General features: G+C 37.2%; 2 protein-coding genes across 8 annotated transcripts; one reads left to right on the forward strand and one right to left on the reverse strand.

The window, feature by feature from the left end:
• Positions 1 to 9,467: 9,467 nt before the first annotated feature.
• Positions 9,468 to 47,682, reverse strand: LOC127881839 (ADP-sugar pyrophosphatase-like). 7 transcript variants are annotated; one of them, XM_052429984.1, is made up of 11 exons: positions 47,621 to 47,682; positions 43,254 to 43,335; positions 42,829 to 42,896; positions 39,976 to 40,028; positions 38,531 to 38,638; positions 36,796 to 36,891; positions 17,926 to 17,981; positions 16,784 to 16,829; positions 15,150 to 15,158; positions 14,292 to 14,345; positions 9,468 to 12,493 (listed from the first exon to the last, which is right to left on the reverse strand). In XM_052429984.1, exons 2-11 carry the CDS (start codon positions 43,329 to 43,331, stop codon positions 12,393 to 12,395), a joined length of 669 nt encoding a protein of 222 aa, XP_052285944.1. In that variant the 5' UTR covers positions 43,332 to 43,335; positions 47,621 to 47,682; the 3' UTR covers positions 9,468 to 12,392. The 7 variants fall into 7 exon arrangements, with proteins under 7 accessions (XP_052285944.1, XP_052285945.1, XP_052285946.1 ...); XM_052429985.1 differs by having other exon boundaries at positions 47,636 to 47,673; XM_052429986.1 differs by having other exon boundaries at positions 47,575 to 47,671.
• A 9,058-nt stretch (positions 47,683 to 56,740) lies between these two features.
• On the forward strand, positions 56,741 to 67,841 carry LOC127881842 (inter-alpha-trypsin inhibitor heavy chain H4-like). Its single transcript, XM_052429989.1, has 17 exons — positions 56,741 to 56,914; positions 57,376 to 57,533; positions 57,822 to 57,932; positions 58,327 to 58,441; positions 58,766 to 58,892; positions 59,153 to 59,316; positions 60,041 to 60,157; positions 60,479 to 60,650; positions 60,898 to 61,502; positions 61,749 to 61,856; positions 63,580 to 63,667; positions 64,378 to 64,429; positions 65,068 to 65,279; positions 66,276 to 66,377; positions 66,633 to 66,723; positions 67,169 to 67,374; positions 67,523 to 67,841. Exons 1-17 carry the CDS (start codon positions 56,834 to 56,836, stop codon positions 67,666 to 67,668), a joined length of 2,655 nt encoding a protein of 884 aa, XP_052285949.1. The 5' UTR covers positions 56,741 to 56,833; the 3' UTR covers positions 67,669 to 67,841.
• Positions 67,842 to 72,089: the final 4,248 nt, after the last annotated feature.

The following is a 72,089-nucleotide window of genomic DNA, read 5'->3' on the forward strand; positions in this document are numbered from 1 at the left end:
CTTTACTGTGACTTGACGGTTGCTTGTTGTTTTTTTATTACTTGGAACAAATGCTTGTCCCAATTAAAACGGTAATACGAGCGCATGGACATTATGTTAAGGAAAACAATAAACTGAAGGTCAAACATAAACATAGGATGCGTGCTTGTCCAAACTGTAATGAAGTTCTTAAGTTATCTTTGATTTATTAACACAGTGTAGTACATCAACCCAAAGGCGTCTTGAATCAGAACCTTAGGTAAATGGTCAAAGTTTAAGATCAACATTCTTTAATGTAATTGGCGAAATTGAAAATGCATGTAATAATTATCGATGGGGGAATATTTCGTTTTATTTGTGATGATTCTGATTAAACAAACAACAACCAATGTTTCATATACAGATTCTGTTTGGTTTGGGTAATTACCAATGCAATACGATGTGACTTTAACATTTAAGCTAAATTTAAATGGAATACTAAAGTTCACAGTTAACAATAACTATTCTGACTTTGGAATTCACATCAACTTCTCATTAGTAACACCAAAAAACTAGCTTACTTATTACTGGATAAATATAACTATAGTATCAACCGTACGCCTCAAACAGCGCAATTTAACATTAATGTATTCAAGTGGTATTTAACCAAGGACTAATTACGCTTATGTTTCGTGGGTTATCAATTAAAGTAATTATTAACGTATTATATTACAAATATATTACTCAATTAATGCTTAATTTGAGCTATATCTAACAATAAAACGTCACAAGAAAGCCGATTTAAAAGCTATAAAAGAGGCGACTGTCTTGCTTTTGAACACAAGGGTCGTAAAACAAAAGCATTTTTATTAAAAGAAAATTTTGATATCATGTGTTAGCATTTAGTTTTATTTATATGACCGTTATGCTGAAATGTCTCTAGTAATTGCGTTATTTAAGTTAAACTCCGCCATGCCGATTTGTTAGAGATCATTGTCAGTTCAGTTTCAATGACTATATTCCAAACAATTTAGAGCTCTCTTCTTATGAAGTTTCATTTAGATATTTTATAGTCAACATATGCATTGTACACAATTTCAGAAAGAAAATAAGTATTGACAATAACTGAGCATTTATGAAAGCAGGAGTTTTTGGTGTTGTGTATTTTTAAATGAAATCTTTTTCTCTCTGAAATGTGACCTTGACGTTTGGGGTAGAGATGAGTTTAACACACAACACTTTATCGTACGATGAACTGTATAAGAGCCAAGTTGTTTTAAAATCACTTGATATATTTGCAAAGTTATATCAATGACGGGAATTTAAAACATTTAATATGCCCAAATTTCACGGACGTTTCTCATATATTTATCGTTACAGGGTCGTAAAAAAATGCGCCGTTTCCATGAAAATAATATATTTGACCTTTCAAATACTTAGTTACGTGCAGTGGCGTCGCCAGACCCAAATTTTAGCCGAGGCAGTATCTTAGATCATTCTAGCGGAGGATCGGGGGCATGCCCCTCCCCCCGGAATTTTTTTATACTTTGGTTACTCTGGTGCGTTTTAAAGGCCATTTAAACCACATTTTATACCTTAATTATCGGAATCGTGGACGCTACATATGACCGTTTAGTATCAATAAAGTTAACAAAAAATAAGCTTCTGCAAACTTGCTGTTGTAGTTCAGACACGTTCACCGTGAAACAATTCATGGACGATGTTTTTCACATTTAGAGCTTGAAAGCACCATAGGGCTCTTTAAAAAAAATATGTTTAATGAATACATTAAATCAAAAGCGTTTTCAATCATAAGCACATATAAAAAGGATCATTGATGAAAGTTATTTGGAAAAAACCCGGACCTACTGGGGTTCGAACCAACACAGTTATAATATAATAGTGGTCAATGGATCCAGAGTCTGACGTGTTCCCAATTGCGTCACAGGGACATATTGATTATCATGAAGAGAACAAATATTTAACTTAAATCAGTAAAGTTTCATTGACTATTGACTATTAAACAGAAAAGATTTGAAGTTCTTAATATCAAGGAAGTTTAAAACGCGGGATATCATAATTTGAAAATTCTAATGTAAACAAAGATTCTTACCACCTGATACGGTACCTGATTAAACTCGACGCCGGTCATAAAGAGGAAAATACCAATAAAGCCGAAAACGCGTTAAACCCTTTAAAACAAAAAAAATGCATCTATGATTGTAAATTTGTCCATCTTTCGTAAATCTAATGGCACACTTACGATTCTCATCACATGTGGTTAGCGTGTGGCTACGAGTTAATTTGTGAAAACATCATTTTGAATGATAAATAATCAAATTATAACGAAAAATCAACTGCTCTGATATTTTTTTTCGTTATAATTTGATTATTCATCATTCAAAATAATGTTTTCACTAATTACTATCATAGCCAGACGCTAACCACCTGTGATTCTCATATAATATAGTCTCGGGTGCGTTTGAAAGTATAAACTTCTAAAAAAACACTTACAGTGTCTATACTGTTACACAATACCAATTACACCTTACATACTAATTATCTTCCACTAACCCTCATGCAGGCGATTACAAGAGGTACTTATAGGTGACGGCATATGTTAGGTGCCGTGCATGAGCGCTTCGACATGTGCGTCGACTAACCGGACGGCCCGAACCTCTGGCAAGACAAGGTGTGGTACATGTTCTTCGTGCACTGCAAAGGCATTATAGTCGTGTTGCATGGCGATTGTCGACAGGGCGGCGATCTGCAGATAGTCAATCCCTTAACGCGCAAGTGCGCGAAATACAAGTCGCATTGCGGTCATTCGAGCAGGCGCGCTGATGTCAAATAGGAGATTCGAATGGGAGTTTGACGATACAGATATATCTGCACAAATGTGTAACAATTTTACATTTATTTGAACAATTGTGAATATGCGAAAACCCCAAATTATAAAAGTATACATTGTAAAATAAGACATGTTCGGAGCGAATAAAATACGTTATCTTTGTATATAAGTTAGAAAGTATGTGCTAGATTTTTATGAAACATTCATGTTTTTTTCTGTGTTACAAAAACACGTATACTAAATTATTTAATAAGGTTTTATTATTGTGGTAAGTCGAAATACTTGTATAGCAGTCTGGACTATTTCTAAACATTATATTACTATATGATAAGTATCTGTAAAATTTCAAAACAACAATACCCGCGTAAAGAAAGGATGTGCTATTGATCTTAAGCACACAAATCACATTCTCGAATTAGAACGATCGTGAAGTTGAAACATCGCCATGCTTTGACTGAGCGTCCACGCCTATCCAAATAGCTATTGCTGAATAGTTTCGATTATGTATGGCTTGATAAACGAAACCAATTAACAATGATTTATGGGCCAGCATTCACCAAACAATTCTTAGACTGAAGTCTTAAAAAAAAAGAATGTTCTTGAAACTGTTTTGTTCTAATAGTATAATACATTTAAATAGACGCGAAATTAAAAACCTTTGATTGCACAATCCGTCATTAAGGACGCATTCAAAATGTATAGCCTGCATATGCTTAAATTTTAAACGTATATTTGTAAGCCCAAGTATGTTCTTTATTCTGGAGTCTAAGAAAAGGTTGGTGGATACGGGGCCTGATCATATACCGGTTTTCAAGCAATCCAACGTGAATTCCTTCAACGACTTTCCATCATATTTTCCATTTGGTAACGATACAAAAACACTTTTGCTAATACATCATGCAACTATATTTAAATCATTCTTTCCGTAATCCATCATTCGAAATGGGTGCTGCAGGAGGATGAATACACGGTGTTGTATATAGAGCGTTTACTGTGGTTACCGGTATATCACGTGAACATTCTTAAACGTATCTTTACAATTTTTTAAATCTACATATCTAGTAATGGATTACCAAGTGATGAATTGTTTTTTCTATTAAAGCACTAACCTGCAAAATAAATTAAAAAGACACGACCAGATAGAAATGATGATATAACACGTTTCAAAGCACGTTTATTCTATTTAGCTCTAAACCCTAATTTGTGATATTGCCTTCAATTTATTACGCGCATAACTTCTACAAGGAAATTTGAAAAACATTTTGGACAAAAACATGTTCCTCGTCGCATTGTGTTGCCTTTGACCTATAATTGTACCGTAGGGATCAGGTTCCTTTTTTGAAACACGCATTCATACAATCTATGTTGCTTCTTCAAATGTATTTTAAACATTTAACCGAGTCATGCTGGACACCGTCATTCTCAGGATATAGCGGAAAGATATATTAAATTGGAGATAAATTAAATTTGAAACTTGCCCTCAGCGATTAACATTTCCTTTAGAGCCCTATTTACCCACCTCAGGGTTTGACTGGTAGATGCTTATCAATCTTATCACTTATCAGCATATGTTTACATATTCCAAACAGTTGAATGCAAACCCTTGGACAAAACCAAAGCGATATATTTTTCTCAACTGGTTATCAAAACAGAAATCGCTGTCATCACCTGATGCGTAAAATATATCAGGTCCGTGGGTCAGATATTACGGTCACGCTAAGCGTCCAAACGTGTTAGCCATTGATTATCAGACATGACCGTTAGTCTCATATCGACAGCATTGATTAAATATGCATTAAATAAAAGTAACTCGTTGTTAAATGTAAGATCATCATCGTAAAACAAAGACACATACAGGAACTTAAACATTTTGAATAACACAATATGTATGTATGTATATCACAATCAACTGTAATATGTTGTATGATAAAGGCCAGGTATACCGTAGTAACTGAAATTATATTATTAAAGTGACATGAATCTTCGTAATCATGCATTGTTGATTTTCTTATAATGACGATGTACATTGCGCAAGTCATAATAAAACACATGTTCTGTTCTGTTCATTATCACAAGGTTTAAAGTCACATATACAGATTAAAATCAGCATTTTATGGTCTAAACTGTGACTTGACCATGGATTGAATGATTTATTTAGTTTGCACAAATGGTTGTCTAAATCACGGACTCTAGATTACACGGATATGAAACGGGACCGTTACGCCAAATATCTTGTTGTGTCTAAGTCACGTGACCGTGTCGTAACTATCGATCTTCTATCGAAGCGCCGAGGTTATAAATTTGATGTACCCACTCACGTATTTTGTTAAATTATAGTTTCATTTCTAGGCCGATTTTGACAAATTATATATAATTACAAAGCTTACGTAACGTAGTTTTCAGATATATAAATATATATTAAGTTTTTCTTCTGATTTCGGCAGCCCGGCGAGTTATAACTTTAACTTTTGCAAATAACATACCGTTTTGGAGTTTTAGAATCTAGATTTACGGTTGACATGTTCGTACTTTACACCGATTTGTAGCGTTTATATTTGGAGTTCAGTTTTAAAAATAACATCTTGCTTAGGAGAATAGAATTCTGTATACGATAGAAAAAAAAATTGTTTAAAAACGAAAGTAATTAAGGAATGAAGGCGGGAAAATGTAGCGCGCGTTCCTAACGCACTGAACTGATGCTACGGTCTTGGCGATTATGCTTTTGTTTAGATACCGGCCATTGAATTTCCTTTGCCATGATTATTATATTTTTTATGAAATATATTGAAATATTTTGTTCTAGAGACATATCCATAAAGCTAAGTATTAATGAAGCTTAATAAATTTACGATTTCATCTCTTGATTATAACACAGAAAGGGTGTTAATTTTATGATGAAACAGCGTATACAAATGTATAGCGGACCCTCTTGATATTTTTCGGCTTTGCATACTTCAAATATAATGGGTGTCAAAACATTCATCGTTTGTTGTTTATTATCAAAAAGGTAATTATGTTAAATTATATGAAAGGTTATTAACCATAAATTATCAATTAATTAAAATTATTTAAAGATTCTTGAAAATCACGGTCAACTGTCTATGCATGTATATTGAAATATCTTTATAAGTTAACAGAGTTATAAATATATAGAATTCTAAATTTAAACTCTGTATTATTTGTATTTTTCGGAAAGATTATTTAACCCCGTTGTGGTCAAATGAGAATGCTGTTTTTAATTATGTTGTTCCGTACACTACCATACACTCTTTATAGGACTACGAAATGACGGAGTTTTTTTACCGGTACCCGCTAAATACGTTAAATGTTAAGTATTAGATTTTTTAAATGTTTAAAATGTACATGTATAGGTATTAAGCACTTATAATTATTGTGATTTAGCTGGCTGACATCTATACAGTATTTAGTTTATGGCAATCTGTATGGGCAGATGACTATAAATGTTTTCAATACGCTACATATCTTATAAACGCAAAATTGAGTATTTGGCGTTACATTACTCCAAGAAATGACCACTAATACCACGAGAAGACATGGAGGTATCATAAAAAGTGTAAACTGACCAGACATTGCCACCTGTGGTAAGGGACCAATATACAAGTATAGGTCCCTGCTGTGGCGTATGACACCATAGTGTTATTTAGTATTGGTCGGCACAGTATCTGATCATAACGAGATAATTGGCTTGTGCTGAACACAGGGGCAATAAAACCACAGATCTATCAATAAACAAGATTATTGAGATATCTTTTATTGAACACCGCAATAAAAATGCTCAAACCATGGACTCTAGATTACACGGATAAAAAACATGGCAACATTCTCAGAATCATCACTGCTATATGTGTAATCACCTAACAATTCGTCTTAAAATAATTTATATATTTGAGTTGAAGACGATGTACTGTTGTTTAAGTCTGAATAAACTAACTGTCTGCCTGTCTAAATCCAAGCCGTCATCGTCCCGGTGAAAAAAATCTGATTTTCAATAGTTGGACATGATGCCCTGATGTCAAAATACGAAATGACCCGCGTAACACGGACCGTGATTTTCAAGAATCTTTAATAAATTGATAATTTAAGGTAAATAACATTTCAAATAATTATACATAATTACCTTGTTGATAATAAACAGCAAACGATACATGTTTTTGACACCCATTTGTATATATAAGTATGCATGCAAAGCCGAATAATATCGAGAGGGTCCGCTATATACGCTGTTTCATCATAAATTTTACACCCTTTCTGTGTTATAAACAAGAGCTGAAATCGTTAATTTATTAAGATTCATTTATAATAAACTTTATTGATATGTTTCGTGAACAAAATACTACAATATATTCCCTAAAAATTATAATAAGATGGCAAAAGAAATTAAATGGCCGGTTTCTAAACAAAAGCATAATCGCCAAGACCGTAGCATCAGTTCAGTGCGTTAGGAACGCGCGCTACATTTTCCCGCCTTCATTCCTTAATTACTTTCGTTTTTAAACAATTTTTTTTTTCTATCGTATACAGAATTCTATTCTCCTAAGCAAGATGTAATTTTTTAAAACGGAACTCCAAATATAAACGCTACAAATTGGTATTAAGTACGAACATGTCAACCGTAAATCTAGATTCTAAAACTCCAAAACGGTATGATATTTGCAAAAGTTTAAGTTATAACTCGCCGGGCTGTCGAAATCAGAAGAAAAACTTAATATATATTGATATATCTGTTTACTACGTAACGTAAGCTTTCTAATGATATATTATTTGTCAAAATCGGCCGAGAAATGAAACTATAATTTAACAAAAGACGTGAGTGGGTACATCAAAATGTATAACCTCGGCACTTCGCTGTACGCTAATCGTAAAAGATCGATAGCCACAACACGTTAAAACGCGCGGTGGTAAAACATAAAATGTGTATTTCTTGTGTTTAACTCGCTATAAATCCATTAATAACAACGGGAATATACTAAAAGTTATATTTTTTTGAAAGAGGAATTAATAAGCAACAAGATAACGTATAAACCAATAAAATCGGATGAATAGTTTTTGCATAAGATTGAATTTACTACAGTAAGGGTCAAATACTCGATTCATCTCCTGTCAATATACACTCCGTGTCTAAATCAAAACACATGGAAATGAACTACAACTGGACAACAAACTGAAACGCCGAACGTAGATACACGATTTTTTCTTTTCCAGACTTTAATGACGAGATTAAATCATCATTGAGTTACTACCACAATGTATTGCCTCAACATAATCCGTCTTAAATCGGGACCTTATGTCTAGGATCTAGATCATAATTTAAAATCAAGATGCAGTAAGGTGCATGCATTGCTTTTATAATATTGACGAAATTTAAAATGCATGTTATAAGAATCGATGGGGAGTAGTTCGTTCTATTTTGTCTATGATTTATATTAAAATGTACAACTTTCATTACTGCATTTACATATTCGGGCGCGTTTGGTTAATCCGCAATAAAAAACCCGCTGTGACTTATAATATTTATGCTGTATTTTAATGAAGTAAAAAAGTGCACAGGTAACGATGCAAATTCCGACTTTGACATTTGCGTCAACTGCTAATTATGAACACCATAACACGTGCGTACTCATTACTGGAGAAATACGACTAAAGAACAATCCGTTGGTTTCATAATAGCACACTAAAACCTTAAATCATTCCAATTTTATTTAAATGCGGGACGTTTTCGAAGTAAATTATATCACATATGCTTACTGGTTTGCCATTTTATAAATTATTCTCGAATTATAATTTGGATGGTTTATCATTTAGGCTGACTCAATTCTTATCTTGGGTTTAATTTAATTAAGACTACAACATCCTCAAAGAGCCGACACAAAAGCTATGAAAGAGAAATCGATCTCGATTTAGAACACTGAAATGCCACAGTTTGCAGGAGGTCGAGTCCCATTTCCTATATTCAGGTCCCACTGTGTTATGCAAACATGAAGCAATTTTAAATAATACAATTCAACCGAACATTGAATACGTGTTTGAAATGCAGATTTATTATATATTTTTAATAGTAAGAGTCAGTTAAAGGGGCCTTTTCACAGATTTTGGCATTTTTTAAACTTATTCATTAAATGCTTTATATTGATAAATGTAAACATTGGATCGTAAAAGCTCCAGTAAAAAATCAAGAAAAAAAATTAAAAAAGGAAAAAAACATTGCCCGGAGCAGGTTTCGAACCAGTGACCCCTGGTGTCCTGCCAGAGTCCTGAAGTAAAAACGCTTTCGCCTACTGAGCTATTCCGCCGAGTACACATTCTTGACGTATTTTATACATTATATAAGCAATCTTCGTAGTTTCACAAAATTTAACGACAAAAACAGAACTCTCCAAATTATTCAATCGTTTCGCGTTGCAACGCTTTATAATTTTTAGGTTTTAAAATCGTCAAAAGATGCATATAATGGCTATATTAGAGCATGGTTAATGTTCAGTATTACTGTTTCCTCACAAATATCATAACTAAAACGAAAACTTACGAATCTGAAACAACTTTTTTCAATTTTGTCAATTTACCAAAGCGTGAAAAGATCCCTTTAAAACATAAAATTAATTGATCTGCATAAAACCAACATTCAAAACAAGTAACATGGTGTCTTTGGTAATACTTTATTTGGGTAATACATGAACATAATCAATAACATTTGTAAGCTTAACAATGTCATTGACAAACCAATGTGTACTTTTCTATAAAAGCACACAAAACAAAACAACAAAATTCCAAATATTACAAGGGCGCCAGTTTAAACAACCCTGTAAAAAGAGGCATTATTATGTGAATTTGAACACCCGTGTTGTATAAATTTGCCATTTAACCCATTCATGCCTAGCGTCCTGAAAAAAGGACATTGCAAACAGCGTAGACCTAGATGAGACGCCGCATGTAGCGGCGTCTCATCTGGGTCTTCTCTGTTTGCTTAAAGGAATTGTAGTAAGTAATATTCTAAATATAAAAATAAATATACTAGACATCCCTAATTTTGGAAATAAATTGATCCAATTTACAAGGATGGGAGAGTCCACTGGGCATAAATGGGTTAATCATTTTCTTGCACTGTCATTGAGAAATCATATCACTTATCATTTTATACTAAAATCAAGACAGACAAGTTCGTTGTATAAAAAGTCCACTTATATGATTAATTTATTAATATCATTCATCCAAATTTATGTTTGTAATGCACTTAAAAGATTTATCATTATAAGTATACACTGAATTAATATATAAATGATGTTGCATAGTTTAAACAAATACAACTTTTTGCCTAAATTTAATTAATTGTTATTTATGTGAAACCAAAACAAAACATTTTAAGCACTGCCATCAATCAAATGTGCAGAAGAAATTGATGACAATAACAAACATCATCTGTCAAAAAGCAGGCAAGTGAAAACTTCCCAAAATAAATGAACGTTAAAGTATATTTATTGCAGTTTATTACTTCTATTTAGGATAACTAAGCATAGAACTTGAATCACGGACAGTCTAAACAAAAATAAGTTTGACAAGTGACAAACAATTAGTTGAAAAGAATTTATAATTGTATTATTGATGTATGTATAATAATTGTCCGACACATGGGAGTTAAAATACAAAATCCCAGCTCATAAAAATATCAACAATTCAGTTTAATTATGAGTGCTTGAATTGTTCTTTAATTTAGCCAATCCTTTGAGGCAGAGGGAATTATTTGATTAATATTTTGAAAGTTAAAATGTTATAAACTTCTTGGTAAATCAAAGACAAAGTCTCTCCTTACATACTTAATACAAAATACTTTAATTAATACATGTATTACTAATATCGTTATAAGCATTAATCTAAAAGGCTACACAACACAAACACAGTCGCAACAAACACAAATAATTACAATAAATTTATTTACAATACCAAGGTTGTATAAACATTATATACGTTTTTAAAACTTTAATATGATACGTACTATTTGTACATATAAAGATATATGTGTGTTTTTGTATATATTTTTTTTAAATACATGTGTAAATAACTTACACAATCTTGTATAACTGTTATATGATATACAATCATATATGTACTGATAAATGTACATGTTTAACTGAAATAAAACGTTTTGCATGATTATGGAAGTTTTTTCTTCATTTTTGGCCTCTCGTATGAAATATACACTTCACATCTTAAAAATTTATTATTATTGCTCTAATACAGATTAAGTCACCTAGATCTTATTAACTTTTTTTGTGTGTTTACTCATCTTTTGTATTCCAATCCTCATATTTGGAGCATATAACATATATCTTTAAAATGTAGAAAAATACTTTTCAAATTTTAAATGTACATTTTCAATAAATAATTCCATGTCATTAAGCTATAATTGTACATTTTTCTCCGTAAGCACCCATCAAATCTATGGTTTAAGAAAGATAAAGTTGCTTTTTTCCTCCAATTACTTCCAAACATGTTTTACTATCAAAACAAAATGTTGCTGTATCTTTACTTTACAATATGTATGTACAGATATATAACATGATGTAACATGCCTCACCATTAACCAGTTATATATTTCTTTGTATTGTTTTATATGTGGAATGATCGGTATTTTGCCTTTTTTCCTGAATAAAGCATATCTATATCTATATCTATTAAAAATGTATAGCACTATTATTTTGCAAGAGTTATAACTTCTTAGCACTTTTCAGCCTTACAATTTCCCAAACACCCACTTCTGACCAATCTTGATATTTCAAGGGTCATACAACACAAGCATTTGATTATAAATTTGTTTTCAAAAGGTATTTGTAAGCATTAATTTTTCATTTAAGAAGAGCATTATGCTGAAATTGGCAGTTCAGTTTAAGGACTGTATACCCAATAATCCAAGCTTTCTACATATGAAGTCTCATCTTGGTGCATGATAATGAAGTCAATGGAGATATGCCCTGGACAAGATTTCAGCATGAATATTAGCAAATACAATAACTGAGCAATTGTGAATGCAAGGGTAATGAAAGCAGGAGTTATTGTTTTGTGCACTGCACTTCCCCTTATTGAGTTCTATCTTAAAATGAAATGTCAAGTTGATACCTCTAATAATTTGAATATATTACTTTGACAAGATGGAAGTGTAATAAAGATACAGAAAGGCAAATGAATATCAAAATATGGAAGCAAAGAGTTATGGCTCTTGTGCAGTCCACATCCCTTTAATGATATATAATTACTAAGTTTAAGATCTTTTTATATGTACGTTTGAAGTTGAAACCAATAATAACTTTCAAGAATTATCACGAACAAGAAATCTGACAGTCTGACAAGACTGAATCCAGTATACAAGCCTTACAACTGTGTTGTGAAAGGTACATAAATATGATACAGTTTTAAAATATGATAAAATAAACTTCAGACTATTCTGGAATAAGACCTCTGACAAACACATAAAACCTACACTGATTTTGTTCTCCAAAAATAGTCCAGCATCACCAGGTTAAACCACCACCATATTGCATACTCTAATACTTCCACATTCTCTCATTTGTGACTACTTTGGTGTTTTTGGCTGTACCATGCCCTTGGTATGTTCCATCGCTAGGGCGTACATGTACAGACGCGAGTCCACCACCATACCCTCAGTGGAATATTCTGAAATAACTGCAGCACTTGAAAACAGGGTTAGCACTCCGATAGGTGTAAAGTACGTTTATTGTTTCGCTTTTGAGTATCATGTAAAATAAAGGTATGAAAAATAGGGCTAGCAAATCAATTATTTGAGAAAAACACTTAAAATTACCCATTTAAAGTTTACTTTCTGTGATATCTTGAAATAATACGATCAAGGCCCATGCATGAAGTCAGAAAAACAATAGAAATAAACGCTAACATATTCTTGGAGTAAAACACTACAAAAGTGAAACTTAAATTTCAAACTTGCATGGCATGTGCATATATGAAAGTAGAAGATTCAACAAAATTAGCATGATTTTATTTTCACAACAGTAACATATCATTATGAGGGATAGATGTGAAATTGATGTATCCATAAGACAGCTCTATACTTACATTATATTCTGGGGTTTACCAGCTCTCCAAACATAAAGCTGTAAAACTCACCCAAATTAAAGAAAATGGACCTGATCCCAAAAGTGATTTTTCCCATTCATATATTATAATAGTGTTTCCAATTTAGAAGAACAAGATGGCCATCAAGCACTCACATGAGTTCACAAAAAGCAATTGTTAAAGACTTAACCTGATACATGTTGAAGGCGTAAACTTAAAGAGAGAAAATAGGATAGAACAAGACATGTGCCCAAAGGGTGCTCCTCCATTCTACGTTTGTCTTAAAACTCTGCTTATGTCAAACACAATCTGTTTATTGCAGTTGGACATTTGACCTCTAAGAGTGACCCTTACCTTTTAGATAGGGAGACAGGTTTAAAAATAGCATGGTGTATGACAAGGTTACAGTGAGAATAAGCTGTTTTATGGCACAATTTTATCTCTGACATGTGACCTTGACCTTTGCATGAAAGACATTATTATCCAACATAATCCCCTTTGTCTGTTTGGAAATTTAACATACTACATTTAAGTAGTACCCGAGCCGTCAATGACCTATCGAGCCAAATTTAGCGTTAGAATTCCTGTGTATGTTTATGTATATTTATCGTACCCAGGGTACATGTAAGAATACTTAGAGTACCCCGGGTACAGAGTAGTCTCTGAGCGGACAATGACCAATCTAGCAGTACTGTTTGGATAGCATGTACTACGTTTCGGTAGAATAGTAAGGATAAGCGATAAATATAAACATCCGTATTAGCAATTATGTGTATTGTCTGGCGTGTTACAGGTTATACCTCAAACAGGCGGTGTATTGAAGATAATAAACTAAATTAAAAGATGAAGATGTCTGATCAATACCTGATTGAAATAGTTTCTGCACTTTTATTACAAAAAAATAAAATAAAAATAAAGTAATGTAAAATTGGCTTTGTCGCTTAAAACACTCATTAATGGTAATTCAGTCTCACTTATCCGCTAATAATAACAATGAACTAGTTGATTTGCATACAATAAGAAGGGCCAGTTACTATAACCTGATAACAAATGAATAGTTTATTGATAATCAGGTCCACCTCCTTTAAGTAACTCTCATGTCATTCCCCCCTCTCCCCACCGCGATTTATAGCCACAGTGTTTTATCGCAGACAAGTGTAACAAACAAATTGGAAACTGACTGCCTGCCACATTTTTTCCCAATCAGAAATCTGCAAATTTACATATATTGACGGAATAGACATTTTTTGGATAAACTACACAATTTCATGCAGACAAAAATAAATGGTTTCACAGAAATCATTAAAAACATGTAACCCAGATTCAAACTTGACCTATATGTCAAGATTAGAAGTTAAATGTGTGAACAATAAAAAGTTACCATTTAATTTTGATAGAAGTTCATCCATGGGAACAGTGAGGACTTCAATGAATTCTGAAATTAATTAAATCTAATAAAAACAAGCGATGTGTTTGTGAAACACGATGTCCCCATATATTTGACCTTTGACCTTGAAGGATGACCTTGACCTTTCACCACTCACAATGTGCAGCTCCATGAGATACACATGCATACCGAATAGCAAGTTGCTATCTTCAATATTGCATAAGTGTACATTAAATAAGCGGTTTTGACCCATATATTTGACCATTGACCTTGAAGGATGACCTTGACCTTTCACCACTCAAAATGTGCAGCTCTATGAGATACACATGCATGTCAAATATGAAGTTGCTATCTTCAATATTGCAAAAGTTATTACAAATGTTAAAGTTTGCACAAACAAACGCACAAACCAACAGACAGACAGGGCAAAAACAATATGTCCCCCACTGTAGTGGTGGGGGACATAAAAATATAAATACATATAAATAAATATTTATTTATTATATGTTTTTATATACATAAATTATAATTATTGAACTGTGTGCTAGGGACACAGGTCTTGTGTGTGATATTGTGACTCAGCATAGCAAACATTTGCAATACATTATTTTACAAATTTCCCTCACAAATATAACTTCCAGATAAGTTTTTGATTACTTCAATTGAGCAGTATGGTGGGACAATGAGTGCTGTGCCATTCGAAAAGTCTTGTAAGGAGCTACCCCGTCGGCTAGATGCCTAGCATGACAAGTTTGACATTCTCCTCATACTTATTACATGTCACATGATTTCACTTTGTTAGTGTGCTAAAAATAAAAGAACAAGAACAAAAAGGAGTGGAATAAAACATACCTCCTTCGTCTGCACTCAGCCATTTTATGAAACAAAATACATTTACACATTAATAACTTTATATGTATATTAATGAATAAAATATTTTTATATATACCTGTTATTGTTACTTGCACAATTTATCAATAATTTGAAATTCTGATGTTTAGGAATAAAACCACAAGGGCACAATCCTGATATGCTGAATAACCATGCATTGGAAAGACAAACAAATATTAATTGACCAATAAACTTGCATTCGTCACAATAGCAAAGAACACCACCAACGCAGCATTTAGTAATATATAGCATGAAGTTAAAAATGTCTATGTTGAAAAGGAGCGTAACATTTGTAACCTTTCAAGTAGGGCAAAAAAATTGATTATGCACAACTTAACCCTTTCAGCGCTGGAACCGAATTTGGAAGGCCTGTGCAAATAGTTTGGATCCAGATGAGACGCCACTGAACGTGGCATCTCATCAGGATCCAAACTGTTTGCTATTCTGATAGTATTCTTTGAAAAAAAAATGAAGAAAATGCTAATTTTAGAAATTTAGCAGGCAACATTTTAGCAGACGAAACATTTCCCAGCATGCAAAGGGTTTTTATCACGATGAGAAATGCCAGCAAGTATGTAAATGTAGGAGACTGCCTTGGTTTCTGTAAACTGAGAGACGGATGTACATTATGATTACAGTATACGCACTGTACTATTAACAGGGGAACAACAAGAATGCAAACATATTTTTTTATTTTTTTCATGCTTTATACATATTAAAGCCTCACACCTTGTTAATCAATACGTGTTCATCAATACATTTACATGTAGATGCAATTTGAAAGGTGCAAAATTGTATAATTCTATAGCCTAGTCAGCAAGTTTTTTTTCCTTCAAACGGTACCGCTTTTAAAACCGAAAGTAGGATTTCTAGACATACATTGTATATGTCCATTCATTTCATTTCCACACACATGATTATTTTTAAGTTTTAAAGCGCAAAAAAAGATGGATTTCTACCTTGTCACCACCAGATATGTTCTTATTGGCATAGATTAAATTTAATCTATAGCCTAGTTAGCAAGTAATTTATTATTTTTTTTAAACGGTACCGCTTTTAAAACCGAAAGTAGGATTTCTAAACATTTACGTCCATTTTGACAAACGCGATTATTTTTAAGTTTTAAAGCGCAAAAAGACGGATTTATACCTTGTAACCACAAGATATATATTCTAATTGGCACAGATAAAATATGTTTCTTATTTATACTTAAATTTACTATGCCAAATAAGGTGTGTGGCTTTAATGCTATTTAAATAAGACGGTTTTTTTTCACTAGGCTGTGCTGAGGTTAGGGACTACTTTCTAAATAGCTTTACCAGTACATGTACTTGCATTCTTTTTCTTGTATTCATTAAAATCAAAATTACCATGCTATACAATGAAATAAACATCAATTCAGAGGTCACAAATAAGGCTTTTGAAATTTTACCATTAACATTTTATAACTGCTTTTCAGTGTAGTTTGCAATATGGCAATAGCTCTCACCAAGCTTAATAGTGTTATTTATTTACAAAGGTTGACAATTTAATGCCCTCAACATATTTAAAATTGCTTGATATGACACTGAATTGCGTTCGTAGAGATTTATTACCTGATTTTTGTTCTGGATTCTGATTTTCAGGCAAATCCCCATCAATCTGGATGAGTAACAATAATATATGCATGCACATGTTTGTGACTTAAAGGTATTAGAAAAAACAAGAGGGCCTGAAAGGAACAAAGTCGCTCACCTGAGATAAAAAGAAATGACCTGTACTGTAGAGCCCAAGATATCAATGGAACAAATGTACTAACCAAGTTTCATGAAGAATGAACAACAAATGGCCCCCTGGCAGCCATGTTTTTCAACAGACCTGAACCATTTTTGAACTCGTCCAAGATGTCATTGGGACATATCTTCTGACAAAGTTTCATGAAGATCCGACAATAAATGTGGCCTCTACAGTGTTAACAAGGCAAATGTTAATGACACACAATGGAAGACAGACAATTGACAAAAGGTGATCACAAGAGTTCACCATGAGCATAAAATATTATGCTAATAAAGATTGTCACCATGTTTGAAGATGATAGTATTAAAACTAATTGAGTAAACTTAATCAAGATATGATAACAACATTTGTTCTCAGCAAGTGTCATTCAGATTGAAATAAAAATGTGACTAAAAGTATTCACAATGTTTCACTATAAAAAACTGTAGACATACAAAAAACTACCACCCCACTGAGAGCATTGTTTTCAAAGTGGGTGCAGCTTTGAATAAATGAAAGCTTGTCAGAATTTTTTATTTTAAGGTCACAGTGACCTTGACCTTTGACCTAGTGACCCAAAGTGGGAGTGGCGTGTAGAACTCATCAAGGTGCAGCTACATATGAAGTTTCAAAGTTGTAGGTGGAAGCACTTTGATTTTAGAGCCAATGTTCAAAAAGTTAACAAAATGTTAAGGTTTTAGCACGATGGGGACGGCAGACGACACGACACGCTGGCTATGACAATACCTCGGGTTTCCAACAAAAAACAGCCGAGCTAAAAATGTTGAACATATTTTTTAAATATCAACACAATTTTTTGCCCAGTAATTTTCACTATCACATCAAAACATTGAATATCTATTGGTGTTGTTAAAAAAACATTTTTACATCGGTTAATAAAATTTTGCATTCTCATGGTATTAAATTATAGAAATTATTTCAATAAATACTCCTCGACAGCTCATATAAAACGTAAGGATACCTGTACAGTTAAAAACTGTGCTGTAGAATTGCTCATCCCACCATCTAGAGCCGAGGCTGGAATACCAAACATATATCCTTACTATGTGCTGATACAAACTCAGGCCTCATACATACTGACTTATTAGGTTGATATTTATTATTAATTATGACAAAGATCAGTTTGCAATTATTAAAACTGATAATAAGAACGTCAAATTAGAACACTTAGGCCAACCTAGAACAGTGTTTGTTTGCCATTGCTTACCAACGTATCCAATAAATGTGATGAGTAAGTAGGCAATATTTTGTTAGCAAACACAATTGCATGCTTGCAAATTTCAAAACAATCTTCTATGATACAAAGGTCAATTTTATTTCTGTTACTGTATGATCTATTATAAGCGGGTGTCCGGTTGTTCTGGTCATTTCATTTACTCAAGATAAAAGAGAAAACATAGATTAATCCAGTACAAAAACAATTTTACTTTAACCCAAACATTCTTTTGAGTAGGGGGCCATTAAAAAAAGTGAGTAGAAAATGCCAAGCAAAGATTAAACTGTTGATCTAATATACACATCTTTGTACACAGGTGTATGCAACCATTTATCTAAGCAAATCCTTTTCTAGTAGAAAACAAATTGAACCTCTTGGTTTTGAAAATAACAAACAAGTTGTAATTTAGGGATATATAGAAAACTGCCCCACTATCTGACAGCCTTGAGTTCTCAGAAATTAGATATAATTTGATGACATATTTAAAGCCAACAATTATATTTTCTAACTATATAACCATCTAATGAAAACGATCCATTTCCCTTAGTAAGTAAGCTCAGTAGGTGATCGATCACTCAAAGAGCCTTTCTGTAACTGATTTTCCTTTGAAAGATTTTGAAACAATGCGTTACCTGGGGTGCTATGTTTGACCACTACAGTATATCCAGTCTCATTCCAATGTGTTACCTGGGGTACTATGTTTGACCACTCCAGTATATCCAGTCTCATAACAGTGTGTTACCTGGGGTGCAATGTTTGACCACTCCAGTATATCCAGTCTCATAACAGTGTGTTACCTGGGGTACTATGTTTGACCACTCCAGTATGTCCAGTCTCATAACAGTGTGTTACCTGGGGTACTATGTTTGACCACTCCAGTATATCCAGTCTCATAACAGTGTGTTACCTGGGGTGCTATGTTTGACCACTCCAGTATATCCAGTCCCATTCCAATGTGTTACCTGCAGTGCTATGTTTGACCACTCAAGTATATCCAGTCTCATAACAGTGTGTTACCTGGGTACTATGTTTGATCACTCCAGTATATCCAGTCTCATAACAGTGTGTTACCTGGGGTACTTTGTTTGACCACTCCAGTATATCCAGTCTCATAACAATGTGTTACCTGGGGTGCTATGTTTGACCACTCCAGTATATCCAGTCTCATAACAGTGTGTTACCTGGGGTGCTATGTTTGATCACTCCAGTATATCCAGTCTCATAACAGTGTGTTACCTGGGGTGCTATGTTTAACCACTCCAGTATATCCAGTCTCATAACAGTGTGTTACCTGGGGTACTATGTTTGACCACTCCAGTATATCCAGTCTCATAACAGTGTGTTAACTGGGTACTATGTTTGACCACTCCAGTATATCCAGTCTCATAACAGTGTGTTACCTGGGGTGCTATGTTTGACCACTCCAGTATATCCAGTCTCATAACAGTGTGTTAACTGGGTACTATGTTTGACCACTCCAGTATATCCAGTCTCATTCCAATGTGTTACCTGGGTACTATGTTTGACCACTCCAGTATATCCAGTCTCATAACAGTGTGTTACCTGGGGTGCTATGTTTGACCACTCCAGTATATCCAGTCTCATTCCAATGTGTTACCTGGGGTGCTATGTTTGACCACTCCAGTATATCCAGTCTCATTCCAATGTGTTACCTGCGGTGCAATGTTTGACCACTCCAGTATATCCAGTCTCATTCCAATGTGTTACCTGGGGTACTATGTTTGACCACTCCAGTATATCCAGTCTCATAACAGTGTGTTACCTGGGGTACTATGTTTGACCACTCCAGTATATCCAGTCTCATTCCAATGTGTTACCTGGGTACTATGTTTGACCACTTTAGTATATCCAGTCTCATAACAATGTGTTACCTGGGGTGCTATGTTTGACCACTCCAGTATATCCAGTCTCATTCCAATGTGTTACCTGGGGTACTATGTTTGACCACTCCAGTATATCCAGTCTCATAACAGTGTGTTACCTGGGTACTATGTTTGACCACTCCAGTATATCCAGTCTCATAACAGTGTGTTACCTGGGGTGCTATGTTTGACCACTCCAGTATATCCAGTCTCATAACAGTGTGTTACCTGGGGTGCTATGTTTGACCACTCCAGTATATCCAGTCTCATTCCAATGTGTTACCTGGGGTACTATGTTTGACCACTCCAGTATATCCAGTCTCATAACAGTGTGTTACCTGCGGTGCTATGTTTGACCACTCCAATATATCCAGTCTCATAACAATGTGTTACCTGGGGTGCTATGTTTGACCACTCCAGTATATCCAGTCTCATAACATTGTGTTACCTGGGGTGCTATGTTTGCCCACTCCAGTATATCCAGTCTCATAACAGTGTGTTACCTGGGGTACTATGTTTGACCACTCCAGTATATCCAGTCTCATAACAGTGTGTTACCTGGGGTACTATGTTTGACCACTCCAGTATATCCAGTCTCATAACAGTGTGTTACCTGGGGTGCTATGTTTGACCACTCCAGTATATCCAGTCTCATAACAGTGTGTTACCTGGGTACTATATTTGACCACTCCAGTATATCCAGTCTCATAACAGTGTGTTACATGGGATACTATGTTTGACCACTCCAGTATATCCAGTCTCATAACAGTGTGTTACCTGGGGTACTATGTTTGACCAATCCAGTATATCCAGTCTAATAACAGTGTGTTACCTGGGGTACTATGTTTGACCACTCCAGTATATCCAGTCTCATAACAGTGTGTTACCTGGGGTACTATGTTTGACCACTCCAGTATATCCAGTCTCATAACAGTGTGTCACCTGGGGTGCTATGTTTGACCACTCCAGTATATCCAGTCTCATTCCAATGTGTTACCTGGGTACTATGTTTGACCACTCCAGTATATCCAGTCTCATAACAGTGTGTTACCTGGGGTACTATGTTTGACCACTCCAGTATATCCAGTCTCATAACAGTGTGTTACCTGGGGTGCTATGTTTGACCACTCCAGTATATCCAGTCTCATAACAGTGTGTTACCTGGGTACTATGTTTGACCACTCCAGTATATCCAGTCTCATAACAGTGTGTTACCTGGGGTACTATGTTTGACCACTCCAGTATATCCAGTCTCATAACAGTGTGTTACCTGGGGTGCTATGTTTGACCACTCCAGTATATCCAGTCTCATAACAGTGTGTTACCTGGGGTACTATGTTTGACCACTCCAGTATATCCAGTCTCATAACAGTGTGTTACCTGGGGTACTATGTTTGACCACTCCAGTATATCCAGTCTCATAACAGTGTGTTACCTGCGGTGCTATGTTTGACCACTCCAGTATATCCAGTCTCATAACAGTGTGTTACCTGGGTACTATGTTTGACCACTCCAGTATATCCAGTCTCATAACAGTGTGTTACCTGGGGTACTATGTTTGACCACTCCAGTATATCCAGTCTCATAACAGTGTGTTACCTGGGGTGCTATGTTTGACCACTCCAGTATACCCAGTCTCATTCCAATGTGTTACCTGGGTACTATGTTTGACCACTCCAGTATATCCAGTCTCATAACAGTGTGTTACCTGGGGTGCTATGTTTGACCACTCCAGTATATCCAGTCTCATTCCAATGTGTTACCTGGGGTGCTATGTTTGACCACTCCAGTATATCCAGTCTCATTCCAATGTGTTACCTGCGGTGCAATGTTTGACCACTCCAGTATATCCAGTCTCATTCCAATGTGTTACCTGGGGTACTATGTTTGACCACTCCAGTATATCCAGTCTCATAACAGTGTGTTACCTGGGGTACTATGTTTGACCACTCCAGTATATCCAGTCTCATTCCAATGTGTTACCTGGGTACTATGTTTGACCACTTTAGTATATCCAGTCTCATAACAATGTGTTACCTGGGGTGCTATGTTTGACCACTCCAGTATATCCAGTCTCATTCCAATGTGTTACCTGGGGTACTATGTTTGACCACTCCAGTATATCCAGTCTCATAACAGTGTGTTACCTGGGTACTATGTTTGACCACTCCAGTATATCCAGTCTCATAACAGTGTGTTACCTGGGGTGCTATGTTTGACCACTCCAGTATATCCAGTCTCATAACAGTGTGTTACCTGGGGTGCTATGTTTGACCACTCCAGTATTTCCAGTCTCATTCCAATGTGTTACCTGGGGTACTATGTTTGACCACTCCAGTATATCCAGTCTCATAACAGTGTGTTACCTGCGGTGCTATGTTTGACCACTCCAATATATCCAGTCTCATAACAATGTGTTACCTGGGGTGCTATGTTTGACCACTCCAGTATATCCAGTCTCATAACATTGTGTTACCTGGGGTGCTATGTTTGCCCACTCCAGTATATCCAGTCTCATAACAGTGTGTTACCTGGGGTACTATGTTTGACCACTCCAGTATATCCAGTCTCATAACAGTGTGTTACCTGGGGTACTATGTTTGACCACTCCAGTATATCCAGTCTCATAACAGTGTGTTACCTGGGGTGCTATGTTTGACCACTCCAGTATATCCAGTCTCATAACAGTGTGTTACCTGGGTACTATATTTGACCACTCCAGTATATCCAGTCTCATAACAGTGTGTTACATGGGATACTATGTTTGACCACTCCAGTATATCCAGTCTCATAACAGTGTGTTACCTGGGGTACTATGTTTGACCAATCCAGTATATCCAGTCTAATAACAGTGTGTTACCTGGGGTACTATGTTTGACCACTCCAGTATATCCAGTCTCATAACAGTGTGTTACCTGGGGTACTATGTTTGACCACTCCAGTATATCCAGTCTCATAACAGTGTGTTACCTGCGGTGCTATGTTTGACCACTCCAGTATATCCAGTCTCATAACAGTGTGTTACCTGGGGTACTATGTTTGACCACTCCAGTATATCCAGTCTCATAACAGTGTGTTACCTGGGGTGCTATGTTTGACCACTCCAGTATATCCAGTCTCATTCCAATGTGTTACCTGGGTACTATGTTTGACCACTCCAGTATATCCAGTCTCATAACAGTGTGTTACCTGGGGTACTATGTTTGACCACTCCAGTATATCCAGTCTCATAACAGTGTGTTACCTGGGGTGCTATGTTTAACCACTCCAGTATATCCAGTCTCATAACAGTGTGTTACCTGGGGTACTATGTTTGACCACTCCAGTATATCCAGTCTCATAACAGTGTGTTAACTGGGTACTATGTTTGACCACTCCAGTATATCCAGTGTCATAACAGTGTGTTACCTGGGGTGCTATGTTTGACCACTCCAGTATATCCAGTCTCATAACAGTGTGTTAACTGGGTACTATGTTTGACCACTCCAGTATATCCAGTCTCATTCCAATGTGTTACCTGGGTACTATGTTTGACCACTCCAGTATATCCAGTCTCATAACAGTGTGTTACCTGGGGTGCTATGTTTGACCACTCCAGTATATCCAGTCTCATTCCAATGTGTTACCTGGGGTGCTATGTTTGACCACTCCAGTATATCCAGTCTCATTCCAATGTGTTACCTGCGGTGCAATGTTTGACCACTCCAGTATATCCAGTCTCATTCCAATGTGTTACCTGGGGTACTATGTTTGACCACTCCAGTATATCCAGTCTCATAACAGTGTGTTACCTGGGGTACTATGTTTGACCACTCCAGTATATCCAGTCTCATTCCAATGTGTTACCTGGGTACTATGTTTGACCACTTTAGTATATCCAGTCTCATAACAATGTGTTACCTGGGGTGCTATGTTTGACCACTCCAGTATATCCAGTCTCATTCCAATGTGTTACCTGGGGTACTATGTTTGACCACTCCAGTATATCCAGTCTCATAACAGTGTGTTACCTGGGTACTATGTTTGACCACTCCAGTATATCCAGTCTCATAACAGTGTGTTACCTGGGGTGCTATGTTTGACCACTCCAGTATATCCAGTCTCATAACAGTGTGTTACCTGGGGTGCTATGTTTGACCACTCCAGTATATCCAGTCTCATTCCAATGTGTTACCTGGGGTACTATGTTTGACCACTCCAGTATATCCAGTCTCATAACAGTGTGTTACCTGCGGTGCTATGTTTGACCACTCCAATATATCCAGTCTCATAACAATGTGTTACCTGGGGTGCTATGTTTGACCACTCCAGTATATCCAGTCTCATAACATTGTGTTACCTGGGGTGCTATGTTTGCCCACTCCAGTATATCCAGTCTCATAACAGTGTGTTACCTGGGGTACTATGTTTGACCACTCCAGTATATCCAGTCTCATAACAGTGTGTTACCTGGGGTACTATGTTTGACCACTCCAGTATATCCAGTCTCATAACAGTGTGTTACCTGGGGTGCTATGTTTGACCACTCCAGTATATCCAGTCTCATAACAGTGTGTTACCTGGGTACTATATTTGACCACTCCAGTATATCCAGTCTCATAACAGTGTGTTACATGGGATACTATGTTTGACCACTCCAGTATATCCAGTCTCATAACAGTGTGTTACCTGGGGTACTATGTTTGACCAATCCAGTATATCCAGTCTAATAACAGTGTGTTACCTGGGGTACTATGTTTGACCACTCCAGTATATCCAGTCTCATAACAGTGTGTTACCTGGGGTACTATGTTTGACCACTCCAGTATATCCAGTCTCATAACAGTGTGTTACCTGCGGTGCTATGTTTGACCACTCCAGTATATCCAGTCTCATAACAGTGTGTTACCTGGGGTACTATGTTTGACCACTCCAGTATATCCAGTCTCATAACAGTGTGTCACCTGGGGTGCTATGTTTGACCACTCCAGTATATCAGTCTCATAACAGTGTGTTACCTGGGTACTATGTTTGACCACTCCAGTATATCCAGTCTCATAACAGTGTGTTACCTGGGGTACTATGTTTGACCACTCCAGTATATCCAGTCTCATAACAGTGTGTTACCTGGGGTGCTATGTTTGACCACTCCAGTATATCCAGTCTCATAACAGTGTGTTACCTGGGGTACTATGTTTGACCACTCCAGTATATCCAGTCTCATAACAGTGTGTTACCTGGGGTGCTATGTTGACCACTCCAGTATATCCAGTCTCATAACAGTGTGTTACCTGGGGTGCTATGTTTGACCACTCCAGTATATCCAGTCTCATTCCAATGTGTTACCTGGGGTACTATGTTTGACCACTCCAGTATATCCAGTCTCATAACAGTGTGTTACCTGCGGTGCTATGTTTGACCACTCCAATATATCCAGTCTCATAACAATGTGTTACCTGGGTACTATGTTTGACCACTCCAGTATATCCAGTCTCATAACAGTGTGTTACCTGGGGTACTATGTTTGACCACTCCAGTATATCCAGTCTCATAACAGTGTGTTACCTGGGGTGCTATGTTTAACCACTCCAGTATATCCAGTCTCATAACAGTGTGTTACCTGGGGTACTATGTTTGACCACTCCAGTATATCCAGTCTCATAACAGTGTGTTAACTGGGTACTATGTTTGACCACTCCAGTATATCCAGTGTCATAACAGTGTGTTACCTGGGGTGCTATGTTTGACCACTCCAGTATATCCAGTCTCATAACAGTGTGTTAACTGGGTACTATGTTTGACCACTCCAGTATATCCAGTCTCATTCCAATGTGTTACCTGGGTACTATGTTTGACCACTCCAGTATATCCAGTCTCATAACAGTGTGTTACCTGGGGTGCTATGTTTGACCACTCCAGTATATCCAGTCTCATTCCAATGTGTTACCTGGGGTGCTATGTTTGACCACTCCAGTATATCCAGTCTCATTCCAATGTGTTACCTGCGGTGCAATGTTTGACCACTCCAGTATATCCAGTCTCATTCCAATGTGTTACCTGGGGTACTATGTTTGACCACTCCAGTATATCCAGTCTCATAACAGTGTGTTACCTGGGGTACTATGTTTGACCACTCCAGTATATCCAGTCTCATTCCAATGTGTTACCTGGGTACTATGTTTGACCACTTTAGTATATCCAGTCTCATAACAATGTGTTACCTGGGGTGCTATGTTTGACCACTCCAGTATATCCAGTCTCATTCCAATGTGTTACCTGGGGTACTATGTTTGACCACTCCAGTATATCCAGTCTCATAACAGTGTGTTACCTGGGTACTATGTTTGACCACTCCAGTATATCCAGTCTCATAACAGTGTGTTACCTGGGGTGCTATGTTTGACCACTCCAGTATATCCAGTCTCATAACAGTGTGTTACCTGGGGTGCTATGTTTGACCACTCCAGTATATCCAGTCTCATTCCAATGTGTTACCTGGGGTACTATGTTTGACCACTCCAGTATATCCAGTCTCATAACAGTGTGTTACCTGCGGTGCTATGTTTGACCACTCCAATATATCCAGTCTCATAACAATGTGTTACCTGGGGTGCTATGTTTGACCACTCCAGTATATCCAGTCTCATAACATTGTGTTACCTGGGGTGCTATGTTTGCCCACTCCAGTATATCCAGTCTCATAACAGTGTGTTACCTGGGGTACTATGTTTGACCACTCCAGTATATCCAGTCTCATAACAGTGTGTTACCTGGGGTACTATGTTTGACCACTCCAGTATATCCAGTCTCATAACAGTGTGTTACCTGGGGTGCTATGTTTGACCACTCCAGTATATCCAGTCTCATAACAGTGTGTTACCTGGGTACTATATTTGACCACTCCAGTATATCCAGTCTCATAACAGTGTGTTACATGGGATACTATGTTTGACCACTCCAGTATATCCAGTCTCATAACAGTGTGTTACCTGGGGTACTATGTTTGACCAATCCAGTATATCCAGTCTAATAACAGTGTGTTACCTGGGGTACTATGTTTGACCACTCCAGTATATCCAGTCTCATAACAGTGTGTTACCTGGGGTACTATGTTTGACCACTCCAGTATATCCAGTCTCATAACAGTGTGTTACCTGCGGTGCTATGTTTGACCACTCCAGTATATCCAGTCTCATAACAGTGTGTTACCTGGGGTACTATGTTTGACCACTCCAGTATATCCAGTCTCATAACAGTGTGTCACCTGGGGTGCTATGTTTGACCACTCCAGTATATCCAGTCTCATTCCAATGTGTTACCTGGGTACTATGTTTGACCACTCCAGTATATCCAGTCTCATAACAGTGTGTTACCTGGGGTACTATGTTTGACCACTCCAGTATATCCAGTCTCATAACAGTGTGTTACCTGGGGTGCTATGTTTGACCACTCCAGTATATCCAGTCTCATAACAGTGTGTTACCTGGGTACTATGTTTGACCACTCCAGTATATCCAGTCTCATAACAGTGTGTTACCTGGGGTACTATGTTTGACCACTCCAGTATATCCAGTCTCATAACAGTGTGTTACCTGGGGTGCTATGTTTGACCACTCCAGTATATCCAGTCTCATAACAGTGTGTTACCTGGGGTACTATGTTTGACCACTCCAGTATATCCAGTCTCATAACAGTGTGTTACCTGGGGTGCTATGTTTGACCACTCCAGTATACCCAGTCTCATTCCAATGTGTTACCTGGGTACTATGTTTGACCACTCCAGTATATCCAGTCTCATAACAGTGTGTTACCTGGGGTGCTATGTTTGACCACTCCAGTATATCCAGTCTCATTCCAATGTGTTACCTGGGGTGCTATGTTTGACCACTCCAGTATATCCAGTCTCATTCCAATGTGTTACCTGCGGTGCAATGTTTGACCACTCCAGTATATCCAGTCTCATTCCAATGTGTTACCTGGGGTACTATGTTTGACCACTCCAGTATATCCAGTCTCATAACAGTGTGTTACCTGGGGTACTATGTTTGACCACTCCAGTATATCCAGTCTCATTCCAATGTGTTACCTGGGTACTATGTTTGACCACTTTAGTATATCCAGTCTCATAACAATGTGTTACCTGGGGTGCTATGTTTGACCACTCCAGTATATCCAGTCTCATTCCAATGTGTTACCTGGGGTACTATGTTTGACCACTCCAGTATATCCAGTCTCATAACAGTGTGTTACCTGGGTACTATGTTTGACCACTCCAGTATATACAGTCTCATAACAGTGTGTTACCTGGGGTGCTATGTTTGACCACTCCAGTATATCCAGTCTCATAACAGTGTGTTACCTGGGGTGCTATGTTTGACCACTCCAGTATATCCAGTCTCATTCCAATGTGTTACCTGGGGTACTATGTTTGACCACTCCAGTATATCCAGTCTCATAACAGTGTGTTACCTGCGGTGCTATGTTTGACCACTCCAATATATCCAGTCTCATAACAATGTGTTACCTGGGGTGCTATGTTTGACCACTCCAGTATATCCAGTCTCATAACATTGTGTTACCTGGGGTGCTATGTTTGCCCACTCCAGTATATCCAGTCTCATAACAGTGTGTTAACTGGGGTACTATGTTTGACCACTCCAGTATATCCAGTCTCATAACAGTGTGTTACCTGGGGTACTATGTTTGACCACTCCAGTATATCCAGTCTCATAACAGTGTGTTACCTGGGGTGCTATGTTTGACCACTCCAGTATATCCAGTCTCATAACAGTGTGTTACCTGGGTACTATATTTGACCACTCCAGTATATCCAGTCTCATAACAGTGTGTTACATGGGATACTATGTTTGACCACTCCAGTATATCCAGTCTCATAACAGTGTGTTACCTGGGGTACTATGTTTGACCAATCCAGTATATCCAGTCTAATAACAGTGTGTTACCTGGGGTACTATGTTTGACCACTCCAGTATATCCAGTCTCATAACAGTGTGTTACCTGGGGTACTATGTTTGACCACTCCAGTATATCCAGTCTCATAACAGTGTGTTACCTGCGGTGCTATGTTTGACCACTCCAGTATATCCAGTCTCATAACAGTGTGTTACCTGGGGTACTATGTTTGACCACTCCAGTATATCCAGTCTCATAACAGTGTGTTACCTGGGGTGCTATGTTTGACCACTCCAGTATATCCAGTCTCATTCCAATGTGTTACCTGGGTACTATGTTTGACCACTCCAGTATATCCAGTCTCATAACAGTGTGTTACCTGGGGTACTATGTTTGACCACTCCAGTATATCCAGTCTCATAACAGTGTGTTACCTGGGGTGCTATGTTTGACCACTCCAGTATATCCAGTCTCATAACAGTGTGTTACCTGGGTACTATGTTTGACCACTCCAGTATATCCAGTCTCATAACAGTGTGTTACCTGGGGTACTATGTTTGACCACTCCAGTATATCCAGTCTCATAACAGTGTGTTACCTGGGGTGCTATGTTTGACCACTCCAGTATATCCAGTCTCATAACAGTGTGTTACCTGGGGTACTATGTTTGACCACTCCAGTATATCCAGTCTCATAACAGTGTGTTACCTGGGGTACTATGTTTGACCACTCCAGTATATCCAGTCTCATAACAGTGTGTTACCTGCGGTGCTATGTTTGACCACTCCAGTATATCCAGTCTCATAACAGTGTGTTACCTGGGTACTATGTTTGACCACTCCAGTATATCCAGTCTCATAACAGTGTGTTACCTGGGGTACTATGTTTGACCACTCCAGTATATCCAGTCTCATAACAGTGTGTTACCTGGGGTGCTATGTTTGACCACTCTAGTATACCCAGTCTCATTCCAATGTGTTACCTGGGTACTATGTTTGACCACTCCAGTGTATCCAGTCACATAACAATGTGTTACCTGGGGTACTATGTTTGACCACTCCAGTATATCCAGTCTCATAACAGTGTGTTACCTGGGGTGCTATGTTTGACCACTCCAGTATATCCAGTCTCATAACAATGTGTTACCTGGGGTACTATATTTGACCACTCCAGTATATCCAGTCTCATAACAGTGTGTTACCTGGGGTGCAATGTTTGACCACTCCAGTATATCCAGTCTCATAACAGTGTGTTACCTGGGGTACTATGTTTGACCACTCCAGTATATCCAGTCTTATAACAGTGTGTTACCTGGGGTACCATGTTTGACAACTCCAGTATATCCAGTCTCATAACAGTGTGTTACCTGGGTACTATGTTTGACCACTCCAGTATATCCAGTCTCATAACAGTGTGTTACCTGGGATGCTATGTTTGACCATTCCAGTATATCCAGTCTCATAACAGTGTGTTACCTGCGGTACTATGTTTGACCACTCCAGTATATCAAGTCTCATAACAGTGAATTACCTGGGGTGCTATGTTTGACCACTCCAGTATACCCAGTCTCATTCCAATGTGTTACCTGGGGTGCTATGTTTGACCACTCCAGTATATCCAGTCTCATAACAGTGTGTTACCTGGGTACTATGTTTGACCACTCCAGTATATCCAGTCTCATAACAGTGTGTTACCTGGGGTACTATGTTTGACCACTCCAATATATCCAGTCTCAAAACAGTGTGTTACCTGGGGTGCTATGTTTGACCACTCCAGTATATCCAGTCTCATTCCAATGTGTTACCTGGGGTGCTATGTTTGACCACTCCAGTATATCCAGTCTCATAACAATGTGTTACCTGGGGTGCTATGTTTGACCACTCCAGTATATCCAGTCTCATAACAGTGTGTTACCTGGGGTGCTATGTTTCACCACTCCAGTATATCCAGTCTCATAACAGTGTGTTACCTGCTGTGCTATGTTTGACCACTCCAGTATATCCAGTCTCATAACAGTGTGTTACCTGGGGTACTATGTTTGACCACTCCAGTATTTCCAGTCTCATAACAGTGTGTTACCTGGGGTACTATGTTTGACCACTCCAGTATATCCAGTCTCATAACAGTGTGTTACCTGCGGTGCTATGTTTTACCACTCCAGTATATCCAGTCTCATAACAGTGTGTTACCTGGGGTACTATGTTTGACCACTCCAGTATATCCAGTCTCATAACAGTGTGTTACCTGGGGTACCATGTTTGACAACTCCAGTATATCCAGTCTCATAACAGTGTGTTACCTGGGTACTATGTTTGACCACTCCAGTATATCCAGTCTTACTACAGTGTGTTACCTGGGATGCTGTGTTTGACCACTCCAGAATATCCAGTCTCATAACAGTGTGTTACTTGTGGTGCTATGTTTGACCACTCCAGTATATCCAGTCTCATAACAGTGAATTACCTGGGGTGCTATGTTTGACCACTCCAGTATACCCAGTCTCATTCCAATGTGTTACCTGGGGTGCTATGTTTGACCACTCCAGTATATCCAGTCTCATAACAGTGTGTTACCTGGGTACTATGTTTGACCACTCCAGTATATCCAGTCTCATAACAGTGTGTTACCTGGGGTACTATGTTTGACCACTCCAGTATATCCAGTCTCATAACAGTGTGTTACCTGGGGTGCTATGTTTGACCACTCCAGTATATCCAGTCTCATTCCAATGTGTTACCTGGGTACTATGTTTGACCACTCCAGTATATCCAGTCTCATAACAATGTTTTACCTGGGGTGCTATGTTTGACCACTCCAGTATATCCAGTCTCATAACAGTGTGTTACCTGGGGTGCTATGTTTGACCACTCCAGTATATCCAGTCTCATAACAGTGTGTTACCTGCTGTGCTATGTTTGATCACTCCAGTATATCCAGTCTCATAACAATGTGTTACCTGGGGTACTATGTTTGACCACTCCAGTATATCCAGTCTCATTCCAATGTGTTACCTGGGGTACTATGTTTGACCACTCCAGTATATCCAGTCTCATAACAGTGTGTTACCTGGAGTACTATGTTTGACCACTCCAGTATATCCAGTCTCATTCCAATGTGTTACCTGGGGTACTATGTTTGACCACTCCAGTATATCCAGTCTCATAACAGTGTGTTACCTGGGTACTATGTTTGACCACTCCAGTATATCCAGTCTCATAACAGTGTGTTACCTGGGTACTATGTTTGACCACTCCAGTATATCCAGTCTCATAACAGTGTGTTACCTGGGGTACTATGTTTGACCACTCCAGTATATCCAGTCTCATAACAGTGTGTTACCTGGGGTGCTATGTTTGACCACTCCAGTATACCCAGTCTCATTCCAATGTGTTACCTGGGTACTATGTTTGACCACTCCAGTGTATCCAGTCACATAACAATGTGTTACCTGGGGTACTATGTTTGACCACTCCAGTATATCCAGTCTCATAACAGTGTGTTACCTGGGGTGCTATGTTTGACCACTCCAGTATATCCAGTCTCATAACAATGTGTTACCTGGGGTACTATATTTGACCACTCCAGTATATCCAGTCTCATAACAGTGTGTTACCTGGGGTGCAATGTTTGACCACTCCAGTATATCCAGTCTCATAACAGTGTGTTACCTGGGGTACTATGTTTGACCACTCCAGTATATCCAGTCTTATAACAGTGTGTTACCTGGGGTACCATGTTTGACAACTCCAGTATATCCAGTCTCATAACAGTGTGTTACCTGGGTACTATGTTTGACCACTCCAGTATATCCAGTCTCATAACAGTGTGTTACCTGGGATGCTATGTTTGACCATTCCAGTATATCCAGTCTCATAACAGTGTGTTACCTGCGGTACTATGTTTGACCACTCCAGTATATCAAGTCTCATAACAGTGAATTACCTGGGGTGCTATGTTTGACCACTCCAGTATACCCAGTCTCATTCCAATGTGTTACCTGGGGTGCTATGTTTGACCACTCCAGTATATCCAGTCTCATAACAGTGTGTTACCTGGGTACTATGTTTGACCACTCCAGTATATCCAGTCTCATAACAGTGTGTTACCTGGGGTACTATGTTTGACCACTCCAATATATCCAGTCTCAAAACAGTGTGTTACCTGGGGTGCTATGTTTGACCACTCCAGTATATCCAGTCTCATTCCAATGTGTTACCTGGGGTGCTATGTTTGACCACTCCAGTATATCCAGTCTCATAACAATGTGTTACCTGGGGTGCTATGTTTGACCACTCCAGTATATCCAGTCTCATAACAGTGTGTTACCTGGGGTGCTATGTTTCACCACTCCAGTATATCCAGTCTCATAACAGTGTGTTACCTGCTGTGCTATGTTTGACCACTCCAGTATATCCAGTCTCATAACAGTGTGTTACCTGGGGTACTATGTTTGACCACTCCAGTATTTCCAGTCTCATAACAGTGTGTTACCTGGGGTACTATGTTTGACCACTCCAGTATATCCAGTCTCATAACAGTGTGTTACCTGCGGTGCTATGTTTTACCACTCCAGTATATCCAGTCTCATAACAGTGTGTTACCTGGGGTACTATGTTTGACCACTCCAGTATATCCAGTCTCATAACAGTGTGTTACCTGGGGTACCATGTTTGACAACTCCAGTATATCCAGTCTCATAACAGTGTGTTACCTGGGTACTATGTTTGACCACTCCAGTATATCCAGTCTTACTACAGTGTGTTACCTGGGATGCTGTGTTTGACCACTCCAGAATATCCAGTCTCATAACAGTGTGTTACTTGTGGTGCTATGTTTGACCACTCCAGTATATCCAGTCTCATAACAGTGAATTACCTGGGGTGCTATGTTTGACCACTCCAGTATACCCAGTCTCATTCCAATGTGTTACCTGGGGTGCTATGTTTGACCACTCCAGTATATCCAGTCTCATAACAGTGTGTTACCTGGGTACTATGTTTGACCACTCCAGTATATCCAGTCTCATAACAGTGTGTTACCTGGGGTACTATGTTTGACCACTCCAGTATATCCAGTCTCATAACAGTGTGTTACCTGGGGTGCTATGTTTGACCACTCCAGTATATCCAGTCTCATTCCAATGTGTTACCTGGGTACTATGTTTGACCACTCCAGTATATCCAGTCTCATAACAATGTTTTACCTGGGGTGCTATGTTTGACCACTCCAGTATATCCAGTCTCATAACAGTGTGTTACCTGGGGTGCTATGTTTGACCACTCCAGTATATCCAGTCTCATAACAGTGTGTTACCTGCTGTGCTATGTTTGATCACTCCAGTATATCCAGTCTCATAACAATGTGTTACCTGGGGTACTATGTTTGACCACTCCAGTATATCCAGTCTCATTCCAATGTGTTACCTGGGGTACTATGTTTGACCACTCCAGTATATCCAGTCTCATAACAGTGTGTTACCTGGAGTACTATGTTTGACCACTCCAGTATATCCAGTCTCATTCCAATGTGTTACCTGGGGTACTATGTTTGACCACTCCAGTATATCCAGTCTCATAACAGTGTGTTACCTGGGTACTATGTTTGACCACTCCAGTATATCCAGTCTCATAACAGTGTGTTACCTGGGGTGCTATGTTTGACCACTCCAGTATATCCAGTCTCATAACAGTGTGTTACCTGGGGTGCTATGTTTGACCACTCCAGTATATCCAGTCTCATTCCAATGTGTTACCTGGGGTACTATGTTTGACCACTCCAGTATATCCAGTCTCATAACAGTGTGTTACCTGCGGTGCTATGTTTGACCACTCCAGTATATCCAGTCTCATAACAGTGTGTTACCTGGGGTGCTATGTTTGACCACTCCAGTATATCCAGTCTCATAACAGTGTGTTACCTGGGGTACTATGTTTGACCACTCCAGTATATCCAGTCTCATAACAGTGTGTTACCTGGGGTGCTATGTTTGACCACTCCAGTATATCCAGTCTCATAACAGCCAATTACCTGGGGTACTATGTTTGACCACTCCAGTATATCCAGTCTCATAACAGTGTGTTACCTGGGGTACTATGTTTGACCACTCCAGTATATCCAGTCTCATTCCAATGTGTTACCTGGGGTGCTATGTTTGACCACTCCAGTATATCCAGTCTCATAACAGCCAGTTACCTGGGGTACTATGTTTGACCACTCCAGTATATCCAGTCTCATAACAGTGTGTTACCTGGGGTACTATGTTTGACCACTCCAGTATATCCAGTCTCATAACAGTGTGTTACCTGCGGTGCTATGTTTGACCACTCCAGTACATCCAGTCTCATAACAGTGTGTTACCTGGGTACTATGTTTGACCACTCCAGTATATCCAGTCTCATAATAGTGTGTTACCTGGGGTACTATGTTTGACCACTCCAGTATATCCAGTCTCATTCCAATGTGTTACCTGGGGTACTATGTTTGACCACTCCAGTATATCCAGTCTCATTCCAATGTGTTACCTGGGGTACTATGTTTGACCACTCCAGTATATCCAGTCTCATAACAGTGTGTTACCTGGGGTACTATGTTTGACCACTCCAGTATATCCAGTCTCATAACAGTGTGTTACCTGGGGTACTATGTTTGACCACTCCAGTATATCCAGTCTCATAACAGTGTGTTACCTGGGGTACTATGTTTGACCACTCCAGTATATCCAGTCTCATAACAGTGTGTTACCTGGGGTACTATGTTTGACCACTCCAGTATATCCAGTCTCATAACAATGTGTTACCTGGGGTGCTATGTTTGACCACTCCAGTATATCCAGTCTCATAACAGTGTGTTACCTGGGGTACTATGTTTTACCACTCCAGTATATCCAGTCTCATTCCAATGTGTTACCTGGGGTACTATGTTTGACCACTCCAGTATATCCAGTCTCATAACAGTGTGTTACCTGGGGTACTAAGTTTGACCACTCCAGTATATCCAGTCTCATAACAATGTGTTACCTGGGGTACTATGTTTGACCACTCCAGTATAGCCAGTCTCATAACAGTGTGTTACCTGGGTACTATGTTTGACCACTCCAGTATATCCAGTCTAATAGCAATGTGTTACCTGGGGTGCTATGTTTGACCACTCCAGTATATCCAGTCTCATAACAGTGTGTTACCTGGGTACTATGTTTGACCACTCCAGTATATCCAGTCTCATAACAATGTGTTACCTGGGGGGCTATGTTTGACCACTCCAGTATATCCAGTCTCATTCCAATGTGTTACCTGGGGGGTGCTATGTTCGACCACTCCAGTATATCCAGTCTCATAACAGTGTGTTACCTGGGGTACTATGTTTGACCACTCTAGTATATCCAGTCTCATAACAGTGTGTTACCTGGGGTGCTATGTTTGACCACTCCAGTATATCCAGTCTCATTCCAATGTGTTACCTGGGGTGCTATGTTTGACCACTCCAGTATATCCAGTCTCATTCCAATGTGCTACCTGGGGTGCTATGTTTGACCACTCCAGTATATCCAGTCTCATAACAGTGTGTTACCTGGGTGCTATGTTTGACCACTCCAGTATATCCAGTCTCATTCCAATGTGTTACCTGGGGTACTATGTTTGACCACTCTAGTATATCCAGTCTCATAACAGTGTGTTACCTGGGGTGCTTTGTTTGACCACTCCAGTATATCCAGTCTCATTCCAATGTGTTACCTGGGGTGCTATGTTTGACCACTCCAGTATATCCAGTCTCATTCCAATGTGTTACCTGGGGTGCTATGTTTGACCACTCCAGTATATCCAGTCTCATAACAGTGTGTTACCTGGGGTACTATGTTTGACCACTCCAGTATATCCAGTCTCTTCCTTGAGCTCACGCTTGGCACAAGTCTCTACAGTCTCATTCGGGTCCAGTAAGCCTGCAGAATAATTTACAGATTTTTTCATTTCTAATGCAGGGATCTTGTTCAACAGACTGAAACGTTTCAACAACTGCAGTGAGGAACCATCCAAATAACATTTCGTTCAAGTTTTATCAAACTGGAGAGCAGATGTGTGACATACAACTAAGGCAAGTATGCTGACACCAGAGACAAACCCCATTACACCAAGGTCAGAATCTTGGCATGAGAAAAAATCATCTTAACATCTATGATTATATTTGAAACAATGTTTATTGTGATTTGACTAGATCAGTTAATTTATTTATGACATTCATAAAAAAACTGTGGTCATCACAAGGGTTTACTAGGGTAAACTTGACAATGAAAACACAATTATCAAATTTTGTATTTTCTATGTAAAAAATACGGAGTCACAACTACAGGATAAACTTAAATGTGGCCACAGAATGATTAATCTTATTGTGGTCTAAACAGCAAAAAAGCGGTCTCTAATTATCTACTAAGGTAAACATGGCAGTCTATAGCTGATATAGTCTTAACTAGGATAATCTTCGAGGTAACCACGGAATGACACAAGAAACCGTCGAAGACGGGTGATGCTCCCCAAAGGGTTATTTTTTCACAATATTGCACTATATATTCAGATAAAAGAAAACGTCTTGAGGGGCATAACTTTGGACAAAATAATACGATGGATGGTTTAGCAACTTAAAAATTTCAAAGGGCCATAACTCTCTAAATAAATCATCTAACCAGAACCCACAAATAACATGCGCATCTCCTCGAGGTAGTTAAGCTTCCCATAAAGCTTCAATGAATTCCAGTCAGTAGTTGGGGAGAAATAGCCCGAACAAGTATTGCACTATATGTACAGTTTATAGAAAATTTCAAAGGGCCATAACTCTATGAAAAATCATCCGACCATTACCGGCTGATAATATGCACATCTCCTGTTGGTAGTGAAGATTCCCATAAAGTTTCATTGAATTCCCGTAATAAGTTGCTGAGAAATAGCTCCGACAAGAATTGCACTATATGTACAATGGAAAATTTCAAAGGACCATAACTCTGTGAAAAATCATCCGACGAGAACCGGCTGATATAATGCACATCTCCTCTTGGTAGTAAAGCTTCCCATAAAGTTTTATTGAATTCCAGTCATTAGTTGTTGAGAAATAGCCCGGACAAGAATTGCACTATATGTACAGTTAATGGAAAATTTCAAAGGGCCATAACTCTGTGAAAAATCATCCGATCAGAACTGGCTGATAATATGCACATCTCCTTTTGGTAGTGAAGCTTCCCATAGTTTCATTGAATTCCGGTCATTAGTTGCTGAGAAATAGCCTGGACAAGAATTGCACTATATGTACAGTTAATGGAAAATTTCAAAGGGTCATAACTCTGTAAAAAATCATCCGACCAGAACCGGCTGATAATATGCACATCTCCTCTTGGTAGTGAAGCTTCCCATAAAGTTTAATTGAATTCCGGTCATTAATTGCTGAGAAATAGCCCAGACAAAAATTGTGCACGGACAGACGGACACACGCACGGACAGACGAAGCGGCGACTATATGCTCCCCCAAAAGATTTTGTGGGAGCATAAAAACTACTTTTTGTCTTCGTTCACACGACTGTCTATAGCTGATACCTGCTGGGAATTCGATAGTGTACTTGCAGAATGCAGGCCGGAACTGCTTCACAAGAATGGTGCAGTCGTAGTGCAAGTTCCTTCTCAGAATCGGTATGATCACAACAGCTGAGGAAGAGAGCAAACAATCAGTAACATGTAGCATGTTCCTGTAGTAGATTTCCTATTATCCATCAAAAGCAAATATTATTAGTCAGTGTTTTTTAGGCTTTAAAGAAACAACATACATGTATGTTCAATGTAAAATTAGCAGTGCAATAATTTTTCAATTAAATATTTCCTTCATTGTCTTCTCAGGCTGTGCAATAAAAAAACAACTCATATCATATTATTTTCCTTATGTAGATTTCCTATCATCCCCTTTTCATATTGGGACCATATTGACCTGGCTGATGCAACCAGTGTTGAAACCCATGCTCATCCAATATTATTACATAGGTGTAAATGTCCAATATATGTATCCCTACAGCAATATGAAGACACTGATACTTATGGTTGTTGAAATAATCACAAACCCACAAGCCCTGCACTTGGACAACCAAAAGAGCTTTGGCTTGCTACCATTAACTGTGGATTTCCAGATTGCTAAACAAGAGGGCTAAGATGGCCCTAGTTCGCTCACCTAAGAGGAGTCGGCTCATTCAATCTTTACCAAACGTCAAACTTGACCTAGATATTGTCCAGACAAACATCCTGGTCAAGTTTCATCATTATTGAACCAAAACTCTGGCATATGGAGTGTTTTTGTTTTTGTAAGATTTGACCTGGTGACCTATATTTTGAGTTGACCCCCCCCCTTACCAAACATCAAACTCTGCTTACAAGAATAAATATTATGACCAAGATTCATAAAATCTGAAACAAAATTGTGACCTCTAGAGTGTTTACAAGGATTTTGTATAATATAATGAACATTTGGACAATCTAAGGGCAATAATTATGGCATTAATTATGTGATATAAATAAAACCAATCTTTGTACCAAGTTTCATGATGATTGGGCAAAAAATGTGATTTCACAAGCTTTTTTTACTATATAAATATAAGAAAACTGCCCCCCTCCCCCTGGCAGCCATGTTATTCAACTGACCGGAACCATTTTCAAACTCAACTCTCATATCAAGGAAACAAATGTTCTGACCAAATTTCATGAAAATTGGGCCAAAAATGTGACTTCTAGAGTGTTCACATGTTTCACAACATATAGAGAAAAATGCCCCGCCCACTTGTGACCTAGTTTTTGACCCCGCACAACCCAGTTACGAACTCGGCTGAGATTTTATTGGGGCAAAGCTTTTGACCAAGTTTCATGAAGATCCGACATGAAATATGGCCTCTAGAGTGTTTACGAGCAAATGTTTACGGACGGACGGACATACGACGGACAAAGACCGGTCAGAAAAGCTCACCTGAGCAATCAGGTGAGCTAAAAATTACATAACAAACCATCTGGCAAATCCCCAGCAACTTTTGTAGTCCTGCTTGTGACCTCCCACACTCTGGAATACCAAAAAAAAAGATCAGCTGAGTATTAATTGAGTACACTTACACATATTTATTATTATTATTATTATATGTTGTAGTTCATTATTTGTTTGACTCACACATAGCACAGGTACAGTAATGTGTAGAGGAAATTAGCCAATGATGTGGATAGTCATCATAACGCTGAAACTTGGCTAATACTTTTTTTCTAAGCGCCAACCTAGAGTCATTAACCCAAGAAAATTCATCAAGATTGTTTAGCACGCTTGGCCTCTACAGCTGTAACAAGTTTTCCTAGATTTGACATGCTGACCTTGTTTTTTGATGCACATTACATAGAATCAAATTCAGCATAGATATCACCGCAATAAACATTCAAACCAAGTTCCATAATGATTTTGTCATAAGTTTGACCTCTAAAAAGTAAACAAGATTTTTCGAAGATATGATTTGGTGACCTTGTTTTTGGACATAAGTGAATCAGATAAGAATTAATCCTTGAAAATATCAAAATAAACTTTCTATGTAAGTTTTATTACAATTGAGTCGTACAGTTTTTCCAAGAAATGTAACAAAGTGTTTCTAAGATTTGACCTAGTTTTGAATGCCAATACCCAGATTATAACTTGGTCTTAACATTATTCGAATCACCATTTTGACCTTGTTTAATCAAGACTAGATTTTAAATACAGAGGTCTCTAGAGTTGTATCAACTGTTAAGTTGTAGACGCAAAGCACACAAAACAGTATATACCGGGTACGGTGATCACAATAGCTCACCTTGAGCATTTTGTGCTCAGGTGAGCTAAAAATAACATATCAGAGCCATAATAAGAAGTTATATAATTGTTTAAGTATAGGTGTATACATATTCATTATCCCCACGCTTTTCGAAGAAAAAGTGATGATATTGTATTGATGTACGTCTGTCCGTCCTGGCCACCTGCTCCTCCTACACTATTAGCACTAGAACCTTGAAACTTACATACATGGTAGCTATGAGCATATGTGCGACGATGACAGTGACGAAATTTTGATCTGACTCCTAGGTCAAAAGTAATGGGGGTTGGGGCGGAGCCGGGTCAGAGATTTTCACTCATTTTTTATGTTATTTTACATTAACTTCTTCATTTCTGCACCGATTTACTTCAAATTGATACCGAGCCTCTCTTATGACAATACGGTCAATCTCAGCTATGTAAGGCCCCATTACCAACCCTGGGGCGCCCCGCCCATAATAGGCCACACCCACCCAAAATTATCTTTTACTATAATTTCTTCATTTCTACACCAATTCACTTCTAATTGATACTGAACTTCTCATATGACAATACGGTCAATCTCAACTATGTATGGCCCCATTACCAACCCTGGGGCGTCCTGCCCTTCATAGGCCACACCCACCCAAAAATTCCTTTTACCATAATTTCTTCATTTCTGCACCGATTCACTTAAAATTGATACTGAACCTCTCTTATGACAATACAGTTAATCTCAACTATGCATGGCCCCATTACCAACCCTGGGGCCCCCCGCCCACATAGGCCATGCCCACCCAAAAGTGCCTTTTACTATAATTTCTTCATCTCTACACCGATTCACTTCAAATTGATACTGAACCTCTTTTATGACAGTACGGTCAATCTCAACTTTGCATGGCGGCATTACCAACCCTGGGGTGCCCCGCCCACATTGGCCACGCCCATCCAAAATTGCCTTTTACTATAATTTCTTCATTTCTACATTGATTTACTTCAAATTGATACTGAACATCTCTTATGACAATACGGTCAATCTCAACTATGTAAGGCCCCATTACCAACCCTGGGGCGCCCCGCCCATAATAGGCCACACCCACCCAAAATTATCTTTACTATAATTTCTTCTTTTCTACACAGATTCACTTCTGATTGATACTAAACTTCTCTTATGACAATACGGTCAATCTCAGCTATGTATGACCCCATTACCAACCCTGGGGCGCCCCGCCCATAATAGGCCACACCCACATAGGCCACGCCCACCCAAAATTGCCTTTTACTATAATTTCTTCATTTCTACACAGATTCACTTCAAATTGATACTGAACCTCTCTTATGACAATACAGTTAATCTCAACTATGCATGGCCCCATTACCAACCCTGGGGCGCACGCCCAAATAGGCCACGCCCACCCAAAATTGCCTTTTACTATAATATCTTCATTTCTACACCGATTCACTTCAAATTGATACTGAACCTCTTTTATGACATACAGTCAATCTCAACTATGCATGGCTATTACCAACTCTGGGGCGCCCCGCCCACATAGGCCATGCCCACCCAAAATTGCCTTTTACTATAATTTCTTCATTTCTACACCGATTTACTTCAAATTGATACTGAACATCTCTTATGACAATACGGTCAATCTCAACTATGTATGGCCCCTTTACCAACCATGGCCACACCCACCCAAAATTGTCTTTTACTATAATTTCTTCATTTCTACACAGATTCACTTCTAATTGATACTGAACTTCTCTTATGACAATACGGTCAATCTCAACTATGCATGTACCCATTACCAACCATGGGGCACCCCTGGGTCAAACATGCGTTGTGGGGTTACGCGTTGGCCTCTGACGCGCCATTTCTAGTTTTTTTGCAACAAGAAAGCAGCAACAAGGAGTAGGGTGCAGATGATGCCATTCTCTATGTAACTTCAATTATACTCAATAAATTGATATTAAATTCCTTCAAATGGTATTTTTAAAAACTACATGACTGTATCATATGTAAATGTCTAAATAAAGCTGCATGAGTGGTACAGACCTCTGCCTGCCTGTGGGGTCAGCATAATAGACATTACTCAGTTTCAACCACTTTCCACTGGCAAGATCCTGATAATAAAGAGATAAACACTTTTTAGATAACATTTATTTATTGTAATTGTAACAAACTATAGACAAATGTTTACTATACAATTAATTTAAATTTCAACAATCTAAGATCTCAGAATACACTATGTGACTTTACATAAAAAAACAAACCTACATGTCTATAAAAAAACAATGTTAATACCATGAAGATGATCTTACATGACTTTATTCAATTACAATACTTAAGTTTATATTTGTTTAAAGATACTCAATTTATGTTATTGAGAGTAATTGATTATTAAAATGCACTTGTGGTAATATAAAATTGTAATCACAATCAATGACTTTAAACAAAAAATGTTTTTCTGTATACCACACCTCTTGTTTAATAAACGTTGAAGATTGGCTGCTTGTGCCATTTTCAGAAATTTCGCCTGCTGCTTTTTCGGAAGGCATTTTACTTTAAACATTCAAATACAATTAAGCATCATAAAACGTTAGTTCCAAGTACATCAAAATCTTTAGGTAACTCATAAAAATAAGTGCAATTGATTGGGTAGGCACAGGTTATGAATGAGAAAAGCATGTGATATTACTGTCAATATTGATCAATACTAGACTGACTTAACTATTTTGCATCGGAAAAAGTTTCGAGTTTTTATGCAGAGTAATGTGTGATATGTTTTCCCTGGATTCGAAAAGTCAACAGTCAAAACATAAATTGAGAGTCGGTTCAGATTTTGTTGCATTTTTCTTCTTTGTCTTTGACAATAAGGGTGTTTAATAAGAATAATCAATTGGTCCAAATTAGAGTCAATATGTCACGCAATTATTTTTAAAACATGTATTACAAATGGTGAATCTGTCTGTGTGATTTAAAAATATTCTTGATAATTATTATTATAAATATTCCATTTAGTAATTGGATATTTTACATGGGATGTCCCTAAAAAGTTTAACTCCTACCCAAAGAGGACAACCTGGTCTTTTAAGAAATTATTTATATATAAATTTAAGCGATCTTCAACAAAAAACTAGCTAAAGTAATGTATTCTGATAAAAAATTCAGTCAAATGATTACTAATTAGTTTAAACCTATTTGTTTCAGCTCGATTGCACCGAAAGCCTAGGGCTTATATAAACGCTCTGGAGTCCATTTCCTGGGCCTAGAACCAGTACTTGGTGTCTTTGGGGGAGATCTAAATAACACTCCCACGGTGGGGATCGAACCCGTGACCTCTCGGTCGCTAGGGGGACACCATATCCATTACACCACGGCGACCCATTAATTGAACCTTTAAGAAAAACAAAAATCACTAGATGTTCTACAATTTATAACAGCGTTTTTCCTCACTACTTTGGGAAATTATTGCTGGTTTTGGCCAAATTGGGAAAATAAGACGTGTTTTCATACAAATTGGGAAATTTATTAATTATGCTGAAAACTTTAGAAAACATGTTCAAATAATAAGTTGCATATTAACATCAAAGTGGTGAATGATTTTCTGCAAAATCCTGTTTCTATCAACGCTTATTTTAAGTTTATTTACACTTGAAGCTGAGCTTGACGATCAACGGTCTAAATAGAGGCTCTTGATCCACATATTCCATAGGATAACCTGCCTCTGACTGAACAAGGTTGGCATCAGTAGACTCGACTATCTTTGAAACTTTGTTATAAACAACATCTGACAACTATGCACTGGACTCAATATTTGATACATAATCCCAAGTTTTAAAAGTCAAAATTGTATAAATGCGCGCTTGATAATCAGTACCGATAATTGGTTCGGTTGTGTTCATTTTACCCCAAAATTGGTTACATACTACTGAACGAGTAGTATAGTATAAGAGTTTGGCTCAATTGCACTAAAGACGAGAACGAATGTGAATCATTAATGCGTGAAAACCCCAGTGTCGCTATAAATGGATAGTGTTAGTGGTTCTGTGGTGTTGCTGTACCGAACAAACTAATCAGTCATTACGGTGTACTCCTCCGCGGAAAAATAATGGCCAGTTACTAAGAAGCCTGATGATGGCAACCCAGTGTAATCCTCATGGAAATCATGCAATTTATTCTTCATACTATCATCTATAACATTTATTTCGCCAAGTAAAGAAGTTTCAGAATTATTATTTATTTAATTACCAAAAACTGTAATGTTTTGTTGCATTCTCTTAGACCATAATTAAATTTGTAATCTAAAACACGCTTAATTATTTTGAATTTTAATTACCGGTATAACGCCATGTTATCAAATTCTAGCTTCAAATCAACAGTGCACAAGTCATGTATATTTTGTGTGTACGGTTCATTCTTTGTTTCAATAAAAAGCGCACGAAAAATATGCTAGCCTGCTTATGTAAAACGTCATGTAACCGCATGGAAAGCGTGGGTGTATTGATTTTTGTAAAAAAAAAAAGTAGCATACAGACATTTAAAATATTTTATTTTTGGTTACAACGTGTGTTGTTCATTTTAACTAAATTATATCATGAAGGATTTTGAATAGACATTTCCTCAAAATTAATTTCAAATCAAACATGCTGTACACGTATCTTCATTGTTTCGGTTTTTAGATGATTAATTATTGAATCCGTATACTTTAGACAGTACTCAGTAAACAGAAAATCCGCACACAACTGGATTAAGTGTTGGTTGTTTTGAAAATACGCTTAGCAGGTATACTGACGTATTGTGTAGACTTCGATATTTTGACAAAAGGGATTAACATGTGATTATGCAACTTGTCAACAATTTTTTTCTTGGAAATTGGGATATTTTTTTGAATTGGGAAATTTATTATTTTGACATTGTGAAAAATTGTCTCATTGGGAATGGTGCCGTTTTACGGTACCAACTTTATATAGAGGAAAAACGCTGTATAACATTGTTTTTAGTTCTTCAAATAATGTTGAGTTTATATGACCAGGCACTTTATCATTCATAAGTTTATATTTACCAGGTACTATTAGGGCTTGTTAATTGTTGCTTGACGTTTAATAATATTTTGTCAAGAGCTGTACATTTAACACAGAAAATAACTGGATATCACAGAGAAACCCAATTATGGACTTAATAGAAACAGTCAGTGGAGCATTATAATGTGATTTTATGAATTCACATTCGAATATCTCTTGGATACATATATATGAAATAGTGGTGTAATTTGTAAAAATGTATATCCTTCAAATGTAGAAGGTATTTTGACCTTTCAGAGCATTTTGAAATCGAAATTAGGTCAGCAGAAAATTTATCTTTAATGAACTCTCCTTTTTCAGCTATTCACCTTTGCACTCGGAATGAACGCCATATCATAAATTGTAAAAGGTCTCTTTTGAGTACCATTTTTTGGATTTTTCAGTATTTTTTTCGAGAATTGGTTATGTTATTCGTTTGGAACCACCAATATATCTCATATGGCCCTTATATGAAAGTATTTTCTGTTAAATACTCAAGCCAGTTTGAGCCGTTACTCATGTAAGTTTTCCAGAAACCAAGTTGGAACATAGGGACCGTTAAGTAAAAATATTCTATTATACTACATATATATACAAGGGATACAACTGTGAAAATTCCTGCACACAACCATGGTGTAAACAATAGCGAAAAATTTGCTTCCAAACGCAATAAATACACCAATTAAACTGTATTACAACAGCCAAGACATTTATCTTTCAGAAAATAATACACTTAGCAATAAAGTACAAGCTTTTCATTGAACTAAGAGAGAAAGTTTCATTCAAAATGCTCAAAAATCCTTACTTGGACACAGGTGTGCACAGCTGAAAACTTAGAATTCTAGCAGTAATTTTCGTATTCCTTTATTATAAAGCTCGTTTGCTGGTACATATTCCTTGGATAGTTTTTTTTCATAGTAAAATAGAACATAATAACTATTTAGTAAGCATATTTTGCTAGAAATTCACATCAATCTGCTTCAATTTCACAATGACAATGTTTTACTTTCATTTTGGATAATTCACATGTATTTCAAACATGCGATTTGATTGGATGAAATTCCACTGCAGTAATAAATCCAACCAGTCACGTTACACGTAACATTACCTGACAAATTGCATACAAATCCTTGAAGATAGTAGAAATGTAAACAAATTTAATATTTACGGTATTTTGCATATATGCAGTTACATGCAATTATGGAAGGTGTCTACTTTGATTAATAAAGTGTCTATGGATAATAAAACAAGGTAAAATTTGCTCAACTTCTCTGTAATTATTAAATTATGAAACAAAATGTGTCAAAGTGGGTGTGCACACCTGTGTCGCATTTTGAAAATGTTACCGTTTTTCATTAAACTTTCGTTTCAAACACAACTATGAACACTTTTACTGCTATAAACATAGTTATTATCTGATAGATAAATGTCTGAGCTGTTGTTATACAGTTTTTTTTGGTGTAATTATTGCTTTTGGAAGCGATTTTTTTGCTATTGTTCAGACCATGATGTTGTGCAGGAAATTTGACAGTTGTATCCCTTGTATATATGTATATAGTATAATAGAGTATTTTTTACCTAACGATCCCTGTGAGTTGGAAGGTAATATCCAAATTGTCCGAAATTGTGGTGTGTCCGAAAATTGAGGATAGACACTGTTGTTCATACAACAAGAAATCAACATGGCAGGGCAGTATTCATTGAAAAATTAATTGATCTTAAAGTAAACCAAATCTACTTTTAATTCAGTTTTCCTAAAATAACAATTAATATCGGCACAATACTTGAAGACAATTTACAGTTCTTTGTTTTGAAAATTTTCTATTATGTAAAACTTGCAAAGGCATTAGTTCCAACTGTCATTCGAACCACAACATACATTAGACAACTTATGTAAACTTATGTTCGCGAATACTGTTCTAATATGTAGGCCATTATGGGGAGTATGCATATTTTTATAGCTGGTATATTTGATGTTGGAATACACTGGTTTTGAAAGTTTCTATAGTTCGAGAATTCACGATATCGATAGGGCGGTTGCGGCAGTCATTGCAGATGAAGGTAAGAACAATATCCCCCCTCTTTGCACTATAATATTCTGTCGCGGATATGCCTACAAAGTGTTTGCAAATTCGTCATAAATTTACAACATAACGTAATTGATTAATAACTAACTTGACGATGTTCACACATCGTTAATGCATTAAACAGATGTTGTTTTCTTTAATTACTCCGACCCCGTCAATCATTATCGAATGAAGCAATACAATGAAACAAACCGACAACACAATATATCATTTTAAACACCTTAATTCAATCATACACCCGCTTCAAATAGGTGTAATAAAATATAGGGCCGAATAAGCCTGGTCGATTTGGGGCCGAAAGAGCTTGGGGCCGAAAAAGCCTGAAATTTCGGTCTGGGCCGAAAGAGCTTGGGGCCGAAAGAGCCTGCTACCTATCGTCACTAAGTTTATTCAACTCAGGCACAGTTCTAACAAAGAAAGAGTTTTTAACGGTATTAGCGGGGGTATTAGCTGTTGCTAGAACATGTTAAATACAATACGACGATATAGCTTACATTATAACTTCAAATGTGAATGGTGCCTTTTATCACAATTCTAACTAATATAACGACATGATGTATACACAGGTCAGGATAACCCGTAAAGCCTAGACATGTAAACATATGAATAAGCTTATTTACAACGGGGTCCCTGGACTTTGTCAAACAGGTCTTATAAGTGACTATAAATATTTAGTTTTTAAGTTCTTAATATAAAAACGGCATGATATTACAAATTATTTCTTTCACAAATAAAGTGAGACTTTCAATTGACATGATAATACACAGACACAAACAAATTAGCATACAAATAAGCAATTTAATAAAACAAAAACAAATATAAAAGTAAAAATACATGGAATTCTCGTCTACCTTCATTTCATTTAAAATATGTTTCTTAACAAGTTTCTAAAAAGTTGATTTCGATTTGATGGACTTTATATTATCGAATTCCAATCATTAATACCATTGTAGTAAAATGAACTAGTAAAGCCATCAACTTGAGGAACATAACAATTAAATATTGATCTATTGCCATACTGATGGACATCTGTACATTTAACAAAATTGTCTTTCATATAGCTTGGGCATTTATTGTAGAAAATCTTATGGATATACATGGTTATGTCGGAGTTGCTTGCATCTTTGCTCCACGTTCAATAAACCAAGAAATTCAAAATTCGATACACCAAGGGATGTTCTACAATGGGAATCGTTAATAAAACGAACCATTTTATTTTGGACTATTTGTAGCTTGTGCTTAAGCTGTTTCGTGAGCCCACAATACCACGAAGAGGGTGCATAATCTAAATTACATTGTATTAAAGCATTGCATACGCTTCTTCTTAGACTTGTATTTAAAAAAGCACTTTGTCTATATAAAAATTTAAGTCTAGAGTTAACCTTCTTGCCGATATTGTTTACAATAGAAGCACCAGACAAATCAGCATCCAAAATCGAACCAAGATATTTTACATGCGTCTGGGATATAACATGATCATTACATTGTATATTAAAATTGTCCACCTTAGTGAGTTAACGTTTCGAACCAAAAAGAATACACTCTGTGATGCCTAGACTGATGGTACTAGGATCTTTATGTGAATACAAAATTGCACTATCATCAGCAAATATAGTATTGGTTTACAGTTGGATGATATACTTGTTTTCATATCATAAATGTAAATCAAAAACAAGAGAGGGCCCAGTATACTCCCTTAGGGAACTCCACACACAACCGATTCGAAAGCCGATTTAGCGGCATTAACATGCACAGACTGCATCCTATCTGTTAGGTACGAGCGAAACCACTCCACAGACTCCACTCCCACCGCACGAAGCTATGTTCACCACCTTGTACAAAAGCGTCAACCTGTTAGCTCGTCGTCGGTCTTGGATTGGTGGGAGGTCCAGCTTTTGAAGCATGTCTGTGACACAGCCCGGCTGTCTGGAGCGGTAGTCCCTGGTGATGAACCTTGCGGCTGAACGCTGGACACGCTCTAGACGGTCAATGTCTGTTTGGTGGAATGGATCCCATACGACACTGGCGTATTCAAATTTAGACCGGAAAAGTGCTAGGTACACTTTTCCACGGCAGTTTAAAGTGACTGCGTCTGAGGTTTCTTCTGAGGAATCCAAGAGTGTAGTTCGCTCGCGTTGTAATATTGGTTATGTAGATTTTCCATTCCACGTCTTCTCATAAAGTAATACCAAGTTAGGGGTTATCTCGAATACTTTTGAGGATTTCGTTGTTGATGTTGTAGAAGAAACTTGATTTGTGTTTAGAACTAAGAAGGTAGCATTTCTTTGCATTGAATTCCATCCCCCAATCGGTGGCCCATTTCTGAAGATTGTGTAGGTCCTTCTGGAAAATTTCATGGTCTTTAAATGATGTTATAGGTCCGTAGAGAAGACAGTCATCTGCAAAGAGTCTGATCTGTGACTTCGCCCTCTCTGGAAGGTCGTTTATGTGGCACAGGAATAACATCGGTCCTAGCACCGTCCCTTAAGGAACTCTGGAGCCAACTGGTACTTGTTGAGACTTCTCCACGTCAACTACCACACACATTTCTAGGCGGGTGAGGAAGTTTGATATACAGGAGAGAAGGTTACCTCGGATTCCGTAGTTCCCGAGGTTCAGAAGCAAGCGTCTATGTGGGATCGTGTCGAATGCCCTGCTGAAGTTCAGGATTATGGTATCGATTGTTTATTTTGGTTGTAATAGTTAAGAAGTTCATGAGTGGTTACTATACGTTGGGTTTCGCAGGAATACCCAGAACGGAATCCGTGATTTCGCGAGGTGAGGACTTTGTGTTTGTCAAGGTGGTTTAATATGTGGTGGCAGACGATGTGCTCGATAAGTTTGGAGGTGACGTTGGTAAGGGATACAAAAAGGTAATTTTCCGCTGCGTGACGGTCTCCCTTCTTTTAGACTGGTGCTATGTTGGCATCCCTCCAATCTTTCGGCAGTTCTCCGGAGTTGATGGTTCTCTGGAAGATAGCTGTGATAACTGGGACAAGTTCCGTAGCACAGGTCTGGGGAACTCTGTTAGGGACTTCATCAGGATGTTAATCCATGAGAGTACGTTAGAGTTTCAATTTTAGGTAGTTAAGATTGATTTGAGCAGGGACCTATTGAGAAACAAGAGGATGAAGAAATAGCAATAGAATACTGTGTTTTATCAGGGACCTATGGTCCCTTGTTTTATCAGCCGTGTGTGATATCGCATGGTCCAGACTTAAGTTTGCGTTTATATCCTTAATCATAGAAACTATACACATTTTGTACGAGGAAAAAGAGAAGAATAAAATAGGCATATTCACCATATGACCCTCTATACTTCGAGTTTCCTTAACCTTGATTAGATACTTATCTGAGTTGTCGCAGGATCGATATTAGTGCGATATTAGTTTTCATTTTTTTCTGCAACCATAGCAACAACACATTATGTCTGGCGAAATAACTGCACTAACTTGCATTTTATCCATATGACCTTCTTTCCGCGCACAGAGCTTCATCAACCTAGCTTAAGTAATTTGAGTAATACTTACCGGCGATAAACCTATAGTCGCCTGTGATGAAACCTACAGAAGACCAAAACGACGCATACATCTTATATGGATCCATCTTGTATGTACAGAGACATTTTTGTCAAAGTTATTTATTTATCACACACCAATATATGTTCTGGATAAAATGATGAAGTATTTTCACTCTTAAATGCAAGCTACTGGACACGAATTCCGTATCTCACACTGTGAAATCCAATCTCCACGCAATTTAAGAGTTACATAGTTACATAATACAAAAATAAAATAACGTACCGACAAACAAAACCGGGTGAAAACAAACGTTACCGGGTTCGAAAAATAAACTAAATAATACCCCGGAGTACATGGACATATAAGTAAGAATACGTGGTACTTATAAGTAGTATCTGAGCCGACAACGACCAATGGGGGCAACCGCGATTGTCATTGCTGACTGAGATATTACTTCAAAGTACCTCGGGTGGCTCAGACCAAGCCTGCGCACCTGTTCAACCTGAGCTAGTCTTGCCAAGCATGCCATAAGATCCATCTTCGCATGGCGCGGGTCTTTTAAAATCTCATTGTGTCATGTAAATGGAATGAAAATTTAAGTCAGACTGTGTTATTAATAGCATAGTTGCAAATGTCGATAGCCTATTCTGGCTTACAGGAACGATTTCCAGACAAACACACCGCCAACTTCACATAATGATAAATTAACGATTTTCCTCTTATCACGACACTCCTCTATTTCGGTACTTTGTTTCTCACAAAGCATTTAATTCCATACAACTTGTTTTATATTATATCTGAGAGAAATACTGCAATAGCAAAAATATCAACATAAGGTGTTTATTGATAGTCCATTCTGTCTTCCCTCGACAATTCACTAACCGACAACTAACCCTAAAATTCTGCGTGGTGGACTTTAATGAGTCACTGTAACAGTAACTGTGTCTATGTTTCGTATAAACATGTCGAGAGTAGTCTGTATTTTTCTACACTGAACATTCTTACATCCTATACGCTATTAAAAGACGCAGTAATATTGCCAATTTTCCGGGGAATTTATCTCATATCAGCAAATGAAAAATTTGGTTGTATTCATTCGGGTCTTTTTTATGGGCTGTTGACAAATGTCATTTAAAGTGAAAAGCTGGGATAACCATCATCGCCGGAAACAGGGCCGGATTAAGCACTAGGCTAACAATGCTGAAGCTTTGGGCCCCCGATTTGTAAGGGGCCCCCAACGACAGGCCATTTTCCAAATGTATGATCTTTCTTTATTTCGTCATATAAAACTCTTTCGGGATTGCAGTAGAATTTGACTTTGTGATTTTACTAGTTTTCCGATGTATATCGAAATGTAACCGTTTAGTTCACTTTTATTTACTATGCTATCAATTTTCATTCTGTGTTGTATATCCATTCAGAACCATTAGTTTCTCCGTTTATTATACGACTTGCCCGTATGATCATGACAACATCTGGACACGTTTGACGACATTGAAGAGAAGGCCAAAGCGTTTGTTGCAATCAACGAATATATGCGAACAAGTGTAAGAAATGACGGAAACGCATCTAGTGGAGTCTTATCCAGATGACATTGAGGCGTCTTCAACTGACGAGTTCGTTCAGTTCAAATCCATCTTAGAAGCGGTAAAAGACAGAACCATCACCCACATGAGTGAACTGCTGAAGTTAGATGGAGGTCAACTAAAGACAACTTTTCCAAACGCTGTACGAATATACTTAACAATTCCAGTTAATAACTGTTAAGGTAGGAGGTCATTTTCAACATAATCACGCGTGAAAAACTTTCTTTAGAACACCATGAGTCAGGAAAGGTTGACAGCATTGGGGCTACTGTCTATTGAATGTAACGTCCTCCGAGAAGTAGACATCAAACAGCTGATCGATTAGTTTGGCCAGCTGAAGTGTCGTAGAAGAAACTTATAGGCCGGAATCTGTTACATATAACATGTATGTTAAGTTCAGTTAACAAAATAGTAATACATTGTGTAACTCGTTTTGCTATATATATAATGTAACTGTCAACTGTGTACAAATGCAAGTTTTCTGAACGTTGTAGTTGTAGTATCAATTATAATTTTCGGTATACAGAAGAAAACCAGAGGGAAAGAAGCCCCCGTAACATGTGCAGCCTTTGACCTCAAAACATCTTAAACCGGCCCTGGCCGGAAAATAGAGGGCTGGTAAAGTGAATGCGCATTACGAACGTTTTACAACAAAACACACTTTTTATGGCTGTAATTGCCGACTACAATATATAATTTGTTACATGTTCATTACTTTGAATTTTGTGTTCATATTTTTTTTTGTGGAATTATTTATGGAATGACTGTATAACATAACAACAACGTATAGTTGCTAGATGTGATATAATTGTTTTAGTTCACGTTCATTAAGAATGTGTAGTTCACGCCTATTCATCAATCAGCAGTAACCACAGGTGGTTAGCGTGTGGCTATGCTAATAATTAGTAAAATCAAATTACAACGAAAAATCAAATTCTCATATATATATATATATTCTTGTATATATATTATATTAATATTAATCATCAGTCTTCTAACTATCGATTATCGGACGAAACATTTACAAGTGTGCGTAATTAATTCAACGAAAATTTGTTAAGCGCATTACGTGTCGAATATATGTCAGAAAAACGAGGTGAATCAGTTCTATAAATGGACATGATGAAATATACATGTACTGGAATTAAATTGTTATCACATAATTGTAACCGGGCGTCATTTGCACAACTTACTCGCTATAATAATATTGTTTACCACTTGCAATTAATTTCTCGTATTAATTATGAGTCATAGGTAACACTTGTTTACAGTAAAAAGGTGTGATGATGATGCCCGAAACCGTCTTTAATGTACTGTACTGTACTAATTACCGGTTTTATATTACGTAAATGGTACAACTTCTTGCTAATCAAGCTGCGATAAACTCTTACTTCATGCCCGACGTCAATCAAAAATAATGGTCGATAGTTAACCCCGCCCTCATAAGCATTCGCTTAACCGATTGGACGATGAACTTCACAGTTTGACGACTGGAAAGTTACCAGATACATCCTTGTCAGGATTTAAATGACTTTGTAATGTGGCTAGAATAATCGATACGCGCGTCATGCTATTCTCTTATCAGTGGATTATCCATTACCCCATGTGGTGTTTATGGCGATTACTTGTGAAAGTAGGTACCGAGTGCTCTTTTAAAACAGGGAATATTGATACACTGATAGAGAAACCTTGATTTTTTTGGACAATCTCCACTTTCTTTTACTGAAAAATACACTGATCGGAAAATTTCAAGCGCCCCGGGGACTATGATTTTGCCGGGGCGCTTAAATGGCCTGGGGAAAACCCTGATTAATAATTATAATATTTGATAGTGATTTTTTTCAGAGAAGTTGAGTTTTCGTTATAGTTTGCTTATTTTTCATTCAAAATGATGTTTTTACTAATAATTATCATAGCCACACGTTAACCACCTGTATCAGTAATCTGTATACTTATACATAATTGCTACACTAGCTCATCTACATGCAGTTCAGTGGTCTGTGAACATATGACGTGACTGGCTTAGTAACGCAATATGATTAGTCTGGCATAAATATAGAAATATAAGTTTATGCTATAGTTAATTAGATTCCAAGAAAGAAATAATTGTATTGTGATACTGAGGCAGTCACGTGTTTTCCCTCATAAAACGTCGAAGATAAACTAATACACTTGGCTCTGAAATCCTGGTTGTCACCAGAACCCGATCTTACGTAGCTGTCTATACTCCGATGTTGTTTTTTTAAAAATAAACTGTTTAACCGTATAGTTTTTCAACCAACATACAACGTACGTACTCCATCGAACAAAATCATAACTAAAATTTCATCACCGCATGTACATATGAAAACAAACGTAACATTCTGGAGTTGCAGGGAGTATAATTTTTGATGACATAATCCCGTCATGAATACATATCATCGACCAATTAGCCTTGACCTGTTTAGAACAACCTGGTACGGGCGAATTAAGACAGATTTATCATGAACAATATCTGTGTCCGGTATTGAACAACCTGATACGAGTGTTATAAGAGTGTTGGTGGAGAGAATAACAAGTCATTTGTCATCCCTACGCAGTTTAACCACACCCCAGTTTTGACAACACATACATATTTATTAAAAAACAACTTTGTACCGTGCGTATTCTCCATGTGGCCAAGCATCAATTAACCGAGTTTCATCAAGCTTTTTGAGTTATTGCATGATCCAGAGTGTTTGGACAGACCGAAGAACGGTAAGACGTGCGGACAAAGATATCAGCTAACAGACGGACGGACCGGTTGTTAAACTGTATGTAATTTCCCACTGTGAAACCGGTAGTTGACTTATGTCAACTAGACTGCTTACACCACTTTTATTTTCATTTTTGAAAAAGGTATTACTGATATTAACAATGAGGGGCTCCATAGACAGGTTTTTCGCAAAGGCAAATAAGTAAATTACCTTAAAGATGGAATTGGATGACTAACATTGTAACATTCGCATAAAAAGACTTATAATAAAACAGATTAAACTGGGTCCCTTCATGCACCACTATTCCTACAAATAAACGTCGTTTTATGAGAAAATATTAGTACTTCGAATTAAACAGTTGCACCACTGGGCTCCAATACGAAGAACAACGCTTGAGAAACCGGATTCGGAGGAAATTAAACGCAAGCACTTAAACGCATCGTGCAATACCACATACAGCGTGCTAAAGGATTTTCTATTCATATGAGTATGTCAACGTGATCATCGGAGGGAAACTAGAAAACATTATTGTTATGTTAAATGAAATCTTGTTGACTGCTCATTATGTCAAGTTGCACTTGTTATACCATTTAATATTTCAACATACTTGTTTTGAGAGAAACCGAAACACTTAACAATCTGGGCTTTAGCGTAGCTTATACGTAAGGAATTACTATTCAGACATTGAAGGATGGAAGATACACAAAACTTACTGAAGAATGCTCTTATTTACCTTATTAGAACTGCAGATCGATCTTTATGTATAGTTTTGTACACACAATTTCTTTTTTTTTTCCGTACGTACACAAACATAATCATATCGAAGTTTTCCCCCTAATGCATTATATGTGCGTGAGAGTGATGGTAATAATAAGAATAAGAAGGACGTAAACACTTCCGCCATGTGTTCACATAAATAAAATAGTTTTTTTTTCCGGTATAGAACAATCCGATACGAGCGTTCAATGAGTGTTGATGCAGAGAACGCACAGTTTATTTTTTTCTACGGGATACGTCACTGACAACAGTCCTCGTTTCAAACACTCATAACATTTCATTTGTGGCGAGATGGCGTCGAATAACGGTCGTGTGTTACTGGCAATATATGCCATCGGAATAACGCTCAGTTTCGGCGAAGAACTTTATAAGGTTTATTTGTTGTTCTTTGCGTATTAAGACTATTACTATGATTATTATTATTATTATTATTATTATTATTATTATTATTATTATTATTGTTATTATTATTATTATTATTATTATTATTATTATTATTATTATTATTATTACTACTACAACTACTACTACTACTACTACTACTACTACTACTACTTCTACTACTACTACTACTACTACTACTACTACTACTACTACTACTACTACTACTACTACTACTACTACTACTACTACCACTACTACTACTATTATTATTATTATTATTATAATTGTTATTATTATTACAGTAATATATTCATGTTAGCTAAAATACGATGATTGTAATGATTTTTTCGTCAAAATTGTTATTATATTTATGACGTCCTTGAGCTAGACTGATATTATTCAATTTCATGTTCGATTGGATTAAAAAAATGATGCAAACATCATTTTAGAAACCGGAAATTACGTTCTTGCACATCGACTCTGATGTCAAGTACCGGTTCGCTACGACGAAGGTGAGCAGTCGGCTGAAGAATCCACGAAACCAGACTACGGAAGCGATCATTGACGTCACACTTCCGAATGAGGCGTTCATTACAAACCTTACACTGTAAGAGACACAGTCAGATGTAAAAGCACAACTACAAGTCAGCACAGCAATTCTTTTTTAAAATATTAAAAATAAGAAGTATTTATCAAATTCAGAAGTATTTTCTTCAATTTTAATTGGCATATTGCTCTTATAGCTTCGGATTTCTTTGTATGCTGCAATTGAGTCCAAGCAACGAACAAACTTACTGAATAAAGCAAACGCATTACCATTTTCATTCAACCATAAAGTATTACACAGCAAAAAGGTAGTTCATAAGCCCGCTTCAAACATCTGATTATTTTTTAGCGAAATCGAAGAGAGGATCGTAGTGGGTGAGATCAAAAAGAAGGATGTCGCTAAGCAGGAGTATGAACAGGCGAAGGCACAGGGACAAAGTGCAGGATATATCGGCACAAAGTAAGGCCTTATTAACGAAACGAAATACGAATATAATACATAACGAAATGTTAAAGCTACACACGTGACAGATACAACTTAAACTTTGTAATTGTGTCAACGTGAGAAAACGAAGACTATGTAGAGAAAAAACTCGAAAATGGCAATCATGTAAAAGGCATTAAGGTAAGAAAGACAAATATGGGAAAAGTATTTAGGTACTTTATAAAAGGTAATGACGTGAGAAAGATAACTCTGCACAGTTTATTAAAGCGAGAAAGACAACAGTAAAACGTGTTAAGGTGAGAAAGACAACTCAGGAAAATGATGAATTTAAGTATGTGTCTGCTGCTTATGGTGCTTTTTCCGGGCTTTAGGTAACGCATATATATAAGCTTTTAACTGCTTTGTTCAGGAGCAGGGAGACGAACCGGTTCCAGCTGGCAGTGTCCGTGGCGGCGCACGGCAAGATCTCCTTTAACCTCACTTATCAGGAGCTGCTCAAGCGCAAGCACGGACACTACGAACACGTGAGTATATTATTGACTTTAGTAAAAACACTGTATAATTTTATGCAAAATTAGATTCTTTTTGTTTTTATGATGATCTAGGTTAGATTCGATAAAATTGATTTAAGAAAGTGAACAAGGATTATTTTAATTATAGGAGATTTGTGGATGCTTTTATTAGGAATCCTGTGTATAATTTGATTAATAGCCTGACGTATGAAGGAAAAAATATTAATACTTTGTCTAATAGAATACCTTTAAATATTTCGCATTATCTTATAAAAGCCACCCGGTTATCGCAAAAGGATTGTATGCATAACAAACCTTTCAATTCCCTACGCTAAGGTGGTGTACATTGACCCGGGACAGGCCGTGGCGGAAATGAAGGTGAGTGTGTCAATCATGGAGTCGAGGAACATCACTAAACTGCGCATACCGCCGCTAAGAAATGACATCGAAGCAAACATTATGGGTAAATACAATCTTTTTAACTGAACTACCGTAAAGTTAAAATATCTTTCTTATCTGTAACACTGATATTTAACAAAAGAAAAATAAATACATTTTTTATGATCAGTTTGATTAAAGCTATACACTTTTTTTAATATTTATTTTCAAATTACTATTTATCGTCAACAAAAGGCATCCAATGGATGGGAACTAAACTTACCGCGATTCGTATTCGATCGAAACCCTGACTAGCGCCTTAAAACGGAATTCACATCATTGCAGACTTGTCCACTATCACTCGCATCGCCAAACCCTCACCGAAAGAGGCGTTTGTCCAGTTTGCGCCTAGTGTAGACTTTCAGAAGAATCAGACAGAGAGCGGTATGGCGGGACAGTTTGTGCTGCAGTACGACGTGGAACGGTCAATGGACAAAGCAGATCTCTTGGTCGGGCGGAATACCTATATACACATACATATGATTCAATATACAGCGCGATGTCGATTCAATAAATGCGCTATCCAATTCCTCTTGAATACTTACAGCGAAGTTAAATAATATATACAGCAAATTTAACTAGAGTATGTAAAAGTAGTGAGGTAAGCACCGCTTGACGCATCTCGTTATCCATAGAAAATTAAAAGATCATATAATAAAATATAAATTACACGTGTAAGTTTAAAAGGGGGCATCAATTTAACACTTCAACACAGGCTATTAAATATCTAAATGCACCGATGCAAACGAAAATAATTTATCAAGTATTTTTGGTCGCATGATTGTTAAGCTCCTAAGTGATTAATTGTATTACCAAACGAACAAAGTTGAAAGTATTTGACAATCGATGCTGACAATTTTGTCTATTAAATAAAATATGTTGATTAAAAAATAAGGTGCAGTGACAGAGATGCAGCAAACGATGCAGTTGAAAGTATTTGACAATCGTTGCAAACAATAACTTACAAAAACTATGTTAAAATTTATAATAAGATGCAACGACATAGACACTGTTGATTTTGAGAAACCTTAACATTATCTTTAATCTTATATTAATCCGAATTGCAATGATTGTGATTCTTCACTATTAAATGAAAACACAATACTATAACAAATGTTGTGAATGAGATGAAATATTGATTTGAAAGCCTAGATCAGATATTTATTATTACAGCTAGTGAACGGGTACTTTGTACATTTCTTCGCACCCGAGGGCCTTCAGCCAATCCCGAACGATGTCCTCTTCATTCTTGACGTCAGTGGCTCGATGCGGGGAGCGAAAATGACACAGGTCGGCGGGATTAGTACAAATTGTTATAAGCATTTAGTTTTTTAATCAAAAGGTCTTTACAATTCTGCCCCAGCGATAGAGTACACAATAGATAAATAACAAGTCTCATATGTTATCCTAAAAATATAAAGCAGGGAGGTATAAAACTGCCACATCAGATACAACTGTTTCGAGTTCAATGTTTGAAAAATCATATGAACCTTTTATTGCTATTTTAAATTAAGGTGCAGATGTGTTCACAGTTTTCAAATCACGAAATCGGCGAATCACATATATAACCAAAACATGTTTGCATTAAATTCGAATCGCCTTGTTCCACAGCTGAAGGAGGCAATGAAGTCAATTCTAGGGCAGTTAAATGGAAGTGACAGTTTCAACATCGTCACTTTTAGTGACAAGTTCTACGCTTGGGAGACCAACATGGTTGACATTGCCGACGAGGACGTGAAAGAACGAGCGCTTGCATATGTCGACACCCTGCAACCGGATGGATGTGGGTAGAATAAATTATAAATGTCTTTATACACTTGAACTATAGGAATTTCTGATTTATTATCCATAAGATATTAGCATATAACAACACGATAAATATGCAAAAACTTGGACCAATCAGTTGTGAAAAAAGATAATACTCGTATAAGACTAGCAGACGATTAAAACTATTTCTCACCAGGCGATGTCTCTGGAATTTTAACCACTTAACAAAGTTGTAATAATTTGTCCTATTATCTTAATCACAGGGACAGACATTGAAATGGCGCTGAGGAAAGGTATTGAACTGCTAAAACCAAATGACACCAGCGGGCGCGAGTCTAAAAAACCCGTCATCATGTTCCTAACTGACGGCGAAGCCACCGCAGGCGTTGTTGTTCAGGCGGATATCCTCGCAAGCATTCAAAAGACCAACGAAGGCAACATTCCAATATTTTGTCTTGCTTTTGGTGAAAGTGCTGACTACACTCTGACGAAGAAACTTGCCGCCCAGAACAACGGCATTGGTCGCAAAATTTATGAGGCTTCGGACGCCGCCATGCAGATTGCTGGTTTCTACAACGAAATCGCCGTCACCCTCTTAAGTAACGTAACATTCCAGTACCTGGACGCGCCACCACAGACTCTTACGCAGACGCACTTTACGAACTACTTTAACGGATCGGAACTGGTCGTCAGCGGTTTGTATGAGGGATCGAACACAAATCAAGGACTGGCAACGCTGAGAATGCGGGTCAGTGGAAACACTGCGAATAAAAGAAACTCAGATATTGTCATCGTGACTGAAAACATCGTTGAGAATACCGTCGAAAAAATGACCCATGTGGGGGTTTATGAACAAATAACGGAGAAGGTTCGGTCTTTTTTCATACAGTCATCTATAGAGATTTTTTTTACAAATTAAGCTAAGTAGATAGAGTAAATTTGCGTTCATGATAAAGGTCTTATATATAGGGAAAATGAAAGATTTTTTGTTGACTAGGGCAATAAGTATACAAAAACACTGACCTTATCTGCATTAAACACGAACCACTATTTTGACGTTTAAATTGCAAATTTGTTTCTATGACGATGCCTTTATTGACTATGTTTTTTTTAGGTCTGGGCGTATCTTACCATAAAACAATTGCTTCAAAAGGAAGTCGCAGCCATCGATGCAGAAAAAAGCGATGCGTTGAAGAAACAGATCGTCGGGATGTCAATGAAAGTAAGATGATACATATTGTATACAAATATTCAACATAAAACTCTTGTGATGCTTGTGGTATGATTATTATGTCTATCTTGTTTAATGAGGTATTTGTCGCGACTAAACCGGCATTGTGTACAGTACACATTCATCAGAGTATATTAAAAGATTTCATTGATATTAGCTTTCGAAAATTACAATGTCGTTTGTGGTCTGACTTATCGATAGTTGATATAAGGTGATTTTGGTTTGAAGCATCAGTGCAGAGCACTGTATCAAAGTTGCAAACATTGAAAAAATGACGAAATAGGGATACTGACATAGTTGCTTATCCCAATCGTAAATGATAAAAAATCCACGCAATACAGGGTGAAGGTCAAATGCCTTTTTCGAGAACAAACACATTTTGGCAAAATGTTTCATCGTGGAGGCTCGTGAAATCTCTATTTGAAGGGCAAACATCCTGTTATCGAAATCTTTCCTCCAGGAAAAAAGCATACTTCACTCAAGTACCAGAACACTCAACAAACTCTTACAAACGCAAATCAGTGCGTTGGTTCACTTAGCAGCCGCTCAGAAGTTCAGTTGGTCTTTATAAGTAATTATGCACTAAGACTATATCGGCCTAGATTGGGATTAACCCGACATTTGGAAAAATATTTCCAAATAAAAGCAATATTTCTATAGTATCCGGGTATTTGCAACTTATGACATGTGAAGGTTAAGTTCGGTTATTAGTAAAGTTTTCAATAGCGTTCATTAGGTGTGTATGTTACTAAAAACAGTTTCGAAAAGGATATGTATAAACAATAACTGAACATTTTTGGAAAAAAAATACATTGCTTTTGTGTCGCCTTTTGTACGGCATAAAATGCAATATCGGGTTTTCAGAAACAATTTTGTATGTACAATGGCTTTAATACATACGTTATTTAACTTGGAGAAGTTTTTTGTATCGAGGCATGAAACTTATTAACCCTTTCAGTGCGGGAACCGAATTTTGAAGGCCTTTGCAAACAGTTTGGATCCAGATGAGACGCCACAGAACGTGGCGTCTCATCAGGATCCAAACTGTTTGCTATTCTGATAATATTCTTGAAAAAAAATTGAAGAAATTAGAAATTTTAGAAATTCAGCAGACGACATTTTAGCAGACGACAAATTTCCCAGCATGCAAAGGATTAAATTCCGTACTGAGCATATTGACTCCTATCGTACTTTAGTTATTCGCTGTCATCCGAAACGTCCGCTACAAAGTGTTTATTACTCTGTGTTGTCAATGGTTTTTTCATGTCGTTTTGTTTTCTTTTTATATAATATTATTTTATGAATAAAATATATAAGAGCACAGAACAATTTCCAGCACATTTTCGTAATAATACAAAATCCACTTAAAGAACATATAACTTAACCACAGGGTCGCGTCCATACGTTTGGTGCTTTTTATTTAACATACAATCGGTCATAAACTTAACTCCGTATATAATAAAATTTTGAATACGACTGGGCTACATCGTTACGATTAATTAAATCTGAATCAACTTAAAAGACATCGTCACCAATGGGTCATATCTTTAAGCAAAATATAGACTTAATCTTATATAACTTACAACACATTGTTACCATTGGGGCATTTTTATTACACTATAATCTGTATCATACACCAAATATCGTTACCGATGTGTCCCTTCCTGCCAATGAAGTGGTCAATAATAATCACGTCCATTCTCCGACATTTCAGTATGGCTTCGTGACGCCGCACACCTCTATGGTAGTCACTGAACTGAAGCGAAGAAGCGGCATCGCGGAATATAGTGAAGACAATGCCGGTACATACAGAGTTTACGTGCTGATAATAATATGCCCATTAAATGGCATCACTATCAATAGCGACTAAATTTATACTTTTTACGTAACCCATAACAAAAATTGTCTAATATTCCTAATTTTGCTAACAAAGTGCTATAACCCCGTTGTTATTTTTTTGGCAGATGTGAGTCAACATAAAAAATGTATAAATGCTCACCTTCTGATCAAATAAGTAATATGTTTATACATGTTTATAATATAACACTCCAAGTTTAAATAAACGTTTAAAATTGCGAGAGACAACTATAACAATGTCATTAGCTGTTTTAAAAACGCAACAGCAAACAGTCCGTGAGTCTGCTGATCCACACATGTATGCTGGTAAATGAACTCGACACTATAAAATGTGTATATAAACATAAATTAGACTTTCGACAAAACTGAAAGCGATATGGCTGTTGTTTTTTCTCTATTATTAAATTAAATGCTTTGTTGCTATTAATGTGTACATTTGAAACGTGGCGATTGGCAGTAATTAAACCTATTTGTTTATGTTGCATATACGAAACAACTTACCGGTTTAGTTAGTTTGATACAGAACTCCATTGCTAAGGTTATCTTGAAGGCAATTGGCGCATGACATCCCTCATACTGTAAACAATCCTCAACATTGTCTTGCTTAAAAGTACTTAAGCCTCACGGTTTCATTTCTTGATTGCCCAACTTCCAGAAGATGACCTACATGGGGGAATGCAGCACAGTCAATCCCGTCACATGGCAAGGTACGATTAACTCTATGTTCATAAGCTGAAAATATAAATATCACTTTAGGAATCAACAAACTATGAAATACTTTAAGATCTCTTTACCAGATCCAGGACTAGGCAACGAGGATATTGTTGATGACGACAGGATAGTATTCCGAATTTGTGTGATCTCGACACCTGTGTATATGTTTTCTTCCAGAAACCTAATGTACATTCATATTCTTAGAATTCGTAAATCTAATTTTCCGGTATAGGAACATTCATGTTAATTGTTTGTATCGAGGAATTAATTCGATATACCATGCATGTAAATTCTTGCTTATCAATGACCTTTATATTCCGAATTGCAACCAATGAGCTTAAATTCTCGTAACGAATGTATTTATAACGGTGTTAGTGTATTAGCTGAAATATTAATCGAACACACTAAAAAATGATTTGATTTTTACCTGAAATCAATTCCATAACTTAAATAATATATAATGTATTACTTGTTTACTAGCCTATTGCATGACTACCTATTAACCCATCTACGGTCATTTCTTGGGTACGAAGTATATTTTAAATGTATCCTATTGAGCTACTAGTATTTCAGATTTATTATCGTGCATAGCTTAGTTATGCAAGCAAAGTGTTTGCCTTGAATGTTGTAGTCCTTTGGCGATGCCGTCCATGATGTTTGACTCAATGGCGCGCACATCACGCATACAAGCGAACAAAGATTTAGGTATCATGTCATCGCCAAATCATAAGACCAAACCAGACAGTACCCGGACCAGACGTCCGAAAATCACTCCTAGTCCTCAAACACCTAAAACCACAAAAGCCGCTAAGACGAAGAACACCGGGGGAAAGGGCAAAGGCAGTAAGTGATATTGATACAGACGAAGATTATGTGCTACGTAATCGTTTTATGAGTAGATTTAAATCAAATTACTTAAAGTGTGTTCAATAAGGAGACATACATTTGTTATGCATCAAAAAGTAAAAACAAGCAAGATGGTCGAAATGCCCTATGTCGCCTATCTGAGACTTTGAGGACCTGAACTGTTCTGAGCAGCTTTGTAATGTTTCTGAAACTGTTTGCGAACTTCCATTAAATTTTTAAAAAAAAGTTCTGAGCAAGTTAAATTAAGAATGGACAAACTAGAAATGCGTTGCAGACACGGATGCCAACAAACACATGTTTGGGCACAGATATGTCAACTATGTAGTCTACAGTGTACAAAAAGACAAATACAAAGAGCCATAATTCATCCAAAACCAATCGCCGACAAATTTCGACGAGTTTCATCTTTCAAAGCCTCGAAGTTTCAGAGGTCTACCAATGGAGTTGTTCACAATGTATATACAATGAAGGAAAAACATCAAGAGCGGGGCCAATGTCGAGCCCAGGGACACGATTAGAACAAACTTGGAAGAGGTTACTAAACGAGGTTACACATCAAACATTGTGCACATGGTCCATGTAGTTTCAGAGATTTTAGAAGTTTAATTATGTAATCTATTAAAAGCTCAAGATACCTACGTATGCACTGGAACAATTTCACAACTATTCTAGATGGTCATTCAAGGATTATTCCTGTGAAATTTCATGAACATCTGCCAAGCGGCTCTGAAGAAACATAGTTAGAAGAAATAGTTGATGCAATTACTCCAGCACGGACTCACGGACGGCTTCATAACGTTCCTTTGAGCACTATGGGCAAAGTTGAGCTTAAAATACTGAAAATATAATATCGCTACATTTGCTAAATCCTTGTATCAAGCATATGCATTTCAATATCTTGTTAAACATGCGGCTCTGCTAAACTATGTTGCCTTTGTCAATGGTCGTTCTATCTCGATATATATTTTGCAGAAAAGTACCCTAAATTGATACTGTGGAATCAAACGATAAACATAACGTTGTGCAAGGATTTGGATTCTAACCACAAAGAGCTTTTACTGTATATGGACACAGGTATATTAATGTAATGATAATGTTGTAACATGTATGCTCAACCAAGGTTGAAGAATATTCCCAAAATATATTATGCATATAATACTGGCATAGAATAACTTAAATAAGATAAAATCCGTTTAAAGTTCATTACCAAATTATCTGCAAAAACCTCTAAATACATTTAAAAAAAATAATGTTGAAAATCTCTTCGTTGAATGAAATAAAGTGTGTGGCCTGTATTCATATCAATGTGTAGTTTTAATTTATCAACAGCAAAAGACCTTAACATCACTGCCGTTTTGAATGAGCGTATAATCGAAAAAGTGATTCTGCAGTGCGGACATGTGAATGTTACCATCGACAAGTAAGTAATTACCAGAATATATACACGTAAATCATTGTGTGCTCATTCATTTTGCAATCCCATCAAGCACAATGAAGGTGAAGTGCAGACATGAATACCGGCTTTTGGTATATTTATTCAGGGGTTATACAATCTATATTGCCCTTCCGTATTCATAAAAAAGAATGACGGTACAGCCCTACACATAATTGTGTCCGAAATAAATAAAGATTGTAAATGTTTACCAAAATATTTCAAGTATGTCTAGTTTAATTATGCTATTTCGTTCACATAATTCTAAACATTTATTTATTAAATTTAGTTTTGTAGGACTTCCAATGACACAATCGTAAATTTGCAAACAGGTTTTTTCAACACCCATACCTCAGTACACATTAATGTAGAAATTGACAACCTTGCATTTTTGTTATGCTGTAACGAAGAAATACACGGACACATTTTTCAGAGAGTTTGTTGAACGCTCCGTAAATGTCAGCGACCGAGCGGCTATGTGGAATATCACAGGACCTCACAGGATTAACGCAGCATCGGAGAAACCCAAACAACTGCGAGTGGATTTGGATGCCTTTTCTATGTCCATATCGCAAACAATGTCCATTAAAGTGTTCCGCTCCGGCAGGAATGGACCGTTGATGGAGTTGGGAGAAATCGGTATAATCTTAATGTTCTTTTTAAAATGCTCCATGCAGAACATTCGTTGATCGTTGTTAAATATGTCATCAATTATGAACTTTGTAACATGGCATGATAACATACATGCATACTTAAACGATTTTAATTAAATCACGTTTCGTTTAAGGTAAAATTATGTCGGGCTCGATGAAGTTAGAAATCCACCCAACCGACGACAAAGTAGGGACATTCATTACTAGCAGCGGGAAACACAAAGTGACCCTTGTTAAGACCGGCACAGAGGTAAAGTGGTGCTGGAAAGGGGACTTCTAGCTGTGAACTTTGAACCTTGATCCCAGTGTGACCGCCGTTACCAACGGCCTATATATAAAGATGTTCAGTTGAACGTATACTTACAAAGATTTATTGAGGCTTTGTTTAACTTGTTTGATGTAAAATGCATTAATAATATGGTAGAAAATACATATACCAGTGTATCTAGTAAACGTGCATTTTTAATTATTTTTTAACGAGGATAGAAAAAGAACAAAATTACAGATACATTACATTTTATGATGTAAATTGTATCGACACAATTGAAGATTAATGCAAAATATCGTTGATGATAATGCATACGTATTTAAGCGAGGATTGAAGCGATTACTACACAACTAAAACCTACGCACCCAACAATATATATAATATACATATACATGTATAACAAAATCGACAAGAAAAACGGAAATTTTCATCAAAATTTAATTTAACTAACGCTGTTTTTGGTTTAAAGATATTTATTTTGGAAGGCATATACATGAATTATATAAACAGCAATATGAGTATTGACTTGGAAGCTAAACTAAGCTTATTTAAAGTCGTTCCACGAGCATGAAAAACGATGTAATTGGCGAGAAGGACCTAAATTGTTATATAAAAACCGGTAGGTTAATTAATTATTGTGGTTGTGGTTGAAAGTACTTGCCGGAAGACATATGCTAATGAAGAGATACAGAAATGGAAGCAGAGATAGAGTGGCAGAACGAGGTTGGAGCAAGATTTTGAATAAGCTGGGTAACACGTGAGGATTATGAGGGAATTGGTTAATATTTACCAATTAAGGCATGTACTTCCGCAACAATATTGCAGTTAATTTCCAAAGAAAGCAGAGGATAAACAAAAAGCAAAACCTTACTTGAGGATATGCACAAGTGCGATACTGAGTTCAAGAGGCGCACACGAATTGGCAGTGCCAAAAATAGTGGCTAGCTCTTTCTTCTTCGCGTCAAGAGCAATGAAGGCATTCTACTATGTTTTTGCCAAAATCACGTGAAAGCACACTTCAGTTTGTGCGTAGTCGCGTATGTAATATCTGGGATTTACATTTCGGGTTGAAAGCTATTGTATGCACGAGTAGTGGATGGGATGAAAGAGTTGTAGTAGAGCGCAGTTCTAGCTCTTGGAATATAAAGTTAATGATTTTTCCTTAAAATATAGCGGTCGTTTGGTATTCGTGGGTAAACACAAGTTAGAAAGATAAGTTGGTTTTATCTTGTTAGTCATTTTATAACAAAGTCATTAAGTTTATGTTTAGCTCTACGATTAATTAAAGTTTCCAATCCGACTTTTTTCCAAAATATTTTGAATAAAGATAAATTGTGTGGCACCTGTGACTATTTTTGCAGCCTCGTCTTGGAAGTTTTCTTACAGTTCTTGGTCTTGTAATAAGCATTTGTCGTAAATGACATCGTCATATTCGAGCAACAGACGTCTTAATGATAAGTAGATGGTTTCATTATGAGGAAAGGTCTAAATTAATGTTTACATTTTTCATTACGTGTATTATTGTGTAGGCCTTATGAAAAATGTACTTTATATGGGTTCCCCAATTAAAATCTTTCGTAAAGCAGAGTATTAGGTGTTAATGTTTTGTTACTTCGCTAATGGCGACGTTATCCATATGAATTGGGGGATGCTGAGTTGTCTTTTTCTTGCGACTTAAAATAATTGCGTTTTCTTAGGATTAACACAGACAAGCCATGTTTTAACCCATCTGTGGTTTCTTTCGAGTAAAGTGTCGTCGACGAATAAACTGATGCTTTCTTTAATATCATGGAAAATAAAAAAAATGGAAATTAAAAAAAGAAGAGGACCGAAAAATGAGCCCTGGGGTACTCCAGCGTTGATATGAGACCACTTGAACTTTGCGTTTGGTTAAACAACTGTTTTGCGGTTTGTAAGATATGATTTGAACCAGGATAAAACAAGAATATCAGTGAAACTGATGGATGATCCCCGATGATGCGCTTTGCCAATCTATGTATTAATAACCACCTTAAAAAATCTTTTTTTAGCCTCGGTGACCTTGACCTTGACCCCAGTGACCTCAAACCTCATCAAAAGGTAGAGGCACATGCAAGGTACCTACATGCCAAATATGAAAGAGATCGGTAAAGTATTATGAGAAACTGTTACAAAAGCATGACGGAAAAAACTATTATTAGCCTCAGTGACCTTGACCCCAGTTACCTCAAACCTCATCAAAAGGTAGAGGTCCATGCAAGGTACCTACATGCCAAATATGAAAGAGATCGGTAGAGTATTGAAGGTGCTATGAGAAACTGTAACAAAAGTGTGACGGAAAAAACTATTATTAGCCTCGGTTACCTTGACCCAAGTGACCTCAAACCTCATCCAAAGGTACAGGTCCATGCGAGGTACCTACATGCCAAATATGAAAGAGATCGGTAAAGTATTGAAGGTGCTATGAGAAACTGTAACACAAGTGTGACGGAAAAATCTATTATTAGCCTTGGTGACCTTGACCCCAGTGACCTCAAACCTCATGAAAAGGTAGAGGTACCTACATGCCAAATATGAAAGAGATCGGTAAAGTATTGAAGTTGGTATGATAAACTGTAACAAAAGTGTGACAGAAAAATCTATTATAAGCCTTGGTGACCTTGACTTTTACCCCAGTGTCCTCAAACCACATCAAAAGGTAGAGGTCCATGCAAGGAATCTACATGCCAAATATGAAAGAGATCAGTTAAGTATTGAAGGTTCTATGAGAAACGTTAACAAAAATGTGACGGAAGTAAGGAAGTATGGAAGTAAGGAAGGACAAACTGGCAATTATATGCTCCCCGATAATTTTCGGGGAGCATAAAAAACTGCCACGTATGCCTCTATTGGTAAGCTTAACAATAATTTGAAATCCCTTATGCCATAGACGATCGAATGCTTTGCTCATATCGCAGAATATAGCTCTGACCTCTGTTCCATAATCAATAGTCTCGCAAAAGACGTTATTTAGAAACGTCAGCAGGTTTATTGTTGAGTAAATAGGGACAAATCCAGATTGTAAGGGGTAGAGGATCTGATGAGTGTATAGGAGGTTAAATGAAAGTTTAAATACAATTTTACTTATAGGAACAGAGATTTCTGTTGAAAGTTCTCTAAGGATACGTTTTTAAAACTTAATTTGGGCCAGAAGCTATAATGGTTAGCCCGTAGCACTGATTCGACATCAGTTTGAGTAACCACGAGAGAGCTCAGAGTTTCGTTTTGTTGATATGTGTACTGGTTTAGGTTAAGTGTTTCTGATTTGTCAAGGAGCGTTTGTTGTGAAGAAGTTATTAAGGACAATAGCCTTAAGTGTGTCGCCTTCAATAATTGAATCTTGATACGTAAGTGAGAGGATGATGTCGCGTTGGGTCAAGTAAAGCTTTTAAACTTGACCACCATGATCTAGAATTGTGCGTTGATTGAATCTTTTCAGTCAATTTGTCTTGGTGATTTAGTTTTTCGCGCCTAATTTCGGCCACAACTTTCTTTTGCATAGTTCTTCATTTACACCTGTCGCGTTCAAGGGTTGCGTGATTGGCTTTGCGAAACAACCGTCGACGGCACCGAATCACAGGTGGTTAGCGTGTGGCTATGATATTAATTAGTGAAAACATCATTTTGAATGATAAATAATCATATTATAACGAAAAATTAACTTTTCTGAAAAAAAAAATTTCACTATCAAATATATATATAACAAGGTATGCAACTCAAAATCACCCCAAAACGGGGTGCATCGCTTTGAACAGCCATATCTTCATCAATTGTGCAGCGATTTTCACGATCTCGGTCTTATTCAACGCAGAAATGAATTTCCTTTCTGGAAATGTATATGTCTTGCAATATTTTTACAAATGCTGGGTCAACTTTTAAGAAACAACACGATACACAACACGCATGACCCAGTTGACAGTGATCATGTATTCTTTATGAATGAAATCTCCAGTTGTAAAGACACACCTCCGCATTGGACCAATGAAATCACTCGTATGTTTAAAATGTCAGTTAGTTGAAATGTATGTAAACAAAGGTTTCAAACGGCGCTGGACAGTTAGTCTTGATGCAGAATGTAACGACAAGAACGGTAATAATGTTTTTTCATACGTTTTATTGAATTATGGTATCGAACTACATGAACTTTGTAGGGAAGTTGCCCTTTACTCCGTGAAGATTTCAGTCTTAAAGACAGCATGATCACTGTCAACTGGGTCATGCGTGTTGTGTATCGTGTTATTTCTTAAAAGTTGACCCAGCATTTGTTAAAATATTGCAAGACATATACATTTTCAGAAAGGAAATTCATTTCTGCGTTGAATAAGACCGAGATCGTGAAAATCGCTGCACAATTGATGAAGATATGGCTGTTCAAAGCGATGCACCCCGTTTTGGGGTGATTTTGAGTTGCATAC

This window comes from Dreissena polymorpha, chromosome 5, assembly GCF_020536995.1.
Source record: "Dreissena polymorpha isolate Duluth1 chromosome 5, UMN_Dpol_1.0, whole genome shotgun sequence".
In the NCBI taxonomy this organism is placed as follows: Eukaryota; Metazoa; Mollusca; class Bivalvia; order Myida; family Dreissenidae; genus Dreissena; species Dreissena polymorpha.

Bases quoted from the DNA above. Each gene is read 5' to 3' on its own strand.
- LOC127881839 (XM_052429981.1), bottom strand. From the start codon at position 46,224: ATGGTACTCAAAAGAGACCTTTTACAATTTATGATATGGCGTTCATTC. The intron at 42,897-43,253 runs GTGTGGTATACA...CTTTATTATCAG, and splicing joins CAACGTTTATTAAACAAGAG to GATCTTGCCAGTGGAAAGTG. The intron at 12,494-14,291 runs GTAACTTTTTAT...CAGTTATTTCAG, and splicing joins ACTTCTATCAAAATTAAATG to AATATTCCACTGAGGGTATG.
- LOC127881842 (XM_052429989.1), top strand. From the start codon at position 56,834: ATGGCGTCGAATAACGGTCGTGTGTTACTGGCAATATATGCCATCGGA. The intron at 57,933-58,326 runs GTAAGGCCTTAT...TGCTTTGTTCAG, and splicing joins GCAGGATATATCGGCACAAA to GAGCAGGGAGACGAACCGGT. The intron at 64,430-65,067 runs GTACGATTAACT...TGAATGTTGTAG, and splicing joins CAATCCCGTCACATGGCAAG to TCCTTTGGCGATGCCGTCCA.